The sequence below is a fragment of the Strix aluco genome, chromosome 4 (genome assembly GCF_031877795.1).
Source record: "Strix aluco isolate bStrAlu1 chromosome 4, bStrAlu1.hap1, whole genome shotgun sequence".
Classification (NCBI taxonomy): domain Eukaryota; kingdom Metazoa; phylum Chordata; class Aves; order Strigiformes; family Strigidae; genus Strix; species Strix aluco.
The window spans coordinates 17,210,507-17,262,243 of NC_133934.1; the positions used below are offsets into that span (position 1 = coordinate 17,210,507).

The window sequence follows — 51,737 nt, forward strand, 5'->3', positions numbered from 1 at the left end:
AAGTGTTGCATTTGCAATGCCCTCTATAACCAGTGCCTCAAGTATACCTTTGGATTATGGTGAACCTTAAGTTAACAAAGTTATGCCTACACAACAGAGATGTAACAGCCGTATCCCAAAGCCCACCTATACTGCTTTACATCTAGTTACTACAATTCAAATGTAAAAACTAAGCAACAAAGGCTCACAGCCTCAAATGAGGGTCTGGGCGAGGACTTGGACTTAAGTGCAGTTAGCCATTACCTTTTCACTGTCACGTGCTCAGGAAAGGACTTGCCTAAGCTTATACTGCAATTGCATTTGGCTTTGCTGTGTAGGTGCAACTAGTCCAACTGTAGTAACTGACTACATAGATTACAACTCCCTTAAGACATAATATTTTTTCATTTACATGGGTTTTGTCTTTAAAAAATAAGTTAATAGTACGTTGGCATCAATACCTTCTTCCTACAAGTGGCAATAACCAACTGGTACAGAAATAAATCGGAAGCCACTGATAACCCAGTTCTTACGCACATTCATGTCCCACATTTGCAAGAATTTTTATGGAAATTGGAATTTAATACAGTAAATACACTGCAAGTTCACCAACTCTGAATACTAAGAAAGAAATGTCGACGCTGTACTTTTCCTTTTTTAAACAAATATTACAAAATTGAATTTTATTTTCACACAAGATGCACTTATAAAATTGATACAGAATGTCATTCAACAGAAAAAAAACTGAAAGCAATTCCAAGCCTTCTTTAGCAACTGCTAAATAATTCAAAAATAAGATACACCAAATTGACAGATAATCTGAATTTCAATGTGTGAACATCTCCAATTAATATAAAATACATTAAATATTAAAGAATTTCAGATTTTTTCCCAGCACAAGTCCTCTTTTTTTTACTCTCATCCCTGAACAACAGTAACCACAGATTTTGGCTGTTACTCCAGCTACTCTTGATGGGAGAGGAAAGGCAGCAGTAAGTTCCCACCAGAGCAGACCACGCTAACCTGTACAGCAAAGCTAGCTCATTACCAAGTCTGCTCAGACACGTAACTCTGTCCAACTGTCTCCATCTGCTATATTACTGTAGTCCTGCAAGTTTCAGGGATTAGCACACACATTGAACTTTCACATGTTCATAAAGCAAGTAACCTTTGGCTCACACTGTGACAAATTATGAAATCAGCAAAAAACAAATTTTGTCTTCCTTTTTTTAGCACTGAAGTAGTTTTAGGATACCTTCCCTTGGAAAGTGAAACTGGTGCTTACTTAAATATCTGAAAGGCATTTGAAGTTAATGCTGTGTTTCAACAACAATATATGAAGAATTTATCATTAACTGAAGGGTCTCTTCTGATACAAGTCTCCAGCCTAAGTCTTGAGCTCAAATTTATTCCATTCTTGGTCTGAGGATTCCAAACCATCTTTCATCAGTTCTCCCACAACTGTATCTCACACCAGAAATTAAGATGCATTGTAATGCTTAAGTGCTCTTTATAGACCTAGTCCGTCTACTTAAGTTTGGCTAAAATCAATCAACTAAAGTGGACAATTCTGGTTTGATCATGAGTATGAGCTTTTACAGACGTGTTCTCAGGCAAGTTAACAGATGTCATTCTTATCAGAGTTAAACTCAAAATGCAGTGTAATATTCTTTTTCTGCTGCATTAATGCTATACATACAGTTCCAACACAACACTTTCTTGCTGCAATGAACACTGCCTTTCCTCAACATATAGAAGTGCCCCTTTATTATTTTTCCCTACAGCAACAAAAAATCCTCAGCTTTTAAAAATAATTTGCCTTGCAGGACACACAACACAAGAAATGAATATGCTTCATATTTGCCCAGTTAAGCAGAATCTGCATTACCGTGATCTCTCCTTGGTGTTTAGTATTTAGATAAAATAGTATGCAGTAAATCTTTCATTTAAAGGCAAAATTTTATTCTGATTACAAGATTTTCAAGGTACATCTTGAAAATATTTTTGTTGACAAGAGTAACTATCTTGACTTACTGTTTTATGTACCAATGCTTTATGCGTTTGTTGATATAAGCACAAGTTTTGAATTCTGCTGTAGATGTTTATTAAAACAAGGTAACTGGAAAGGCAAGCTTCCGGTCAAGTTGTCATACATTTCCAGGAATATCCTTATACTGGAGGAACCTTCATGAAAAGTAGTATGTTCTGGAAGCACGGTTTCATAACGCAGAACAGGATTACGCTTTTTTCCAGTCTATTTTCCAGAAAAGTGATATTGCAGCTCTGCCACCAGGCTAGAGACTCATGATCCACCACATTTTCCAAGAGGCAAGTTAAAGATCTCTCACTTGACCTGACCAGATACCAAGCCAAGTTACTTGTAGAAAGAAATTAATATTTTTTGCCATTAATAATTTAAGTTTTTAAATAAATATTTATGTGCCTTTTTTGGCAACTGTCCATTCTGGTAGCATCTGCTGTCCCAACAGCTCAGTATCCTTAGCACATTGATTAAAAAAAAAAAAAAAAAAAATCTTAGTCAATTCTGTTTCCACAAATAGTAAACCTGTCTATCTCCAACAAGTCTTTCTTTGAAGACCTGTGTTTTAATTCTGAACTGTCTTGGCTTATATCTTTTTCTTCTCCATCAGGAGTTGTCAGAAATTGATCAGAATTGCTTGTTACAAGTAAAGATGGTGTATTCTCCTTCTGATGCACAGGTTGATTGGTAACTGATGTAGATCCATTTTCATCTGTGGAAATTCCTGTTGGAACAGAAGACAATTACAAAGATAATAATGATTTTAACACAGAAATACTGATGCATCTATAACATCAAGATTCATCCAAAGCCATCCTGAAAAAGCCACTATATTGTCTCAGCTTTACCACAAGAGATCTCCTTTTCTAATTTGGTAGAAGAATAGAAACCAAATTCTACAGAAGTTCAGATAACAAGCAAGAGCATAAGCAGCAGAGGTTAGGACATATACTGCATTCTTCTGGTTTACATACTCATTTTTGTTGGCTTAGGCAAAAAGGTTTTTGATAGTCATTGTGTGAATCACACAAATATTTTCTACTGAAATGAAGAAAAGGAATCTCTGTAGCGGGAACTAGATGTGCCTAATCCTCTACATAAGTACAATAAACCTTGCTTCTCTAGGGACAGCTAATGACTCATGCACTGCTACACACTTTAATAGCACTGGCTCCTAAAGCAGTTTTATTAAAGATGTCTATTTTTATTCCTTCCTCTTACTTCGGTGGAATTGAACACTGGCTCCGTTAACCCAAGATATCTGCAGATAATATCCATGTATCCTTTCCACATTTTGTTAAAACATTAAAAAAATTAAAACGCACTAGTAAATGACAGGGAAGTAATTTTTTCTTATTACTATCTCCTTGTAAAGGCTGAGTTATTGTTTCTAAAGGAATCTGAAAAAGTCTAATGTGGAGAGTACTCCAGACCAGCCCAAGTGAACATTATTTGTCAGAATGGCAGCACTATCCAAATTACTACAAAAACTTTCTGTATAGTATCTCTTCACAGTATACCATCTACTACTTGAAGGTACATGGATTACTCTCTACAGTCCTATGCAAGTCAAAAGTACTAAACTTGCATCAAGAAAGGAGACAAGTAATGTTAATTGTAGAACTTTGTTACAAAGGTATTTTCTAACCCAGCAGCTTCCATAGAAAGCTGGTCAGCCTATGAATGATTACCAGTAATTAGAACTTCTATCCTTCAAGACCAAGTGTACAATTTTATTCTTCAAAATTTTAAGCTGTTTGTTTAAACTGTTTCTGTGACGAGGTGGAAACTCTTAGGAAAATTTAACTTATAAACTGATAGAAAGCAGACCAGATTAACTCCCTCGCCCTCATTCTAGTTAAGAGATGGGTTGAGAGACTGTATTGAAAAAAACCTGGTAAGTGGGGCACAGGGATTAACCAATATTGCAGAGCTCAGCAGAATAATGCAAACACACAGAAGCTGGGGAAGGTAAAATCATTCTTTCCCATAATTGAGGTTTCTAGTAGATAAAGAGCTATAAAGGTATAAAAAAAATCCTGAAAAACTGTTAAAAATTAAGCTTTTTCATCACTGATGGAAGTTAAGACTATTCTAAATAAAATCAGCGAAAGCTTTTTGATTGCTACTTTTCAGTCAAAATCTTTCCATTTGAGGAAATAAGCATCTCTGCTGACTGTCCTGGTAAAATTGCTGCTGTTTCAGTTAAAAACAGTCTTCAGGACTTATTTACTGTAAGTTTAAGGGTCAGTCTAAGTAAGTATGACTTATTAAATCTTATATCCAAGTGTAGTACTAGAATGTTTAATTAAAACAGTATCATTAGGACAGTTGTCTAATGAAATTAAAAAGACATTCAGACCAATTCATATTACATTCTTTCATCATGAAACTAAAGCAACTCTGTGAATTTAAGCTATTTAAAAATAACCATCTACACCAAGTTTCTGCCTGATGTGATTTGCCACAGGTGAGATACAGAGTTGTGACCGAAACACTGACAGATTCTTAAGTCTACTATTGCTGGCGAGACACTATGACGGCTAATGAGCACCTTACATTTCAAGCTGTTCAAGTCTTTGGCAAGCAATACAGTGAACACAATAAAAGCCTCACTGTTAAGTTCTCTAGGGCTCTCATTGAGTTCTTCACAGGGGAAGATATACAATCCAATTCAGTTGACTGGAACAACGAAGGTTTCTGTTTCCTTCTATAACGTGTCACAGGAATACAATAATGCCCCATTCTAATTATATATTAGCCGCTAATGCTGAGGACCTGTACGAGAAAACCATGCTGCACAGACTTGAAATGAAGCGAGTAGAGACCAGCTGAAATTCCTGTTTGGATTTCACAAAGCTTTTCATTTATGTGTTCATAAATGACAACTACAAGTAATTATACCTATTGTGTGCCATGTTTTACATTAATTTCCATATGAAATGCATAGATTGCTTCCTCATTAAACTTCAGCACTGCCAGAGATGATGTGTAAATATTTATTTATTTGTGTAGTGACACGGCAGATGGGGTTGGACTAGATGGTCTTTAAAGGTCCCTTCCAACCCAAACCACTCATTCTGTGGTTACGATTTTCAAACAAAAGCATGCTACTGTTCTGATGTTTCTATCACCTTCACATATCAGGGTGGGATCTTAACAGAGAGATGATTATTTATAACCAAAAGAAGGCACATGAACTAAAAGCAATACATTCTATTCCGTTTACAAACTTGTGCTTGAGAGGGCTCAAACAAATGAATTTCTGACAATTATTAAGACTAAACTGCGATGCATGAAAGCTTTACTTGCGTTTTGGTTTGTTTGTTTCCAAAGGACTCCTGACTCCTTAACTGCTTCCCTAGGTCTCTCTGTCTGTTTAGACAAGATTAAAACCCTTCCTACATAAATCACTGATAGCAGAGACTCAAGGCCTTCAGTGGACACTTAGGCAACTCCTAGAATGGGCAAACTAAGATAAGGGGGACTTGAACAAAAGGACACAGAGATCCTATTATAGGGAGGATGATTTTGCTGATTTAGGAAGAAGGCACCTGGACTTTACATCACAGCGCATGCTCTGGAAAGAAAGTCAATTAGCAAACACCATGAAGAAGACTACTTACTTCTTCCCTTGACCACTGAAGACACTCAATATTTTTACTATGCAAGCTCGGACTATGTAAATTAATTCTGGAATTCATTATCATAAGACATCCCTTTCCAGGAAATCTAATGAATATGTATAATTTGTGTGTATGTAAACTGATATCCCTTGCTAATTCTTGGGAGCCCTCATGGTGGAGAAACCCCAGGGTGACCCCAGTGCTGCTAATAAAGAATACCTGCTTAACAGTAAAAAACTTTACTGTTGAGTCAATTTCTTTGTTTCATGTTCACAGATGTGATGCTACGGTACAATTAAGGTCCAGCAACAGGGTGACTGTTATTAAATCAATATTAATTTAAATAATAACAATATTAAATTTAGTCTAAAAGCAATTTTCATTACAGTCGAAAACAAAACAAGGCAGTTAACCTTACCTTGGGTAGATTTAAACATGCTTTGCTGTTTGCCAGCTGGCTTCCCTGGGGTGGCAGTCAGGACAGGATTGAATAATTTCTCCTCCATTTTTGCCTCCTTTACATATTGACACGATTTCCCCAGCAACACAATACTGTTAAGGACTTTTAGAGATATTAACCTGAAAAAATAAAAGGATCTGTTTACATATTTGTATTAGCATATTAAAATAATTGCCTATTATTCATATCAAAGTAATTGCATATTGCTGTCTTGGAAGGATTAGCTAACAAATGAAATCTCTTCAATAGCCAGATCGAAAGGTAATTTCCTTTTCCTAATGATTTGTTTCAGATTCAATCCTTAAATTTCTTATTTTCTTTTTTTTTTTTTTTTTTTTTTTTCCCAGAAGGCATCTAGAGAAAACCATCAAATTTTACCATAGCTTAATGAAAGGACTACAAGGACAGTTAAGCAGCCATTTAATAAATCAATATTTAGACACGGGCCTAAAAAGGGCCCTCAACAGTGCAAGTCGAAATTAAATGCACTACTGTTAAACTGTAGCCCTAAGTGTGTCCAGCCAAGGATCCCTGGTGAACTTGGAACCACAAGAAAGCAAACATCTGGCTTTCACAAATTACAGGCTAATCATAAAAAGTCTTTTTTCACATCGCAAAAGACAGCCCCTCAACAAAACCAAAGAGGCAGCATTACCATCATAGATTCTTTTTCAATTATCTCTAATTTGCAGCACAAACTTCAGCAAATCTTTATATCCCTTTAATATCTGTCTTCTCATTTGAAGAACAGGAAGGATATAAATATGCTCTACACAAATCAATCTATGTAAGTAAAGTGAACCAAATGCAGACTCTGAATTCATTCTCCACTCTCTGAAAATCTGTTTATTATGTACATCAGTAACAGACTAAAAAGAAGAGTTGAAGTGAACATTCACAGATCCATGGAGTGGGTCTAACTGCTTAATCATAAAGTGACCAAAGCACACCGCAGCAGCAGCTTCGCTATCTCTCACTTGCATTAATGTAATCAGAACTTGCCAAACAGAAAAACAAAGTACACTGCACTTTTAAGGGAATTTTATACTATACATTTACTTGTAGAAGAAATTTAGAGAAATGGAAGAATGAGCAGACCAGACCACTTTCAGTACTCAGAAGAAATTGACATTTTGGTATCCAAGCCACAACAAAAGTTATCATTTTATACAAGTTGAAAGCCATGATTCTCTACAATTTTATTAGGTTATCGGGACAAATTTTGTTTGAGAGTTGCTTTTTATGTAACATGCTTTTGTTGTGAGAGAGCATTTCCAGCATGATTCGACTCTGATTTAATGAGATCAGAAGTTGAAAAGGCCATAAATCAACACTTTCAGTTCCAGCTTCTCATGGAAAATTATGCAAGAGTTTCTAGTGATTCTCCTTTATTCTTTTCTGCCAGTCCACCCCAGGCTCAAATTTCTAACAATGTAAGTTTGCAGTTGTTCAAAATCCTAGAAAAAGAAAACTGAGGTTTCATATGCTGGACAAGACTCTTTTATAGTATAACTTACAGTATTACAGTTGTTAAATATCAAATACAAAACAGTATCCTCCACATTACAGTCTCAATCCTTTGCCCAGTTAACTGCTTCAGATTTTATCACATTGTTTCTCACATTTCTGTGCTACGCTAATCTGATTAAAAGCTGAAATTTATGTTCAGAACACATATTACTTGAAAGATACAAGAGGTGAGTTAGCTCCAAATCTGAGATCATGGCAGAAGTAAAAGTTTGTTCCCACTTTTCAATCAGGACAAAATAAACCAAAACGTATTTACTATTGTGACCTATGCCTTCAAAGAGCAGCACTTAAACCTTCATGTTAATTGCATTACTTCTTCCTTCCCTCCATCCTCCAAGCCACAGACACAGGGAAAAATCCAGGAGTGGGCTGCAGTAGTGAAATGACAGGTGTAGGGAAATATTACATATATTGGGAAAAAGGAAAAAAAAAGAACCACTGAGCAGAGTGAAGGTGCTGAGCTTGGTATACCACAGCTTGAATGTGATGATCAGGGGCTAGGTCCTTCCATTATATAGAGCTGGCTTCAGGGAGAACATGGGCACAGCATGTCATACACTGGGGAAGAAATCCAAGTATTGGTGCAGAGGAATATGGCTAATATCTTAATATTTGGCCTATATGCAGTATCTTAAAGTCCTAGTTATCTGACACTAGAAATGTATCTCTACACTCATGTGGACTAGACACAAGTTCTACTTTTTTTTCCGCAGATCATGGTCAGATTAGGGATAAAAGTCTAACTATTCACAAAAAAATGTGTAGTAAACCCATTCTTTCATAAGGTATTGTAAAACAGCAGCCTCCTCTCTTCCAGTGTGCCTGCTGAACCACTGCCCCAGACCTAGAAGTCTTTTACTTCCCAAGTCTTGCTGCCTTCAGTTATAAATATAACTTGGTAGGGCACTGGAAGAAATATTCCCACTATGTTGCAGCACAGAGAACCTGCCTACAGTAATGTGAATCACTTAATTCTTTATGATCAATTTTAGGAGGACTCCAATATGAATCAGTACTGAGAGACAACAAATGCTGACAGAGTTCAGTACGCACCTTTCCTAGAAACTGGTCATCTCCATATAGTCTACAGCAAGTGTCTCAAGACAGGCAAACTAGATAGGATTTAAAGAGCAACTAAACGCATGTCAGAAGTACGGATCAACTGGTGAGAAGTTAAGGATAACACAAGTATAAACTGACTTAGCAGTGAAGGTATATTTGCAAATCATTGGTTTTGGAAAACAAATTGCCATAGGACATTATATTCCTTAACTAAGATTACTTACTGACCCCAGCCTTCCCAGAAAGGCAAGCCATGCATTTACTAATTTTTATATAGCAGTTTCCTAACAGGAAGAAACCTTGCATTTAACTGCCAGAGAGAAGAATTCATGATCTGCTCAGAGCACTTAAACTGCTTACTTTTGTTGGCATGGTGAATCTTTCACTCTTTTCACAGAAAGTTTCATTCCTTCGAATTCAATTTCCCCTTTTATGCAGTGGTATGGTGCTTGTCTGTCAAATTCTTTCACTCATTTTTCCACTAGTTATTTTCATTACCGAAGTTACTTATCAAGGGCTATAATCACCCAATGCAGTTACAGTACTTAGGGACCAATCTGCACTCTCAGTTTATGAGCATTAAGTGATCTACATTTATGTTCTACTGAATATAAACTGTGTGTTTACACAACAGAAGCTTTTTTCACATATCTGATCAAATAATGGTAAATACTTTTCAGTTGCATGCATTTACTTACCCACAGTAAAACAGCACAACACAAACATAAGCTAAGACTCCTTGTACTTTTATTGAGCTCGTTACCACTCTGATAAGCTGTTTTAAGGAAAAAAGTTAAACAGTTAAAACATATAGCATACTATTATTGACAGACATTTCTTATTTGATAAATTCAAGACAAAAGTAGAAACATTTACATTAATAGAAATTTATTCTAATGTTCCCCTTGGCAGCGCTAGCTATTTGAGATTTTGGCTTGAATAAGTATTATACTAGCACCTAGTTGCAACTTTGCCAAAACTACAGTCTGATAATGTTATTTTACTTGGAAGTCAGTGGCGAAGGAAACAAGTGAAAAAAATCTCCCCAGAAGTCAAGGGCTGGAAGCTGAGTTATTTTTTGAAGAAAATGTCAAGAGATGGTGACGCAGTAAAACAGAATCAGTGTTTTGTACTATGCTAACATTTTGAATACAAAATTGCTTTGTGGACTAGGCATGTGAATCACAAGTTTCAGCACAAATAATCCTGAAATCTCAGTTTTACTTCAGTATTTCACAGTTAGGGTTCCAAGTTAGCAAAGCACTTCAGTTTGGTTTAAACCTATTAATATCTGGGATATCATAACTTGAAAAAAAAGCATTTCAATCAAATTCTGATTGGATGTACTTTACCTACTTATAAAAGAAATCATGACTATGATCATAGTTGTTTTGGTTTTTTGTTGGGGATTTGTTTGGTTGTTTTTTTTAAATCCTGGATAAACACTAGGCAAAGTCTGTCCATAGTATTTTTCCCCATCTTCATGGGAGAATGTTATATTTGAAAGTTAATTCATATTGAAATTCTTCCAGGAAAATTATGACTTAGCATCTTTGCTGGCAAAGCAAGGCCACATTCCCACTATGATGATAACTGCTGCTTGTCTACATGTGTGTATGGGGAAAGTCAGAGAACCTATTTACAGAAAACTTTCTGCAATAGTTAATTCAAAACAGACAGCATGTGGACACAATTCCAATAATGAAGTGATTCATTTTATAGCAGCACATCCATGTAACAGGGTCAACTATTTCAGAATCATGTATTCTACAACAGCTCAGAAGCTCAGTGCTGCATAGAAAAGAAAACTTAGTCATAAAACATATACCATTACAGGGACAACCACAAGGACTCCTATGAAAACTCCCCCGAAAAATAGTACACTACTGCTAACCTTCTGGCAACCAGCTGCTTTGACTATTCCGAATGAATGAATGGATAATTGCTAAAAGGAATAAATGTTTAATAAGCACAGATGTAGTTTAACTCCACTGCTACAATTCAAGTGCTTATAAAATCTATAATATATATATTCAATTTTCTAGGAAAGGCTGATAAACACTAACACATTCGAAGTCATAATTAGTATGTGATATCGGTTATACTGAATGCTAACTTAACCTTGCAGCATCATTTTAGTTACTTTAGGTGATCATTTCATCCTCAAAACATCAAAATGAGCCACCTATGTCATAGGCATATATTCTCAAAGTGAGATCTTATTGATAGGAAACTGATAGGAAAGATCCAACTTACTAAAACAGCCAGTGGAAGAGGAATAAAACCCATTCTTCTGGAAACTGAATCGCTATAATCTGTATATGCCTAGGAAAAAAAGAGGAAGAATAATGAACTATTTATGCAAAGGAATGAGCTTATTTTAGCTTGGCACACTCTCTAGATAAGAATCAATCTCTGCTAACAAACACTATGCTGGTATAATTGACCTATTCACATTCTGAAATTCAAATGCAGATAGCTGTACTCTCAGACAAAAATGTAATACTACCATGACCAGTAAGATTAGCTTCAGTGCTCTAAATCAAGAGAAACTGGAGTATAATACAAATATCTAAATCGAGAGCAATTAGGACACTGAATCCAAACACGCTATGATATTTCATCTGTACGTTGTTACCAGCTTAGAGATCTTTTTGTATTAATTTGACTTTGATCCTCAAATACTGTACAGAAAAACCTATAACAGGGATAAAAGAACAATTATCCATCACACTAGCAATTTTAAATCATTCTACAAGCATCTATAATTAGCCTCAAGGTGTTAAAGTAATTTTGAAAATATGTTTACATTTGAACTCTCAAAACACAACTACTTTGCATGACAGCTTTCATGCAGTATGGAATGTCATGCCAAAGTTAGTACCTATATGATGCTACCTCATTTTCCACAAAAGATCCTTAGGAAAAGTAATGGATTTTTCAAACTAATGTTTTTTTTGATTAACAAATTATTAATAATTATTTGTAATTGAAGATGTCTTAACTTCTTTACGAGGTATAACTACTGCATTCCTAGCAATAGCTGTTAAACATGCCCAAGAAAACTACATAAATTTTTATTATAAATTTCATTTAATAGTTAGAACACTCATCCGGAGCACTCAGTAATACTGAAGAGACTCATGCAGGAAAGATGTGCTGTAAATTGTCTTCCAAAAACAGTACTAATGAAAAAACACAGTCTGTGCGTTCTGTAAATACCCATGCCACAACAGTAACATGCATGACAAAAACATCCCTATACATCTGTACATGCTGTGAAGAAATTAATATAAATTCTTAATGAATACTTTTGATCCAACACAGTTAAAACAAACAGAAAAGAACAGTAGTTATAAATTATCTCAAGAACATCTTGCTAAGCTTACTTCCCAGATATCTCAAAAATGTCAAAATCGTTACAACTGTCCCCTGACTATAAGTGTCTTTGGAAGAGACTTCTCAACAATGTATTAAATAAAGCCCAAACTGACCTGAACAACTGGATAAAACCAGGAATATAAATCACAAGGAAACATTCCTGTTATCTCTCATTAAAAAAGCAGAGATTTTCAGCGCTGTAGGACTGTAACAGTTCTGTATGTATTTCTTTAACTATTTGTTTCAATATCCGCCCCCCCACCCCGGTAACAATTATGTTAGTTAATACAAGAAAACACCTTCATTTTCAGGCTTACATTTTTCTGTCGACTGCTAACAAGGTCAAATGCAAGACTGGCTCTGTATTCACTGTAGACCTGGAAAAAATCCAGCACATCAGATGTGTGATTAATTTGTTATCACATTTTACAGAAGCAGAGATATTAATAAAATATTTCTGTAAAAATATTATACACACTTATGCACAAACTGATGTAGTCAAAGCCAGTTTTTCTGAGGTCTAATTGCACCCTTCAACAGATGAGCCTCTACAGAGTAACTTGCATATATATACATATATAAAACAAACAAGACTATGCTATGTTTTAGGAATTGAATGAGACTTTATAAAGCATTTACTGAATTTGAGGATCATCAGAAACACGAAGTAAAAGAAAACATGTTTACTTTGTTCCTACAGTTCATAATTTGCATTAAGCTACATGAAAGGTAGCACTGGGATCAAATTAAACAAATGAGAGAGCTTATTTTTATACCAAGCAAGTGATCTCATGAAAAAAGCAAATTGTATCAGAAGATGAATGAAGCTTTTCTTCCTCTTTAAAACAGTTCTGCATATTAAGACAGAAAAGCATCTATTTTAAGGAAAAGTGGCAGGGCAACTTGCACTGCAGGTGTTCAAAACTTCTGAAAAAAGTATGACCTAGCAACAATAAATCTTCAGAACTTCATACAAAAAATACAAAGTTTGTTAAATGAACCTTGCAAAATTGTCACTCACTACCCCTATCCTCCAGCTGTTTCAGCACACTGAAGCATGCTACAGCTTTGGCTAGCATGACTTCATTATTGCTCTTTTCCACACTCTCTATATGAAAGTAGGGCATACATAAATGCCTCCAGCATGAGGGAGCTTATTAAGTACACCTATTAGACTTGTTTCTATATCGTAAAATGTAGGTACTTTAGAAAAAGATAGCACTTCCAAGTTCTGATCTTGTTTCCTGAAAAGTGGTTTTAATAGTGCAAAAAACGCTAATTCATCTCTCACAAATATATCAAGTGTATTTGAATTCACACAACATGCAAGACAAATGGCCAACGTATCATGCACAACATACAAAAAGTAATCTCATCTACTACTTTAAAAGAAGGACTGCATAATATATACAGCCTAAGAAATTTCAGGAGTGGGAAACTACTTCAAATTACTGCTCCAGGGACAGTGGAAAAATCTATCTCTGATTTCAGATTCCATCTATTTTTCCTAAAGTCTGAATTTTAACCTACAATCCATTCTGTTAGGAAAAAGTACAAGCTCTGTCTAGACTGTAGAACAAGTAACCTTCTGTCAATTTAACCAGTGGTCACCTCACAAAATGATCTGCCAGTTATGCAAACTGCAGTTATTACATGAACTGTTACACAACACTTTCAACAATTTATGGATCTGGAACTACCTATTTAGAGGCAGAGGTGTTTGTTCCACATTATAAAGACCCTCAGAAGCATACTGTATCAGGAAATTACCAAGCTTTCCCAAATGATATCCTATGTATGAAAACAACAATTTTCAGATTTTCTGCACTGGAATCAATTTTAATATTTTAAAATATATGAACAAAATAAACAACTTAAAATAGCACTCAGCATTTCAAACAGGATACCTACATCTGCTGTGATGTCATTGAATTTTGTTATAAAGGCATGTTTCACAATATCCACCGCAATTTCTGAAGCAACCACCATGCAAACATCTGGGAATAACACCCAAAGATGATCTGAAGGTTGGGAAGAAACAAGTTAGGCTGATTAATTTGATGCCAGTATACAAACCAAAAATTACAACACTTTTGCTCAACAGTGAAAAATCTTCAAGAGCCTGAAGAGTGTGTAACTCTGCATCACCACTCAGCATGTATTGTGCAAGTCCTTGCTTAGTCCATTGCTATACTATACAATCACGCCACAGGATCAGGTTCCAAAGCCTTTACTTCGTAAAGCTTTATCTCTACAAGGAAGACAATCTTTGCACATATTATATAGGTGTTCAGTGTGTATGAGGAATAGACAGAGCTCCTGCAGTTTTAGATGCTTAAGGTAAAATTCAGGTGGACTGGTAACATTCAAGCAAAATATACCACACAGCTCAGGGCTCAAAATTATTAAAACAAAGTTTTGATAAAGTAAAATCCAAATTTTGCTCAATATTTATTCAATATGGTATTAAAATTCTAAGCATAATCAATATTAAAATATGAATGGAAATTTTCACATAATCTTCTATCAAACTTCAATCTCACTAGCCTCACAAAATAAAATTCTCTAGGGGATCCTTCATCCTCAATGTACTCCAAGGAAAGAAAAGGGCTGAGAAGACACTACTTGAAACATAAATGCATGTTAGTAGCATTACAGCATATACTTTTAGTAGAAAGGATATAGAGTCACTCTTACAAAAAAGCCAGAAATCGAAAAACAAGAATCTCAGGTATGTGACAAATGAAGATTCCTCAATTAAATGTCCTGGTTACCCTTATCTTTCAGATCAAGGAAAGAAGCAAGAGATACAGTTGTCAGCACAGGAATGTCATTTTGTATTTAATTTTTTACTAGTTTACTCACCTGGATTCCATGAGAACTGTTCCATATTTCTTAGACATACAATTAGTAGCAGCACGTAATTGGTGAACCTCTCCTTTATATCTAGTTAAAAAAAAAAGCCATCAACTCCAAAGAACCTATGTATGCAAATAAATGTTATCTACTCATTCTGAGGTTCTATCATTTATTAAGTCTTGGATTAGACAATCTTTTCCACAAATTATTTGACAGATTTTAGGGGAAGAGATGCTGGGTATCTCACTATGGACAGGATCTCTGCACTGTACTGTGGCGTAACTGCAGGTTCATCCAATGCTACATCAACCTGGGGTTCTCAGCATCAGAACAGACTTAAGTTATGACTTGCTGTCACCTTTTCTAATATGTTAATAAAAGTCATCTTTCTTGATAAAGTTTGTGCATTTCTTGTGGGATTCAAAAAGAATCACCCCCTCCTGGTGCAAAAATGAAGACAATACACCTGTTTGTCATTTCAAGTTATTAGCAAGGCAAATTTTATTTTCTACAGATCACAGATACCCAAGATATACTGGGTCCAATAGTAGGGGAAAAAAATAAAAGTGTTTCAAGACAACTATTACACCTTATTTAGAAGGTTCCTACTAGTCTTTCACATTGCCACCTTAAAAGCAAACAGCAGGATACATCAGCTCTGTTATCAAAACTGTAAGAACTGTAACACAAAAGCAGTCCAACTTGAGACGGAGTCCTATGACTTGTCCTCCCAGACTAGGCAGAGCCTAATTTCCTAGTTTGATGCCCTATCTCCAGAAATGACCCGTACAGCTTGCTTCAGGAAGCATCACAGTTTTTAACATATTAAAAAACCTCCCTGAAATTGTATTATTGAGAAGTGCAGTAAAACCTAAAATGTAATGTCACCACAGATTAGCAAGCCTGAAGAAGTCTTTTTAGAAGACATAACTATTAGGAAAATCTGTGAAGATACTGTTATTGCCTGTGACACCTGTTAATAACCATGACCAATTTCTTTGTGGGCAAGTAATCTCCAAATCCAAAAGATTAATTTCCTGAAGCACCTCAAATATTCGGTGGGATTCTACCTACTGGTTTTAGGACACAAGAGATAGAAATGTTCAGATGAACACGCAAGGATTAAGCTGGCCAAAAAAATTTGGCTTTGACTTGTCTCAGCAGCTTCCATCATCTTAACTGACTACAGACCAACGACAATGTTCACGGCTGCAGTTACTATATTCTAGTATTATTCTATATTATGTCACTCTATATCCCTCATTTAAAAAAAGAAGTTTCAAAATATCGGCAAGCCTGAAGGAAGGGAGCTAAAAGAAAAGAACAACTCCTCCAGGAGAGGGGAATGAAAAGCACACAAAATTCAAGATGAATGAGATTGCATGCACACATGTAAAAAGGCACATTTTGGGATACATAAACTCATCTCTCAGTATGGTCTGGGGAAGGGTCAGAGGAAGCACAAGTTTCCAAACCAGAACAATGGCATATGTATGGGGGAAGAAACAAACAAATCCTTCAGTAAAATAAGTTTAAATACCAGAAAAAACAGGACATAGGTGAAGTCCTAACCCTAATTTTTTGGTTTCCTGCCAGTAACACTTCAACAAGTCAAGTATGTTCTTCTATGCTTCTGAATTCACCAAATACTGCCCAAATTACCAGAATACAGTATTTTCTGATAAATCTAGTTATGAGATATCACTTGGCACTGCCACCAGTGGATTAACATGCAGTCTAGCATTCCTTGATCTATATTCTCTACCACACCCATTAGTGACTGGAAAATAATCACTGAGTTTTCAGACTTTTGCCCAAAATCTCAAAGAGGTTTCATCTTCTATTTCCCATGTTGCATACTTCCACACTGCCACAACACATCACTGATCAGCAACGTGTAAGACAACACACAGATCCCAGGAAGGCCTGTACAGATAGAAATTCTCAAGTGGGAAGGACCTTAATTCAGGCTTAAACATTAAAGCATGTCCCGAGCCAATCCTTCAGACATTTATTACTTACTCAATATATATTAGCTCACCAGTCAACAAGATTAAATTGAGAAGGGACATCTTTGGCTTAAATTTCCTCTTATGTTGTAATAATAAACATTTTTCCCCCCACTTATTTCTGAGACTGGATGACAGGCTGACACCTATTTTTCCCCCCTGCTTATTTTTCCTGTTCTCACTGGCCTCCCTTCTAATCTGTTATCTCTGCTGCCACAGCTGTTCAAGGCTGCTTGGAGTAAGAGGAATGAGTGAAGCTGCTCTGCTTCATCCTCATCCCTCTCATCAACTGATTGTCAGAGGCACAAGCAAGGGAGAAAGGGCATTTTACAGCAGCTTCAACAGTAAACCCAAATGATTCAGAAACCAATTTCATTTCCCACCCGCAAGGACAAGCTTCAGAAATCCAAACCAACCAGTGGTAATCAGTCTTAAATCCCAATTAAAATTTCAGAATACAAAATATGCACCAATAATATTTCATCATTTATTATGAATTTATTTGATGTTGTATGTGTACTTTTTTTAAACAGGTGAGGAGAATTTCCTGTACCATGTATTGCCAGTTCTCAGATGATGTGGTGAACTATAGAACAAGTGAGGCTACATCCCTAAATTCACACATACAGACATCATGCTCTTGAAGAACAAAGGGAAAGTGAATTACTGTATTCGTGAATCTGGGGGAAGTGACAAGCCACCAGGGTTAGTGATCAGTTATAGAGAGTGCGGGTACTGGCAAAAGGAAGTGTCTCTATTCTGCTTTAGCATGACAAAGAGTAAAGTGGGAAGAAAAAGGGATCTCTGTTCTTCATTCTCCATCATGACAACCCTTAGTAACACTGATATAAGCCATTCGAACATATCCCACAAAATGTTGGTGACAAACATATCACAAACTATTTTTCAGTTAGAATACAGTACAGCTTTAATAACCCTTTCCATTTTAAGACAGGGTTAAATGACAGCCAAAACAACAGGCTGAGGCCATTTTAAATGGTCTTCAGCTACCTCCAGAAGCACATGATTAAGAAGTTTACTTTCTCACTGTTTATGCTCCTAAATGTTAAAGAACTGACATCTACCACTAATTCAAATATACTTATCACGCCGACTGGTCTCTTGTCAGCACATACCATGCATAGACTGCATGCTAATACCATGTTTAATCTCTACTCTTAATAGGGCTGGCCCTGAAGCCTAGCTGCACATCATACTATATACTCCCCACATATACACTATTTAGACTATATGATTAAGTTTTTCCAGTTTGCTTTAAAATATTTATTTCAGTATATTGGAAAGGGAAAGGAAGAATTGGACATTCCAAGACTTAGTACATCAGAATTTGGTGGTCATGTGTCAAAATCTAACCACAATATACCTTCTTCCATGAAGGTAAGTCATGTGTGCCTATTAGGGTTGTCATACGAATAGAGGTGGCAAATGTTTATTTCAAAGCCAGTAATATGCATATTGCCATAAATGCAATAGGGGAAAAAAGCAAGATGTACTTTTCTCTGTAGGTTCTCTGAAGTAAAGCCCAAAAAAGGATTGCACATAGCCAAATCAGATTTTAAATACTTTCACCCCACTTACATCAACCCTGCCATTCCATTTTGAGTGGAATTCTATACCCACATTAATGACACATTCTGAACTTCTATAAATCCTTCTGGAAAATGGAGTCATTCAGTTTAAAGGACCGATAGTAAGAGAAATCTGAAGTTTAATTGCTAATGTGTCAGAAGGTATCATCACTTTTAAAAAGCATGTAAATACTACAGAAATGCATATGATTGGAAATAAAGGATGTTCTTAGGACAACACTGCATCTAGTATGGACTAGTGTAATTAATTAGCCAATATCCCAAACAATTGATTACTGAACTCCTTCAGGAAGGACCTGAACTCTGAAGAACTTGGGTACTTTGCAGTGGTAACTAACAAGAAGGGCAGTGAGATCCCAGGAACAGAAGTGGCACTTCTACTCTCCTGGGAAGAAAATAGTCTTTAGAACACCTAGTTATTTCCTTCCAGATTCCTTGACACATCATGCAGGCATCCTTAATCAGGAAGTAAAAAATAATTTTGACCATGTTAATCGTACTGTTTATATGTTTAGATCAAAAGCTGGTTATAAACCATAGTGTGTAAGAAGTGGAACAACATTTTTTGGTTTACATCTCAGCAGATTCTAAGTAACTCCGGTGACAACTACCTCTTAATAAGTGACCAAAGCACAAGAAAGGATCAAAGACTGAACAAGGAATCATCAAGGAGGCACCAATCTTAAATGTACTCTTGCCCCCAAATCCCTGATCCTTAAATTCAACAACTGGATTAGAATTATGGTATTAAGAAGCCTAAAGCCACATTTAGAAAGCAGTCTGAATTCCAGATACCAAAGGTAAAAATAAAGGCTGTTCAATAAGTCAGGAACAAAGCAGAAAGAACAGAATTAAGGAAAAAAGAAATTATAAAGAAAAAACCTGAAATTCCTAGAGCTTCAGAAGAAATGTTAAAATTTTGAGACGAGATATTTAAAAATCAAGGAATAATCTGGCCAAACAGCCAACAGCAAATAACATAACGCACTGCACCTAATGTACGTATGAGGTACAACTGTGTTTTGTGAAAAATTTAGTTTAGAGCACAGCTTGAAATTAAAATAAGACCTTTAAAAGTATAAAGGAAGGCAGCATGCTGGGCTTTCAACAATGACGAAAGAGCTTCTCTTTACAATTTTGGTCTCCTACAAAATTAGCTTACAGATATCTATTCAAAAAAGAGAATATACTATTTAAATTCAGGGAAGTATTTCTTCCTGCTTCAATGAAGTTTTATGTCTCCTGTATAGAAGTCTTTTCCAACGGCCACAGTGTTTAGATTGCCTGGGCGTACATAAGTTTCTCAGTAAAAGCCAGGGTGACAATGCAAAAGTAGTTTTGCTGCAGCTGACAAACCAAAGCTGCAGGAGCCTGTATGGATGAAATCACAGATTCTGTAGCTAGTCTCAAGCAGTTATACAAACCCCAAGATCTCTGTTGACCTCCTGCACCTAAAAGATAATAGGTTTGGTTTTATTAGGTAACCGTGTAATCAGTGTATAACTCATGGTCTGTTCAATTAGTTATTATGTAGATGATTCACAGTTCTTTTAGACCTGACATTTTAATGAATTAACTGTTACAGCAGAATTTTAAATGGCTATACAATGGTGAGAAGGATCGCTGACTCCACTGACCCCAAGTCCAGAACCAGAAATATTGGGAAAAATAGTACAGCCACACATCAGTCTGCTATCCACAAGCCAGTGCTGAGCACAGTGCCACGTGAAAAGGATTTCACGATTTCCAGATCTAAACTGGTAGCTTAGTGGCACTTCATATCCTGGTGTCTTGCTATGTAGCATCTTCAATACCATGCAGAGTTCTGCAAGGTATTTCAATACACGGTATCAGACATGTCTTAGAAAGTACAACTGGAACAGTTCATTTCTATTTTCACACTTCTATTCACAAGATTACTTGCTTTTGAATTCTATTTGTAGCAACCTCTCTGGAACACAATGTCTAGTCTTGAGGTCACTGATATCTTCTTTTTCTCCTAGTTCATATTTTTCTTTTGATTAACATGTTAGATAAGGAAGTTTTACCTATTCATGACAAGTTCCTCAGATGCCTCTATGAGATTGACCTTATTTTCTTCCCCCTAAGAATTAGTATATTTAACTTCTGTGTACTAATAAGTACCTTTTGACAGAATTCAAACCACATGTTTGAGACAACAGTAATATTTTGAGCAGAGCCCCAGAAAAGGTGGGGCAAGGGAGCATCCATTCAGTCTGTCTAAGCTTAATCAGCTACTGTTCCCATGTTACCTTACAGCAGATACTGCAGACCTGAGAAAAAGCTGGAACAAACCAAGAGAAAGGTGGGAAATATATGGAGGAACCTATATTTAGTGCTTTATTTTAGCAATTTAGTTCACTCCAGGTATGAAGTTTAAGCATATTGTGCTCCAGGATGCACAAGTGTAAGGAACTGAAAGAATTAATGCCTCAAACATTCATCGATGCAGAAAACCTCAATGACAAGCTGTGACCTTTGTGATTAGTGTAAGGAATGCTGCCCAAGGAAGTGCGGAGTGTATCAAAGGATTCATGTCCCCCACTCCCTTGAGGCTGCGTTGTCAGATTCCTTGGATAAGTCTCAAAGGGGGGAACTGTAGCCTTGTAGCCCGCACAAATGTTTCTCATCAAGCACAAGGACCACTGATCACTGGCTCTATTGCGTAAGCCCAATACTTTGTGGCTCTATTGTGTAAGCCTAATACCATGCAGACCTTGCTAAACGGGTAAGAGGCGAGCACGACCACAGACTCAACTGGACAAGTAGGTTGGTGCACTCCATTCTCCCTCGACGCATGCTCAGAACCCATGCTCCACCTTCCCCCCACTCTCTCATGGAAATGACTTCATGAAATACCTGCCTCTGTCTAGTATGCTAATCAACTGATAAGATGAACTTAAAAAGATGACAGAACACTTTGCTGTGTGTGCACCCACCACCCAAGATCACTGGACCTGAGACAAACTGAAATCTGGGGTGGTGATCCAGATTTCTTTGACTCTCTTTCTCTCTCTTCCTTTTCTTTCCTTACAGATTTATAAGAGACCACATTACTTATTATCCTTTTCCAAGTTTAAATTGTTTCCTACCACAAGTAAAACATTTTAATTGGTCGCTTGGTTCATTTCATCTTAATTTAACCTGAGGGGATCACAGAACCTTTACAACTCTCTGGGCTCTCCAATGTGGTCACAACAACAAGGCACTCCAAAGGCTAACTGGAAGCTCAGTCCACAGGACCAGACTAGCCTTAGTTCTAGGGGTAGGATATAGCATTGGCACAGCATGCCAATGCAAGATGCACTACCATTTCAGCTGCAGGAAATAAAACATTTAAAGGATAACAAAGTTATCAGAATACATGAACTGAAGCACTGATCCATCCTTACTGAAGCTGTGATGCAGTAAATCTGTTCAAGTTCAAAAGAGGTGAAAATCTCTCCTAAAAACCTGTTTACATTATTTATCTATGAGAAGAAAAACACTGCTATTTATAACCATACTGAGAAGTGTTCCAGCAAAAGTTATCTGTTTGAAGGGAATAAATGAGCTTGTTTTGTGCACTCTTCTATGTGTGTACTCACCTGCTTCCATCCTGGTATAACGAATGCTGGTATAATGAATGGCATCACTTTTTCCAACAAGTGATAAAGAGAGACCTGATATTGCTATTACGGGTCTTCAATAATAATGTCTAGCAATAAAATATTGATATACATTTCTTCTACCATACTATTGCAGGTGCTTTTTATGGAGAAAATTACTAGCCATTTCTAAGAGCAGTCCCTCATTTATTTCAAGACTTAAAATCAAGAAAGAGGCCTCATCCTGAAGTAGGAAAGTTAGGTATATACTTACAACTATTTTCTGGGAGTATTGTGATTTATGAAAGAAAATTTAAGAAAACTCATCTATGTTTTCTGTCAATATTTTAGTAAACATCACTTTTAGATATTCTCACTGTAAATTTAAATAAATTTAATTTTTAAAATATAAGTATTTAAATCTTGGAAACAAAAATACTTACTATTAACACAGAATAAACATCAACCCAGCTGGGAAAATCAGTTTTTTGGGTTTTTAAGAACTTCTATGAGGTAGATTAAAATTTAGTGCTAATTTTTCTGTTATGTGATATATTTTAAGATTTTATGTAAATAGTCTTTCATCCAAAGCATCACAAAATAATTGCCATTTAACATTTGCATGTAATATCATTGAAGTTTGCAGATGAATTTGAAAAAAACCTAAAACCAATCACATCAATAGCCAGAATTCAAAACCTGAAGCAAGCCTGCTGAAAGTTTAACTCTTGATAAAAAAATCCAAATAATTATTTTTAAATAAGCAGCTACATTATATTAACCTATTGAACATTTGAGTTTTCCGATTTAAAAAACTAGGAGTTGGAATGAAAAAATATATTCTATTTTGTTTGCTTACCCATATAAATAGCTTTGACCAAAAAAGTCATATGCACAAAAACCAGAAATATGCTCTAAGATCAGAAGATATTACGAGCAAAGAAGCTCTAGTACAACCTTAAAGTGTAATCTTTCCTATTAGTTTTGAAACCAAGAATTCAACAAATATTTCAGATGGCTGATACCAGTATTAGAAAGAACCTCCATCAAAGCACACCTGTAACAGCTTTTCCTCAGTAGACATACTGAGTAAGAGTTCCCAAATTTCATACTAAGCAGCAACACAGTTAAGAAGTGCCAGAGGCATAACACGTTTCCTAAGTACCCTCTACTACTATCTTGATCGCATGTCAAAAGTTAGTAATCTCTGGTATTTCCTTCATAAGCCAGCTACTTCATCTTTACATTCTTTTTGGCAAGGGGGAAAGTATTTCAAGATCCATTCTCCCAACTGCCAAACAACATGCATTCCAAGATCAATGTCAACATAGCACACTACAAAGTCAACTTTTTGGAATCAGAACACTTCAGACACTTTGAAGCATGGGTATTTTGAATACCATATCTTAAATCTTAAATTTGTATTTAATAACAACTTTAGCACACAGCCAATAGGTTGTTTTAGCACCTCAAATGAAAACCAGCCATTTAAGCAAAAACAGTATTCCTAGAAGTGGAATTCCAGTTTTGTCCTACTGAACCAAACAGTAATAGAGGAGATGAGGAATTCAAGTCAGAATGCTCAAATTCACCAAGGTAAAGCTGTTTTAACAACAATATTAAACAAATGAATAAATTAAAAAGAAAAATCAGCCTCTCAATTCACATTTTCACCTGATTAGCACAGCTATACATACCGCTATTTGACATTTGAAAAAGATTGTTCTTCTCAAACTTCTTGAAAACACTTCCTTTTATTTCAACAAACTGCAATTTTTAAAAACAGTTCGTTAGTTTTTTATTGATAAAAAAACTGATATAAACAAATCGGACAACCAAATAATATACAAATAGACATATGATTCACAAAGATGAAATATGTTAAAAAAATTAGGGTAGCTATATAACAAAGCTACATACTTACGTTATTGGACATCATGATGGTAAGCAGTGATTTATTGTGGGAGTTGAAGGCCACATTAAGGGTTGTTGCTTGAACCATTATAAGAATAGCATGCAGGACTAGATAGCAGGGTTAAGGAAGCATATTTGGAAATAATTTCCCCGCACAACAGTATTGAACAGCACCAAAACTGTAACTTCCTATTTTGTTTCCAAAGTTTAGCAAAAAAGTTTCTATCTCCCTGTTAACTGGATTTACAGCAAGACAGTACTTTACCTATGCAATATACCCACAGTGCTTTGTAACGTGTTAATTTTTTCTTGTTTTAAAAGAGCCCAATGACATTAGTCATGAGAAAGAGCAATACAACCTGAAGGAAAAAAATCTGAGACAAAGAAAGATTCAGAATTAGACTAAAGATTTCAGAGAAAACAGGGGTAAGTACAAGAATTCTAAATTCATCACAACATCTGTCTCTTTACATATAATTTTCATCAGTTCACAGTAAGGTTACTTCACACTGAACTCATCTGCATCCTGAATATTCATTAGTTTATCCCTTCATTTGAATAAAATGTTCTCAAGCTAGATGTTTGCAGCATTCCACTAAATAACAAAACCCCACTGTCTCCAAGACCCTATGACCCAAAATACTCAAATACAAATCTGAAATCAAAGGTTCCATGAACTATCCAATTACTGTTTTTCATTTTACTACACATTTAAAAAAATCTGTCTACTACTGCAGTGGTATACCATTATGAAGGTTTTTGGTTTTTTTTAAACAGGTTAAAAGGCTTTTTCATTCATTTAAAAAACCTGCAGTACTGCTTACCTGAAAGTAAAGGGACACTGATTTAGGAATACTATGAATTTTTCAAATATATTAAAATAAATTAATGCAGAGCAATTACTCTGTAATTTAATTTAGAAAATTTGGCAATTTATTGAAGAAAAAGGATACAGACATAGAGCACTGCCATGAAGAAGTGAGGAATCACACCTATGTGAGCTCTTTTTCTTTCCTTAGGTTCTGTAGCTGTCCAATAAAGAGCATCCAAAATATCTTGTCCAAATGAAGAAAACAGACGATCAGCCACCTAAACAGGAAGAACTTTTTACTGCCTTAAAAGCAATGTTTTTCTCTCCAACACTTGAATATGACACCGTAAGTACAGCTCAACCTAAAAATGTTTCACATATTTATCACTCTCCGTCTCTTGCTCATTCCATTTCCACTCTGGATTTCACAGTGATATTGTTCCTTTTGTATACTCAGCAGTTACTTTCCCCCTCAAAGTTACCATCCCCTTTTCACCAGTATTTACAATATATAAACATGTAGTGTTATCTTAGATGCTTCCTTGAAAGACATACAAGCACAGTTCAAACTTCAGCCTTTGATAATTAGTATGGAAATTAATTAGGGAAAATTAGTTTGAAAAACCTACAAACATCTGAAGTGTAACCCAAAGAACATATGCACAAGTAAGAAAAAAACCTAGCAGTAATTCTAAAAAGAGGAGGAACATCAACAGCAGTCTGAGCTTGTAATTCAATACCACAGCAAGAAAGGTGACATGGCGTTCCACCAGTTCTCAACCCTTCATCAGCAAGCATGTAGAACTGAAGAGCATTACAAGGAAAGACTTCTTCCTGCTTATACACTGCAGTTCAGTAATTTTAGAACTAAGCTGCATAGGACATCAAAAATAGCACTTCAAAAATTAAATTTGGTATCACAAGGCACGTGTCAGGCTGAAAAAAAGAGGTATCTTTCATTGCTTACTAACTCAATCAGATGGAAATAGTTAAATATGAAAAATTATCTCTACTTAATAAAGACCACTGATATTTCCTCTTACTGCAATTTTGAACGTGTTAAAACAACAGGAGGCAATATAGAACTAAGCGCATGATGTACCTGCAAATATTGAACCATACCTATTAACTAGAAAATAAGTTCTTGGGATGACATAAGTAAACCTAGACTTGGTGTCATTTCTCAGCTTTGTTAATTAAGAGTTCTAAAGGTAAAGATATTGAAGAGAGAGAAGTCCTTTAACTTATTCAAGCCAACATTTATTGAAGTTTCCTAAAATATGAAGGCTGAATTAAAATAATTTTTTACTGGATGCCTCAAGTAAACTGTACTACATGCTACTCTAAGCATCGCTTATGAAATAAAATTAACAAAAACATGAGCTGACAATTTATTATAAATCTGAAGTTCAAACACCCATCAGTTTGAGAGATATTTACAGTGGTATTGTTTTCGGCTTTTAAATTTTATAAATTAAGGTGGTCTGCATTATTTGGTTCCTGCTCATTGTGATGACCCATTGAGGAATTACACCTGGTGCAGTAACACCAACTACAGAATGCTCGGAGTTTGGTAAGTTTTTGTTCACAATATTGTGAGGGTTTTAATAGATAAAATGGTGGTTTTACCTTCCTTTTTATTTAAGCAGTCCTTGTTTCTTAGCTGACAGGACAGAAAACATTAAAACCCACCACACAATATTGTTGCTTGCTTTTCCAAATATGACTTACCTAAACCCTACATGCCGGCTCCAGGCTCCAGCAGAATTCCGTGGTGAGTGCTGTCACCAGCATAACGCACACTGGGGCTTCACAAGGAGCAGGAGCCGGTGGGTCTGAATCTAAAAAAAGAAAAGTGTCATTTAAGCCACATGTGCTGAATGCTCCCCTTAGGCTATCTATATGGAGCATTCAGCACATAATTGGAAGATTTTGCATTCCTCATATCTGTCCAGGACAATATTCCCTGGACTTGCCAACAGCCGAAAACATTAGGACATTGTAAACATCTCTGTTGTTCGGTAATTTAACCAAATTAAAAAGATCTTCCTATTTCGAAAACTTGTGGAAATGTAAAGTTTACTACTTTAAAAAAAAGTGTACTTAACAGTTCCTTAGAACACTTTGCTTGCATTAGTAGCAAAGACTTATAACAAAATTCACTGAAGTAGTTTAAGCAAGCCAATATTCAAACTGTTGAAAGCTGCCTATCAACCAAGTCCTTCAGTGGGATCCCAGGACATTTTCTGCCAATACTGTGGCTGCAACCTACCACAGTAAAAAAGCCCCTTAAAAAATACACCCTCTGCTTGGCATGTGGGGTTTCACAAGACACCATGGAAATTAAATACTGTTTCCAACTTCAAAGTCTAATGCATTTTTTTGAATAACTATGAGTGGTAGCAGACTTCCCCCTTTCCTAAAGAAAAGGAACTCAGGCAGCACTTCTTAGTTGAGACACACACTTTTGGTTCTGCCAAATGTAGCAAAGAAATTCAACTCTTCATTCAAAATGGAATGACACATGGCTTCCAATTCACAGCAAAGACTGCAGCCTCTTTTCAGATTACGTGGTAAGCACATAGTGCTGTACTTTCTCAGCTTTAAGAGAAGTGACTTGAAGTGGTCTTGAAATAAAGAGAAATGACTATTTTGAGCACATGGATTTATTTAGTAAGTGATAATTTCTCACAGATTATGGAACTATATATAGATGAATACTTCCCAACACAACTAAAATCCACATAGTAACTCAGTGCCAATTTAATATTTCTACATGTTTTTCAGCAACTCTAAAATAGAAGGAAACAAAACCCTGTGCATAAACAACTGAGGTGGTCTGTCTGATATTTATTTCATTTAGGATAATGAAGTGTGTTCCTTATGCAATATTTTCATATTTTATGAGGAAAGAGCAAATGTCTTTAGACAAAATATTCAGATTTTGCACAAAGTGTAGCCCCATTTTAGCAGTCTTCAAAGGTATAACAGATGTTCAAACAAGGATTAACATGTTATTCAGAGATCACAGAATCCTAGTAGAGTAACTTTTGTGTACAAAGCTCTGAGTCCTTCTAAGAGATTGTATTCCTACTATGTCCTATGTTTGCAGGATGGAGATAAGACTGTATCTATTAAAACATTTACTTTGTGAATCATCAATCACAGAATTGCAATTAAAAGTCTCCTACAGAAACAACTTTTTTTCCCCAGAATTTCTCTTTTATCTTACCTACCAAACCACAATTTCCTTTTCTTGTTTCACTGTATTCATTCAACTTACTGTTTATGTACTCAGACTTTTTTATGCTAGCCAGGACTGAGACAGGTTAAGCAGTAACATGTCCTAGCTTACAATGAAAGCTATACTTCCATAACGAAGAATTAAAAAACAAATTCCATGTCTTCTACCACCTTCATTCTCTGCTCTCTCTCAGGATCTTACCACTACTTCCAATCAATAGTATCTACTTTTGTCAGTAAGGTCAAACCTCATTCATTTCACTTCTTGCATTTCAGTTTAAGACATGTCTTCTTCCATTTCCAGTTTTCAATTTTCATTCAACTAAATTAATAAGCTCCAGGAATTAGGCAATATGAAACAGTATCTACAAAACTTATTTTTCACAAACCTGTCTGTTTCACTGCATCTAGGTTTATTAATACGGGTGTGTGCACATTTATGAGAACACGAGATATTCTAAGTACAAATACTGTAATACAATATTTTAGACAGTCTGAAAAAAGCATGCTCGATATTCTGATGCCAACATTCTTACCTCAAGCATGTTATAGATGATGTAGAGCTTTATGACAGACTGTCCCCTTATCAGATGATACATCATAGAGTAGTCAACATAGTGCATCATGAAGTAGCAGATGACCAATATAACTCCTTTGAGAATGTCACATACCTGAGCAGGTTGTAGCAAACGTCTATCACTGAAATACAAAGGCCAAAAAGTTCCACTAAGTGTCATATATCCACAAAATACCAATGTTACCAAGTCAATAGGAATTTATAGAAGCTATTAATCAAAGATGTAATTTAATGTAGTTTATTACTGCCCCCTCCCCTGCTCCTCACTCCAACACACAAGAAACACCACGACAGTTATACACATTAATAGATCACGCTCCTGAACAGGACCACATTCTCTTATCTGCTACATCCATTTAAGTTAAAATACTATATTTCTTGGGTAAGAGCTCCCACTGGTTAAGAACCTTTCGCATGCACGTCCTTTGGCTTTTAATTTACCTTCCCTCTTCCAGCCAATTCTACATATCATTTTGACTTCCTCAGTTACAGAAATTGTATTTGCTATAACCAAAAGAAAAAGAAATTAAGTATTCATCTCCAGTTTCAGTATAATGAACCAGATGCTAAGGAATAGGTACTAAATGCAATTCCGTATCTTCTTTTAGCTCTAAGCTCTGCAGCAATAAGTGCAAACAATTTGACATCAGAGTCTGAGGTTGATCTTGAACCAATGCAGAAGCTTTCTACCTACAGTCCCATAACTAATCCAGAAGACTAAATGAATCATTACACAATTTCATCCTATAAACTAAAACTACAGGAAGAAAGTAGCTTTGTCTCAATTGCCACAATAGCAGCCTTAAGCATAACGAATTTGCAAGGCAGTATTTACTTGTCTATTTACTTAGTTTAGTGTTAATAGGATGGAAAGCATTTTAAAAGTCTTCAAAGTAAATCAAAAGGTTATCTGAGAATTAAATACAAAAAAATAGGGAAATAATTTCTATTACAGGTATTTCTTTTTAATATACACTGAAAGGCTTGTGCAGAAGTTAATGTTTCACAAAAGTCAGAATCAGTTAGCAGAATGCAAGTTATGAATTTTCATTTTCTGTATTCTTAAAATCAGTAAGTTATCCAGAGATTAGACAATAGTCCCATTAATTTTTTTCTAAACAGGTTGTCAGTTTAAGTTGGTAAAAAATTCATGCTATTTTTAAAAAAACATCTGAACAATTACTTATGACCTCTAGGAGTCAAGGCATTCTACAGACCCTGCAGACAAGTCAGAAATCCCAGCCACCTGACTCATTCTATTTAAATACATCAGAGCTAGAGTGTTATACTTCAGGTTTCTTTGTTGTCTTCCATTCAAAAGAAAAAAGCCCCGAAGACAGCATTCATGCATTATAACACTCATGGAACCACACAGTGTCATTCTACAATGGGCAAATATATAATGCTCATTCTGGGCGTATAGCACAGAAGTTTCCAGAACTCTCACATTTACTATTACACTTTGAACACAGAGCAACTGCTCCTTTTGTTATATACTTTTTACTGCATAATCTGTATTCTGAATAATAGAATTCAACCCGGTCCAGCACACCAGAATTGCTTAGAGTGGCTTTCTCACCCTAAGAGACATTTTCTTGCTCTCAGAAGTCATCCAGTAACAGTAACCACACCGCATTTTATTTAAGACCAAGTCCTTGACAAAAAGCCTTGGTGAATTTTCTTCGTTCCCCCCCCCCCCCCCCATTGGGTTTTAACTGAAAACACCAATTTAAAACTTGAAGAAAACTGAAAATGTCCATTTTTCAGCACATCCAGTATTTGCCTGCTGCTTAAAGAACCTATGACTATGTTCTTGCATGACACACAAAAAATGCACTCTCTCCAGCCTGAAAAATCACAATTTGAAAGTTTGTTGCCCTATTTAACTACATCTGACTTAAATTATTATACTTATTTAAATATATTAGCATATATTGAAGCATGTTTATGATTATGATTACCATTCATACACTGAGTAACACAGCATGTTCCCTTTTCTCCAACCTACTTCAATTTTGGAAGCATACTCACAACATTTCAGTATGACACCCCAGGCCAACACTCATACTTGGCAATACAGATTGGGATAAAGTAGTAAAGGTATTATTACTCCACAGCAGTAATGCCAGGTCTTAGCATTTGAAAAAGAGAATCAGAATTTGTTGCTCAGAATATTAGCATCTTCATTATTCCAGCCAACACCTACCTTATCACTAGAGAAGTAGTGAGTACCTGGTAGAGAAAACCTGACTAGCAAAAGTCACCCACTATGTTTTAAGTTTGGGATGGTCTCTTGTTGAAACACACTAGTAAGCAAAACCCGTTTATGAAGTTTCTGAAACAGTCCAGAAAGATTCTCACAGGAAAATGCTCTGATATCCACAGATCAATACACACTGCAAATTATCATGTTAAATATTTTCTAGCTTACAAATAACATCAAAGATGCTCAACCACCAGTACAGTCACAAGTCGCAGTTATTCTGTACTGTTAACCCTATCAGTCTTCTGCTTATGTTGATTTTCATCAATATGACTATACTCAACTGAGTAAAACCAACTCAGGAGAAGCTGATGTAAAAGCGGATTGCAACCACCACAGGGAAATACAAACTCTAAGAACAAACTACACACAAAAAAGAGTAAAACTGCTCTTCTAAAGGTGCCCTCAACTCTGAAAACTAACTCAGGAGAACAATGCCATATGAAGGTGCATCCAAACTTTCACACAGCATCCTATATACCGGAAAGACAAAGATATTTTGAGAATGTGATGCGTACAGAACAAACTGAGCATCACTAGGGTTCAATTCAAATGCTGCCCAAAAGGGTCAAATCAACTACACTTGACTGCCATGTCTTGCAGGAATTAAGTTTTTGTAGAACAAGAGTACATTCAAACAGTGTTTTTAGACAATTTTACCTCTCGAAGTGACTTGGATTTAGTTTCTCAGTAGTATAGAGATCTAGAAAAAACTGCAGCAAATACTCCATTTTTTTCCCTGATGTTTTAACTAAAATTACACTCTATTAATGTTTTATTCAAAGCTGTGCAATAACTTCTTGTGCTTCTCATCCACATGAGAAGCAGAACCAACAGTAATGCTGTGACAACTTCTTCTAAACACATCTTTAAAAGGAGTTGCAAAAATATCGTTACCATTTCAATTTACTCAGTTTGATGACAGAAGAGCTGTTAGCATCTCTAAACCCTCATCAGTACAAAGGATTACTGCAAAGGTTGAGTACAGAAAACTGCTTTCTAGAATGCAAAAAGAGTAAGAAGATCCTGGCATTTAAAATACATTCCCATGTTCTTTCATTGTACACTAAGACTGTCCCTTCACACTGACTAGGCAAGTAATCTACGGTCTACAATTAACATGTTTCCAATTGAGACATATTAACCATGACTACTGCATAAATCCACAAAAGCACTTCTATTGCAGCAGAATCCTTTTCCACTCTGGCTAATAACATTTACAAAAGGATTTTGAGGTGTGGTTCTGAATATAATATAAGGGATAATTATTTCCCACAAAGACAAGGAAATGGATTAAGTCTAATGATTTGACACCTTTTGGCAAATACACAGAACTAACTGCAAAGCCTGCAGTTATGAAATTATGCAGTTTTAGTATATGATCAGGCTCACATTGGTTCAATCTGTATTTGTCACAAATCATTCCTATCCTTCGCATTAAACTGTTTAATACATATAAACACACATAGGCTGATGGAATTTTATGCCTGTCATAAAAAGTCTTAGCCTACCCACTACACAAATTACATTTTCTGCATTCATTTTTCTCAATATATGTTTCTAGTTATTGTTTCCAGTAACTACTCATTGCCAACACTGGAAAGTACTTTCAGAACAATCTTGAGCACAAAGTAATGAGACCTTGTGATTTATATCATATACAAATTCATAATGATGTATTCATCCACACCATGAGTACTACAGAATCTCAAAAAAAAAAACCCCAAAGAAAAAAGCTGGTATCAGCCAAGATATGACAACTACACAGAGGGTCAAGAAACAAACAAGAAATACATAGCATAGTGCTGATAATACTTTCAATATCTCATTTGAAAGTAGGGAGTCAAGAAGTAAGAACTACACAATACTGAGCTACTGTACAATTCTAGAAACCATTTTAACAGATATTTGAGAAGTTGAAACAGCTTAGCTCGTTTCAAAAGACATTGTATTTTTTACAGTCGTGCATGAAGTGTGACAATACGAAGGAAAGATTTCACATGAAAATGTTACGGGTGTTTTTCATGCGTGAGAAAAGGAGAACAATAAATAAAGAGCATAACTATCTTACTTTATATTTAATAATTCCAGTTATAAAACAGCAAAATGTAGAATTTTTCTATAGAAATCAGTTGGTCTTTTCCTTCAAAGCTATCCCACACATACAGTGATGCTGCAGAAGTGAATTAAATATTAACATTCTCCCAGCCTTAGTGAACTCTGCTCTTAAAAGAGCCTTTGTCCAAGATGCAGTTCCTCTAATATCCTACTGGATTCTAGAAATAATGTTATATGAATTATTTCACAATTTGGCTGATTACACAGCTGAATATAATTTAAATTACAACTTTCACATCTCATAAACCAGTAAATATGTGGATTCAGGGCATTTGGACTGTCCTTGAAATGCACCTTAAGATACACAATTTCTATCTTTTCACCTAATTATTTTCTGCCATTATTCCATTATTACTTCTAACATTTTTGCTAGAGGTTATGGTCTCCAAGATGCTCTTTACAGAATTTTACAAGTGGTTTCATTATGCTAAGCCTCAAGTTCCCACATTTAGCTGTAAAGACTAGACTACCAAGGAATCAAATTTTTAAATTAAACTTCTTCAAAGTACCTTAATAGTAAAGAGTAAGGCTTATCCATTCTTTCTGTTATCCACTACATAAAATCTTGTACTGCTTTACTATTAGTAGCACTAAATACACTGAGCTGATTAAACATGACATGATCCTTCAACCTGCATGATTGAAGAGCAAAAAATCCAAGCATTCCTCTACAGATAAATGCTCTCACAACTCTCTCACACTGTAACACTAACTAGCAAATTAAGACAACACAATAAAAACACACATGGGGACTTCAATATTGTACAGCATGTACTTAAGATGTTCAAACTCCTCAGCCTTTGGGTACACTTACCATTACATCTACTAACTGACAGAAAATCTCCACTGAAAGAACCCCTTATGCCTCCAAATAATATAATTATACAAATGCATGCTTAAGGGGATATACAAGCTTATTATTCATTTTAATATAAGAAACTGATGTGCGAGCCTTAATACTATACCTCCCTACTCCGCCACAGCATGCTTCTGTTTCAGCCCAGTCAATTAACAAAAGAAGCAGCATGCCAAGCTCAATGCTTATCACACAGTGTTTGAGGCAGTTGAAAGTGAAACTGTGGTAAAATTTATACAGTGCACTGACTGACATCAACCAAGAACTAGGAACTGAGAAAACCAGTCTGTTACAGAAAAAAATTACTTTTCTCAACACAACACGTAAGCTCAAGGTTTACATGCTTCAGGCTTTCTAGTTTATTGTTTATCTACCTTGAGATGCATTTCGGAAGTGTAAATCCAAGTCTTTCCTCTGTTTAGAAAACAATTGGATCTGTTTATGTCCTCCCCCCTTAGAAAGCTAAATCCACGCAAGTTCCATTATAAAGAGTTAGGAAGATTTACTTTGCTATTCTATAAAATTAAATTAAAATACTATCAAATTAGAATACTACCAAATACTCTGGCTACACACAAATTTGTTCTATACATTTTAGGAACAACGGCAACAAAAATATTTTTTTTTTCCATGATTACTTGTGGCATTTGTAAGAAGATCCACTCTAAGTGTTACAAAATTAAGAGTCAAACTTACTTCAAGATATACATAAAACAGCTACCCAGTGAAAAACAATTTGCTGTGAAAAACAGTGTTCATCATAAGCAATCTCCTCAGACAAGTGAAACCTTAAGGAACTAGTTACCTGAGTGTCATTTTCAGGGTATGTCTATCTGAGACCATACTTGAAAGGTCATGAGCCACATTTCATATAGTAATAAGAGTTCTGTCTCCATCTACTGGTTGAAAAACATTAGGTTCAATCATTCATAAGGACTATGACCATACAAATGGTCATGCTACTGATACATGAAGTTTGGGACTGTTTCAACTGAACATCATGTTGGATTTCACAGTATTTTTCCTTTAAGTTATTAAAGAAGCAGAACAGCTCAAGGCTTTAAGTGTACTGGCATCTACCCCACCAATCCTCTTTTTGTTTCAACAGCCGTACAATTAAAGTTACTTAGCAGTAATTAGAGTATTATTAAAAATAAATCACAGTTTACTGATATTTGGCTTTAATATGTTACAAATCACAAGTAGCTAATGCATGTTTGCTTAAGTGACTGACAAAAAAAACAACATATGGTGTTAAGTGTTTTAATAAGCCTTGCTTATTGAATCTAAAGTGGTTAAACCATTTGGAACATAAAATGCACTCCAGGACAAACAGGACTTTGTTCTTACTATAAAAGAAGTCTAAAAATCTCACTATAGTTGTCTATGGTACACTCTTTAGCAACTGTCACTGAAAAATGAACATTTTCACTATATTATATACAAAGTAACCTGTAGTCAAGTATACTTGTCTGAGTACTTAATTACTTTAGCATCTAATGCATAGGCACTCTGCATACATTATTTTAAACTTAACTCTGCACTGACTGCCATATGCTATCATACAGCTTCTTCTGTCTTTCGGGTTTTCTCATGCTCCTTAATTCTTCATTAGTCTGATTACATATGGTTTTCCAGTCACCTTGTACAATTGTTTGGGTTTTGATTGTTGTTTTTTTTTTGTACTTGGGTTTTTGGTTGTTGGTTTTTTGTTTGTTTTTGTTGGTTTTTTTTTTTTTTTTAATCAACAGTAATTCAATACATTTTTCCTGTTTAATTTCAGTTTATTGCATTTTTTGTTGGTTCCTTTAGTATAGTCTTACTCAAGTAATTCAATTACTCTATACAATTACTCCTTCATAGTAAGCACAGACAAAATTTCCAATACTGATGTCATACAATAATTTAAATATATGAATACACTGTCATTGCAATAATGCTTTAGACAAGTATTTTAATCTTAATAAAATAATGAACTTAACCACCTGCATACATATACATTTATAAACCCTTAAGATAACAGTATTATTTCTATAAACGTTACTGTACTTCACACTATTAAAAAACCTTTTCATCTACATAGCTTTATTGTTTGGCTAATAACGCACTGGAGAAGTGTTTTAGCACTGAGGTTACAAGTTTGAGCAAGTATTTTGCAGTGAACCTTTTCCAACTGTATTATTTATTCAGTATTATTAACACTTTGAAATAGTTAGACAACCACTGAGGTTTATATTAATTAATAATATATTTCAGTTATTGAAATGGTGGCATAGTTAAAGTTTTGTTTAGATGTATCTTTTCTTTCTCCACTTTTACATCACAGATACTTGTATGGAAACAGAACTGTGGGGTTTTGTTTTACATGCAGATATTTAGTCTTGATCAAAGAAAGCCTTAATCCTTCAATGTATCCTTCGTAAATGAACTGTGGTAGCATAAATTTCTAATCTTATACAACGCATTAACAACAATGATCAGATTAACACATAAGGGGATATTTTCCTATTATCATACTAAGTAAAGAAAGATGTCAGGGAAACAAAAACCAACCAATTTTGTCTGAGGAGCACACCTGCCCATATAGCTACACACTAAGAATTTTCAAAATGCACAAAGTGATCTATACAAAGTATTTTCCTACAGTTATGCTCAAGTTTGGAATTAAGTTTGGCTTCAGGAAGAAAAACTATTTTGATCAAATCTAATATCCAGTTTGAAACTCTAAATTTTTAAAGTGATAGTTCACAGTATGCAGGACTTCACTGTTGTAAAATTGTAAGATATATTCACTTAGTGCTGATAAAAATATGTCCCAAAAGGAGACTTCTGACAGAGAGTTAAGTTTGCCAATATTAGATGGCATTTTCTTTCTCAAACAATAAAAAGCCTCTACATGCACACAACACAGCACGAGACCATGCTAAGAATGAAATGAAACCAACCTTGCTGTTAGGCCCCGATGACAGCTGTCTCAAAATAAATAAAAAAAATGAGGTTTCAAATAAGTGCAAACTAGAATGAGCTTTCATTAAGCTTTTATTTTTTTTAATAACAGAATCCACTATAACCGATGTCAGTAAATGAACATATGCTGAAGTGCATTATGCAGAGAATCAACTTCAAGTCTAATACTAAGATACCAGGCAATGAACCTTCAGAACTCCCCAAAATTTATGTTAAGCATTACAAAAATCCTTCTTGAAGTACACACAAAAATATAGCTACGAACCTGACTGAAGCATTACTTAGAATAAATGAAAAAAGCTTAAGGCACTATAAACTAAGTACAGCAGGGGCTATAGTTTTTCCAAGATATCCTATTTTAAATTGGGCCGAACTGGTGTACAGGCACTCCACGCAAAAAATGTTTTAAATCTATTAAGATCACAACCTATTTCCATACTGATGTAAAGTTACATATGAAAATATACCTACCATAAAGAGCACTGAATCAATTTCATGTGTTGGTTATTGAAGCTGTTGGTACTTCCTTTGAAGTATGTTAACTAATCTAGCTATACTATTCATTTGTAATCAGTCTTTTTACTGATTACATGTAGATGTGTGAATTTGGCTGACAGCATAGAAGGAAAAAAAGAAAATCAGGATTTACTCACCAAGGAGGAATCCCTGTGACACCACATTCCATCCTATAAAGGAAGTGAAAGTGCTCTTCCCTTCGGTCTGATTTACAAGAAAGAAAGAAAGAGAAGGTTGTAATGTTGCTACACTATGCACTGTTATGGAAAGGAGAAAGGAGTACTTGATCTGAAAGCTTACTGCAGAAAATACTGAGTGCACCTGCCTTTTTTTGGTTGGTAGAAAGCCACACATTTTGGTGGATAGGTGCACTACTTTCTCAATGAACTTAACCAGACAATAGGAAGTTTATGTATTTAACAGCTACAGCCCTTAGCAAAAAAAAAAAAAATTACGTTTGGGAATAAGTGTGCAACAGAGGTTCAAATTTATTTAATAACCTGATAATACGAACATAATGTCCATAATAAGAATGCCAGCATATTTGTTTGGTTTGTTTGGGTTTTCTTTCCTGAGATGCTTTCTTTCTACAGTTTCTTTCTTGAAGTAATGCTGTTCTATTTATTTTCTACTGAAAAGCATGAATCTATGATTTCACAGGAGGGCAATGCGAATTTTAAGAGGTACATACAGTACAGCTGAAGTTAATGATGTTATTGCTGACAGGACCTAAATTCACTTATTTCAGGGAGAAAAGAACAGAGTAAAAGAAAAACACAGAACATATTTACAATCTGTATCTATTTCCACACGGAAGAAATGTAAAGATCTTGTCACTCTATCTTCACATGTAAGAAAACTCATCATCTACTTCTGTATTTTCTTGAGAAAACTAGAATTTGGAGAAAAAAAAAAGTCTCATTTTTCATAACAAGTCCTTACTTGCTCTGTGGACAAGATATAAAATGCCTTTAAATGTAATTAAATTGGGAGTCCCATCAGAGTTTCACTAACATACCATTTTAGCTTTCGTATCATGATTTTTTCAAATAATACAGAAGAGCTTTTCCACATTCCCACAAGAGCTTTTATTGGTGTGCAACATATTTTCAAGAAAAACAAAGTTAGCTCTATAAAAGTGTTTCAAAACAAGCAGAGATATTAATCTGCCCAGAATCCCTGGGTCTGAGGTATTAATAAAAAAAAAGTGTCTGAACTGTAAAAGGAATCCGTACCCTTTCAGCCACAGGTAGTTAGTTTTAGGAACCTATCATCAAGGACTGTAATTCTGAAGACAACTCCACCAGGTCCACTTCTCTCTCTACCTTAGATTTGTTGTTCCAGCAAAGTATGTGCTTTTATTTTAATAAAATGAGAGTAGTTTACAAGAGTCATTTAGGAAACTTCTTTCCATGACTTGGAAAAAAATACAGCAGAGCTGATTTTTTTGTAATTTCACAAGATGTAATTTAATTTTGTGAAGTGTTTCTTAATTTTTTTAAGAGCACCCTGCTATTTACAGACCATAGCAGTAATGAAGTGGCACCTGCCCAAACTACTACAATCTGATGATTCAGCCTCTGCCAGTTTGACCACAGCAATTTAACCAGCAGCTTAGTTTACTTAATGTCAGAATCTTGGATTCTTCTGACTGGAGTTTCTGAAGTTTTAAGAGTCTCTCTCTAAAATAGCTATGCTAACACCAATATAGCTCTGACAAATACACAGAATTTAATTTACTCAAAAGGAAAGATCATTTGATGAAGAGTGAAGACTTAGCAGTCAAACTGAAGCACTTACACTGTCTAGGCAGAAAAAACAAATTTCTTTAAGATACATTACTCTCTGTTCCCTCTCAGAGCTCTGTAAAACAGAATATTAAAACATGTGAAAGAGGCTATAAAGCACTCCCTCTACATTTAAGCACTGCACAGAATACCACAGACAGGAATTAGCTCATCCTACATAGAATGTGGGTTTATTGTTTTAAAGTACTAATGGGTAAATATAATCTTTTTCTATACTGAAAAGAGCAGAAAGTTATGAGAAAATAAATGAAAAGTAAACTGCAAGGGAGACGGGAACACTCACTGTTCAATCACTTCACTGAGATGTTGAGAAAAAAGATGAAGGGAGGAGCACTTTTATTTACTACACAGAATGGAATATGATGTGGCAGGTTCAAATAACAACTAGTCATGTCTCTCAATGCTTACTTGACATTTGTGAGGAAGATCAAGCTCAAAGATAAATAGCCACCTGCTTTGTAAGTACCTTTTGTAATTACAGATGTGTTTTACCTATTGAACTGTATTTTGTTACAAATACATAAAAAATACTTCCTGAGCTAGAAGAAAATCGCGTATCTTTTTTGCCATAACAAATCAAATCAGTGTAACTAGAAAAACAACAACAACAAAAAAACAAAAATCAAAGCACAGGCTCTGAATATTTGGAAATAAGAATCATTACATCTGAAGAAGTTCCATTACATACTATAAATTGTGAACCTTTCTGTAAAAAGCCACCGACTTTAAACCATTAATGAATTAGACAAAGCCTCAAGTAGTGAACAAATAAAGAGATTCTAGGGAAATAAATTCCATAAACATTTGAGGAAACTGTGACAAAAGAAATTGCTTCAGGAGTTGTTACAAAAACAAAGCCTTTCTTCAATCAAGATAATCTCAGTTTCACTGCATCTTACCTGATAACATTTTAAAGTTAACATGGCCAAGTTGAATACTGGATTCCTGCCCTGCCTCACACACTAAAAATACTGTCAAGCAAGCAGACTAAGTTTTAACATTGCAGGTGTGTGTACATATATATATATACACACACACACACACACACACACACGTGAGTGCATATGGTACAATGTCACTTTCCTCAGTATATTGAACAATACCCAAAACCAGAAACTGGTCTTTCAAATTTTTCATTGTAATTTCAGAAGAGCAGAAGACTTGTTTGTCAAAAGCAAAGCTGAGTTTATAAACAAGGAAGAACACTTTTAAACAGAAAAAAGTAGTAAGATCCAAATGATAGGCTAAAAGCCATTACATTTACCTGAATTTTAATATTTTAGCAACAGCTTCTGTACAGATATTTACAAATAGGCACATAATTTGACTTGTCCTCAGGCTAAAACTAAATAGATGTCATAGCTTTTACACAGCTAGGAAAATTATCTTAACATAATGAAAGTCTGAGATTCAGCTCAAAATTAATAGCACAATAAAATATTAAAGACTGCCACCTAGTGCCTATGTTAAGCATCAAAGGACAAACATTTCAACTTAAGACTATACTTTAAAATATTATTTCTTATGCAACTAGACTAGCATTTGCTCTAATCAGACCATACATTCCAAACTATGCATCTAAAAACACTTCACATACAAAGGTTATGAATAATGCAAATGCAAGCAACTCAAAAGAAGTCAGCTACCATAAATCAACTTCAAGTTTGGGGAAATCCAGAATGAAAACCCTGAAGATTTATTCAATGAAATATTACAACATCAATACAAATACTCCTTTTCTTTTAGGCTACAGTTAAGGCTTACACAATCAGCTTTACTGTGAAGCATCAACTTTTATGAAGGAAATTAATTCTATCCAGTTTTTGATGTCTACACCAGAAAGGCAAACCAAAACTCCTATGTATTAGCAACTTCTTCTTAGTATTGATCTGAATATAAAAGCAAGGGGTTAAGAGCTAAAATGTCTTAATATTATTCTGATTAGTTAGTACCATTCAATAACTCTCTAAGATTCTTTGAAGGGAAGAAAATAACACATTTTATACAGGGATCCTTTGGGCAAAGTTTACCACGGAAATAAGGAAAACTGTTGTTAAAAAAAAAAAAATCAAACTTTTGTTTCTGTATCAAAGAGTCTATCAAAAGACATGAGGCAAGTCATTAACTCAAGTCTAAAATCTTAAAACACTGTTCAAATAGACGTTACTTAAAAGAACAAAACTATAGGGTAAGGTCACATCTCTGTCCTTTACTAACCTGAATATGCCTAAGTGGTGCTGTTATCAAACTGTTGTGTCTGAAGGAAACAATGATGACAGTTAGAGACTGGTGGCAAAGCTTAAAGGTCCCATGCACACCTTTGCTTTGGCTAGTTTAGACCAAAACTTCTATTTTACAGTGAAAAAAGTCATTAGTAGTTCAAATGGCACTGAGAGGCCATAAAATTACACACACACATAAATAAAGAAACATTACTTAAGCGTATCAACACCTTTCTCTTCAATCAACTTACCGTAAGCCATAGCAAGGCAAAGTGATGAACCGGAACAATGCCAGAAAAACTCTCAAAGGAAGCAGGGTGAATACATACAGAAAAGCATCCAGGCACAAAAAGATTCCAAAAAACATCAACTAAATTACAAAAATAAAAAACAGAGGTATGTTAGTAGTTTATAAAGGGTTACAAAAAGTTTATAAATAATTATTTTATGAAAAATACATTTACGTAAGACTAATTAACCAAATAAGCACAATATTCTTGTTCAATCAGCTGAACTGTAAGAAAAATAACATAGTATGTACTTGGAAGACTATTCAGCAAAAATTCTGCACCATGAGCTCCAAGCAGCAAAGGCTTTTGCAGACCTCCACAGCTCACCGAACTCAGTCTTTATTGAATACATGAATTACACTTGGATATAACTGTAGGTCATTTTCCAGTGGTGACTTTCCTCTAAGATTACAAAAGTTAATGTTTTTAACCTTAGAAAAAAAATGTAGAGCTGTGTACACATGCACACAGATACTTTCTGCCTACATCCTTTTTAATATGCCTTTATTCCCCTCCCAAATTCTTTACCTTATTTTCTATTGCACAGCTAATTACAGCTGTGGTAGTTCTGCTTCAGAGAATATCCACCTTTTTCATACAAAGAATATAAAATATGAAGAGGTAAACTTGCAGTTGCCTTCAGTTTGAATGCTTTTTCCTTAATTTATAGAAACAGTTAAAGGCGTTTCATTACAGCCACAAGCCAAGCAACTCTGTAATAACTAAGAGACACATAAACTCTGCAATTAGAAAGCTTTTATATACCAGACTCTCCCCATATGACACTCCTTCTTCATCTGCTCTTTGACTGTATCTAAGATTTACTTGAATGGGACTCTCCCCTTATGCTTTTATGCTTCTGTCAGACCAGAAGCTAGTGTTTTTTCCTGCAAGGAAAATCACTTAAAAAGACAAGCTTAACTGGCTACACAGTTAAGACTAGCAACATCTAAGCAGGCCTAGATATCCATGACAGATTTGTATGTGAAAGTTGTATGTACTGCTGATGGGAAAGGAAGACACTGGTTTGGGGGAGGGAAAAGTAAACCAAAGCACAAGTAAATTACTTTAATCTCCCACTATCTCTTTGCCTTTCAAAATACTTTGTCAGCTTGCACAACTGTCAGTTCGTTGTCCAATGAGCTAATATCACCTATAGATACCTTTCTCTCACTCCTATGTATCCCTGTAACTTTGAAAGCACTCCTACAGAGTACACTCCAGTAGATCTGTGCAAGCCACATAAGATGACTGACTCAGGCATATGAGTACTGCTATCATCTCTGAGCTGTTGCTTTTTCTTATAATCCTGTTTCTGCCAATTCTGCAGTCTGTACTTCAATACCATCACAACATTAAGGTCTCTTCCCTGATTCACCTCACTCACCTCTAGTACCAATTTCTAAAATTTCAGAGTTGTCATTCAAAATTATGAGGAGCAGTGGTTACAAATAATGGATGAATTTATGCATTGCATTTTAATATGACAGTAAGTTATCTACTTCTTTGCTAACTTTTAAACCAGGTGCTGAATACCCAAGCACTGAGGATGAATGGATCTGAACATATATCTTCCTTTTTTAAAAAAAAAAAACCAACAAAAAACCCCAACTCCTTAACCCAAGCAAAATAGAAAGATAGCCTGTCATTTTGCCCCTGTACTCTTTGAGGGCATCTTTATAATCTAGAAAACAAGTCTGCATTTTCTTTTTGAATGAGACAGACTTTTTCTCTGCCTCAGTGTAATCACAGTTTTTCACGTTCTATAAGCTTACGTTAATATTTGCAATTATTGTTTAACATCCTCATTTTCCTAATTTTTTACTACATTGCATTTGCACACTTACATGGACCTGTTGAAATATAATCAGCACTGAACCTTTCATTCATTTCCATAAACATTATTTTTGCTGCTACATTCCTGATACTGAGGAGTTAACAGAAAAGCTCACAGAGCTTTTCCATCATCATAACTATACTTCAGCAAAAAAGCCCAAAGTTTAATTTTGAGATCAAGTAACAAGTGTTCCCTTAAGACAGCAGGAATAGGGACCACCCTTTCATTTAGTATAAATAACCCATTACAATGGAGAGCCCCCATTGAAACTGCACAAAAAGCTTGAGTGGAAATAGCATTTATATTACAAATTGTCTAGCACCTCTAAATAAAAACGGGGTATTCAGAACACCAACAGCAAAAATACTACCCTTTTAACATCACACCACACTCCAAAATTATGTACATGTAATAAGTGCATGTTAAAGACCATTTCCTAATATTAGGTTTGATAAATTTACTTCTTTTTATTCTCACTCTGCCCGATTATGATTTTCAATCCTAGTCTGTAATTATACTATTAGGTAGTAAACAATACAAGCCATTAAGAAAATTCTTCTCTTCCTTTCCCAGTGTCTCACATGCTTTATTTCAATTAAGCAGATTTTTGAATCAGTCAAGTGATTCCTGCAATAGGTGATGATTTGTACGCTATTTGGTTTGCTTTCTAGGTGCTCATCATCATACTTTTTCAACGATTTAATTTGATATTGACACTAACTTGGACTAAGGCCAAGCAAAGAACCAACAAAGTTATTTCATAATCTCTCTGTAAAAAGATAACTACCACTTTTTAAACCTACCTTCTTTTTACTCAGTTTCATTCTTTCATATTCAAAGTACAGACTGAAGTTTGATTTACCATGCAAACCCCACCAATTTCACCATTTACAGCATCAATTTTATTCATAAAAAACTGTTGGCCCTCACTTGTTCTTACACACTGAAAGTTTTATTGCAAATCTACAGTGATGATCTTTCAGAATAATTTCTGTAGCTTGGAAACAGCACATAATATTCTATGTAATTACAATGGAGATGATGTAGAACTGCTACGTTGTTCAACTGAGACTCTACAATAACTGGAATACTCTACCATAAATTGAATGAGTAAACAGTGAGTATGTGAAGACGCCATCCCTGGAGATGTTCAAAGCCCAAATGGATCTGGTCCTGAGCAACCTGTTGTAAGTGACACAGCTTTAAGCAAGGGCTTGGACTACATCATCTCCAGAGGTCCATCCCAATCTCATTTATTCAGTGATTTTCTGCAGTAACTGACTGGGAATTTAGTTTTGTAAAACCAGGTCTCATCATGGTCCAAGGATGAATTTAATGATAGTGAAGGGGGAACCTGAGTGCTGCTGACAAAGGGAAACCTACTCTCCCTCCTTCCCTCCTCCGCTGCTCTTTCATCTTTCTACCCTTACTGCAAGCTATACAGCTCCCCTTCCACCCTTGTGTAGGCTCTGGATTCTGAAGAATACTGGTTAAGCAATTCAGCTCACTATCCTAGCAAAGAACAAACAGAGCAAGAAAAGCAAAACATTCACTGCCAAATTATAGCTGATTTAATGCTTAGAATGGTTCAACAAGCACCACAGCTCATGCAAGACAGGCAAAATGCGTAAGACAGGAGACTGAAGTCGGAGGAACAGTGAAACAAGGCTTTTCCTTCAATAAAAGTTCGAGTTAAATTGATTTAGCCCTACGATGTAACTTCATCCTTAGAGATTTTGAGAATTTTAGCAGCATACTTTTAATGTTATCCTTATACTGCAGCCTAGCCAAACCTTATTACCAACGTTTCCTTACTCATCATCCTTGATCATATTCCTGCTGCCTCCCAAATCAAAATGGTTAAGCCAGAATGAAACTCTTCTACATTACAGCACCGGAATTGACTCACTGCAGTGCCAGAATTATACCTAAACTGACATAAAGGAGGTGGCAGGAATGCCTCAGGAAGGGCCATAGGACTGGGATAGAGAGGGAAGATGTGGTAAACAGTGGCAAGAAGCAAAATAGAAGGCTGTGAAAATTAAGTCAAAAACCTTAGACAGAAAGTCATCCACCACCGTATTTTTACAGGACTGAAATCTTCCCACCCTCAAAACATTTCAGACTGGAAAAAATCTTTAAAACAATTTTTTTTTTTTTAAATGTAAAATGACATTTTGCTGTAAAAAGTTTTCTTTTGCTTCACTATTCCTTTAAGGATCAGTGACATCCTTATATTGGAATTAATTTTTCATCATCTGGGCTTGAAAGTTAGTCATGTCCGTCTCTGCTAATGAGTTGCCAGCAGCAACAAGCAAAAATAGGCAAAAAACCCCCAAAACATAAATGTTTAAGTTACTAACACTGAAAATTAATCATTATAGATGTTCAAATCTTTTTTAGTAGCAAAACTTTTGAAAAATAAATATTTCTTGAAATAATTTGATGAAATCTGTTGCATTTCTAAATTAAAACAAATCTTAAAGTATACTTCACCTTTTCCAGTTCTTTTGGTATCCGCATGCATGTGTATACTCTCTCTCTCCGCTCTGTGTATTTTGCTTCATTGTGTTCGAGGAAGTAACCTCTTGTTAGCTCAGCACTGATGAATCTCAGCAATGAAAGATCTACATTCAGGAACACACATAAGCAGAAGACACTTCAGGCACGACCTCCAAAGGGTGAGAAGACTGCTATGCTTTTGTTACTTGCTACATGTTTCATTTACATCACATCTAACCCAGAAGGTTTCTCCTGATCATAACCAGAATGTCAAATAACTTGGTATGAAAGGAGCTATATAAGAAGCAAGACCTGTGCTCTCCCATTCCCCTGTTGCCTCCCAACAAACAAAAGAAGCTACTTTGCCCAGCCAACCATTTTCATCAGACATCCCACTTCTCCAAAACACTACTCAAAGCAGCTACACCGAATGCAATAGGCTGAGTGGATCTAGTCCTTAATGTACTGACAGTCCTCCTAAATTTACAAAGTTCTATTTTAGACTTCTTAAAAGCTATTTTCTCCCTCAGCAACAGTAGCAACTTGTTTTTTAAGAACAACTTTCTGTAAGATCAAAACGTTCATGGATACGCGATCCCAAGTGATTCAGTGCACTAACAGTATAAGCATGCAGATCATTTGATGATCAGACAGAAGTCTTTCAAGACCAAAAAGCCATCAAGTATGTACAGGTCTTCTGCATTTTAATGGCTGTAAATAAGCCGAAAGCTGACTGACCTATGTTTAGTCAACTCATATGGCTTCTAAAAAAGACTTTGGGCAGAGTAGTCTTGCAAATGGAAATAAAATATGAAATTATAATTATGAAAATTCAGGCTGTCAGCACAAGGAGGTTGAGCTTAAGCTTCCACACTCACTGACATTACCACCTCCCTGTAACACTTCAGAAGTGACAGAACACTACAATAAAGTTCAACATTTCTGGTTATTATTGGCATTTAAAAATAGAAACTCTCAGTGTTCACGCTTGAATATGGATAGAAATCATGTATCTAGACAGGTGAAAAGCTACAGAGCATTTATCATGACACAAGATCATGCTCACAAATAGTAAATTCAGATTTTAGACAAATTCTTAGTGACTACTGGGGGGCAGGGGGTAGACCTTGCATGGTACAATGCTCCACATTTTTGGGGGGAGCAAGAGGCTGCATAACACTTAGTAAAACAGCCTAGGTAACAGCTGTTAAGAGAGTAATGCAAGTATAGATGCTACACGTGAAGAGTTCACCCAAAACTTGTCTGAGATAGTGGCTTCTCAATATTCATCACACTGAAGATGAATAAGGCCATTAGCTGGAAGAGCAGAGAAAATTACAGACTTTAAAGCAAAGAAGGAATCAGCTCAAACAGAAGTATAAAAGAAGCAGAAGAGGCAGGGTGTGCCTATAACCTACACTGCTTTGCGTGGGGGCACGTGTATTGAATGTGATTAGAACTTGCGGGGATTACAAACTGGCATTCTGAAGTTTGTGGTGGTGTATTAACATCCTGTGTACGTCTAGTATTGTGATTTATCACGCTGCTGATACTGACCACAGCTATGTAATTCACTGACTGCTGGTTAATTATGTATTGTTAATAAATCATTTAAATAATTACTTGCTTTAAACTACATGATCAGTACAGTTTTTCCCTGTATAAGTTTGTTTAGATAGTTATTTTGATGATTTATATATTACTGATCCACTTCTAGTAAGTAGGCCAAAGCCACTGTAGGCCTTAAAGGTATTTATTTTTAAAACAAACAAAACCAACATGTAGTTTAATGAGTAGTAAAAAACCAATATTTACATGTAAAGTTTCAATCAAAGTTCATTCCAGTGAAATAACGCAGAAGTTCATACCACTAAATCATTTTTCAGATCTCTTGAAAACTTGTTTTCTGAAGTCTTCCTTTGTAACACTATCACTTGTAATTTTTTTGTTTTTCCTAATTCTTTCTTGTTTGAAAAGTTAAAAGTAAAAAGAGATAACCTTAGGCATAAACACACAAATTAACTACTCTGTTAACTGCCCAGGTGTATTTTCTTCCACCTCAGATAACCAACCTTTTCTAACTTAAAGATAATACATCTCAAACAACTGAAGTTTCCTGCAAAGTAAATATATGCATATGGGTAACCACCAAGGAGTAATTTACAGGTCCCTTCCAACTTGAGATATTCTATGATTCTAACTAATGAGCTATTTGCTCCCACTCGTCCTTACCTCACACAGACTGGTTCACGGGACTGTTGTTGAAAACGATTGATTTTAAGTTTCCTCCACCTGGCTAGACTTTCATGGCCTAGATATTATGAGATAATCACTCCTCATGACTGAGGTTGATTAATACACAAGCTCCAGACTGTGACTGCAAAACAGTCTCTCCAGTGACAGGGGATGCACTGAAGCACAGTCACTCAGCCACCTCCTTTCTGAGCACTTACTGCCACCCAGCATCAGCCCTAGTTCTGTGCCAGCTGTGAAACAGATCAGTAGCTGACCCTGTAGGAAAATCACAGTAAGCAAAAGAACAGGATGAGACACCAAGGCAGGACAGAGTAACAAATAATTAATAATTAATTCTAATAAAAAAATTAATAATTTGAAAAATTCTGCTATCAAAGCATCATTTCATTTCAAAACTAAGTAGACACTAATCCCTACTTCAAATGCCTTTCCCTACTTCAAATTTCTCTCCTCTGCAATCAGAAAGTTTTAGACTGTGGACTATGTTTAAACTGTTCAGATAGCATACTCTTAAAGCTTAAAGTATTCTCATTTATCTCCCCACCTCAGGACAGAAAAGCACAAGCATCTTCAAAGCATAAAAGGCCACTAACTCCTTCAAGGTAAAAAGATAATGATTTACCTAAGTTATACTTCAATGCATAGCTGCACAAAGGATAACCATTAACCAGAAATGGAGAGGAAAATCTGTGCAAATGCAAAATGCAGTGCACCTCAGCAAGTTTCTGTTGTTATGTAAACATAACTTTAATCCTAAATGCAACAATTCCAGGCACTCACTCCACTCCCCTCAATCCTAAATACACACTTCTTCCATAAACACTCAAATCAATTAAGACTAAACCAGCACATTTAAAAAAAAAAAAGTATTTCCTTCTCCTCTAAACAATTTCTGTGTACAGTACTGGTCCTGCTTTACCATCGTGAAAAAACCCTACTTCTATCTACTATTTAACATATTGCTACCATTAGATGAGTTATAATTTTCAGTTGCTCTATCAAGAAGCCTGTTCTATTGTTTTCTTGTCCTGAAGAGTCAGAGTGCGCCAATGATTTTTAATTAATTTTTAATTTTAAATCAATTGCTGGAACATAGTTAGGAACTCCACACACACACCCCAATAACAATTTCCTTATTTTATAAGTTATTTGTTCAGCTGTCTTTCAGGTATATCAGTATGTATCTTGACCATTCTTCTTTTCACCACAAAGCAATTCGTAATACTGCAATCAAGCCAATTTCTTATAACTATGGAAATTACATCAGTCTCATCAACACCACAGAACTGCAGTCAATGATGCTGCATGTCCTATGACATAACCCACGTCAGAAACGGACACAGTACCTGTCAAACTTAGAAGGAAAGCATTCAATTGTTGGCACATGATTTAAGTTAAACTCTACTTCCTATTTTTTGTTTTTCGTATTTGATAAGACCTGCAGTATCACATTCAAGCCAACACTGAGGCAGAAAGCCTGGATATTTGAACACCACTTTGAGCACTTTCCAGATTTTCAGCAAGCCACTCAGGAGTATGGTACTAATAAAGTTATTTATAACCTTACCAACACTAAATCAGGCTTTGCCACACTGAGTGACAATTTTTACAAAAAAGGCATGGCTATTTTCAAAAATTACTCTGCAGATACCTGAAATAACCAGTTCAAGTGTAAATGTAAATATAGCTGTAGATTGATCGCAAAGGCCATGACATTCTTCCTTATTTCTCCCTATAAAAGCCTCAGTAAACTACACTTAGTTCCAAAGACTTCTAATAATCTGCATACAACTTCAAGGCTCTGACAGCACTGATACTTTCAGTAGCATAGGCAAAGACACTATGTGTATATAATAAGAACGGTTAAGGCAGAGAAGCATTTCTCGTACTTCAGCAGGCAAGTGAAGCAAGCCGGGCAGCCCTCCCGGCCCGCGGGGCTCAGGAACCACAGGGCCCAGGTCTGAACCGCTCTGCTCCTGTCAGAAGCCGCCGTTCGAGGCACTCGCTGCAGTCACTCCTTGGCAGGTATCCTAACAACCTGAGTTTCAACGTCAGTGTGTAACACTTCGATGGATGATGCCCGTGTTGTTTAAAACCCCCTGACTATCACCACCAAACATGTTGCGTGACAGGGCACATGGACTTCACTGCCCCCGTTCCCCTTCCTCAACACGCTCCCGTGGAAAGTAGGGGCCCACGCAGTCACGCCGAGGGCTCTATTTCACTGACACGGGCGCGTTCGCTGACTAAACTTAAGGGCAGGGAGAGAAGAGGCAGCGGAGCCGCCGGGGAAGCTCCCCCCCCGATGCCGGAACGGTGGCACGACGCCGCTCTCCAGGCCCGCGAGGTCCCGGCGCACTTTTTGAAGTAGCTCACTGAAGTTTGCACCGGCGGGCGGCCGCGGCGCCCTCAGCCCCGCCTCAGGCACCCACCCCGGCCCCAGCCCCTCAAGCGGGCCGGCCCGGCCGGCGCTGTGAGGAGCCAGCGCTGGCGGCGCGCCCCGGAGGCGCCGCCCGCCCCGGGCAACGCCGCCACGGCCACCCCGATCTCCCGTGGGGGGCCAACCCAGCCCGGGGACTCTCGCTGCCCTCCACCCGCCCCGGCCTGCCGAGAGGTGGCCTCCCGCCCCGCTGCCGACCCTCACCCGAGAGGCTCCGCTTCTTCTTCCTGCCCCGGTCGCTCTCGTAGAAGCCCAGCGTCTCCGTTCGCTGCTGCGGAGACGGCTGCCCCGGGCCGGCGGCAGGCGGCCGCGGCTCGCGGCTCCCCCAGAGAGTTTTGGGCTCCCCCCGGCCGCTCTCCTGCTGCTCCGGGGCGCCGCCGCGCCGTCCGTCCTCGCCGCTGCCCGGCGCGGCGGCGGAAGCAGCGGCGTCGGCAACGCCGGCCATGTTCAGCGCCGCCCGCTCCGCGCCCGCCGCCCCCGAGCCGCGCGCCGCGCCGCGCCCCGGCCGGTGACTCATCACCGCGCGACAGCGGCGCGGCCCGGCCGCCGCGAGAGGGCCCGGCGCGGGGGGCGGGGGCGAGGCGGGCGCGGCGCCATGTTGCCGTTAACCGCCGAGGTGCCAGGAGCCCCGCGCCCCGGCCTCGTCTCCTTCCAGCGTCTTCCTCTGCCCGGCCTCCGAGCTTCCTGTGGTTTTGTAGGTACCGCTGGGCACAAGAAAGACATTTGTGTTAGGGGAGAGATTTAGCGGGCCCTCTGCCGTTGTCGTAAGAAATGTGTGTAATGGCCACGGTTTCACCCCCACATGGGCTGGGTGACAGTAGTTCAAAACAGTTGCAAATAACGTGATTAATCTACACTGTGCCATGCAAATAAAGACCGTGTTTGGAAATGGAAAGCAAAAGGTGAATTATTAACTCTAAAGCCAACAGGATTTCAACAAACTGCATGTGTT

At 36.4% G+C, this 51,737-nt stretch overlaps 1 protein-coding gene across 16 annotated transcripts; it reads right to left on the reverse strand.

Annotated features, from left to right (window-relative positions):
• Positions 1-626: 626 nt before the first annotated feature.
• On the reverse strand, positions 627-51,256 carry TAPT1 (transmembrane anterior posterior transformation 1). 16 transcript variants are annotated; one of them, XM_074822189.1, is made up of 19 exons: positions 50,990-51,074; positions 50,235-50,375; positions 48,322-48,600; positions 46,084-46,214; positions 41,712-41,830; positions 39,231-39,293; positions 37,568-37,634; positions 36,893-36,920; positions 28,670-28,832; positions 25,033-25,168; positions 24,090-24,187; positions 23,863-23,932; positions 14,945-15,025; positions 13,991-14,100; positions 12,397-12,456; positions 10,955-11,023; positions 9,397-9,473; positions 6,065-6,225; positions 627-2,744 (listed from the first exon to the last, which is right to left on the reverse strand). In XM_074822189.1, exons 4-19 carry the CDS (start codon positions 46,112-46,114, stop codon positions 2,515-2,517), a joined length of 1,563 nt encoding a protein of 520 aa, XP_074678290.1. In that variant the 5' UTR covers positions 46,115-46,214; positions 48,322-48,600; positions 50,235-50,375; positions 50,990-51,074; the 3' UTR covers positions 627-2,514. The 16 variants fall into 16 exon arrangements, 15 of the variants coding, with proteins under 15 accessions (XP_074678290.1, XP_074678289.1, XP_074678284.1 ...); XM_074822188.1 differs by having other exon boundaries at positions 50,235-50,383; XM_074822183.1 differs by lacking the exons at positions 48,322-48,600; positions 50,235-50,375 and adding an exon at positions 41,456-41,495 and having other exon boundaries at positions 50,990-51,256.
• Between the last annotated feature and the right edge of the window lie 481 nt (positions 51,257-51,737).

Bases quoted from the DNA above. Each gene is read 5' to 3' on its own strand.
- TAPT1 (XM_074822183.1), bottom strand. From the start codon at position 51,230: ATGGCCGGCGTTGCCGACGCCGCTGCTTCCGCCGCCGCGCCGGGCAGC. The intron at 39,294-41,455 runs GTTAGTAAAGGA...TCTGTTTTACAG, and splicing joins CACCACTTAGGCATATTCAG to AGCTCTGAGAGGGAACAGAG. The intron at 15,026-23,862 runs GTATGTATAGCT...TTTTTTAACTAG, and splicing joins TTTTCAAATGTCAAATAGCG to ATATAAAGGAGAGGTTCACC.